The following is a 72,089-nucleotide window of genomic DNA, read 5'->3' on the forward strand; positions in this document are numbered from 1 at the left end:
TTCCAAGAATTCCATGCCTTCGGCCTGACGTCCAGGAGTCCCTGTCTCATCAATAATAATGATATTTTACTGGAAACATGTGTAAAGTCCAACCACACGCAGTCAAACTCGTTTTGGCTAACCTGCTTGAGGACGCTGGAGAATACTTAGTGCACCTGTGAAAACACAATATCAAAATATTGAGAGCAATCTTTGGTGGAGGGGTCTGAACGCAGCATTCAAACAAAAAAGGAGGATATAATGCTAAGTATTTCCTGAACACATCTTGATGGATGACAGTGTGAATATCTCTCATTCATTAATAAACATCTAATACGCAGATGTTTTTCCCTGGTATTTTCTCTCTTGATTTTTTTTTGACCAGTGCATTAATCAAGTTCTTCAAAAGTCTTTTTTTTCATTTCTGCTTTGGAAGAAATAAAGACATATGTCAAGATTCCAAGAGTGTATGAGTTTATGAGTTTCATGTGTAAAACATCTTACCATGGTATCGGATACACGTTTACGTTTGGCTTTGGTTTTATCAAGAAATCAGCAGAGCAATTTTGTTAATTTGCACATATGCAATAACTTATGTGCAAATTAATAAAGTGAGGAAAGCAAAACATCCTGCTGTGAGCCACCATTAAACCTTTTAGCCTGAATCCAGTAAGATTTTATAGCGAAAATGCAAAGCAAATTCAATGTGCCGATGTATGGTGACCTCATTGGATTTGATGAGACTGATCAATACGAGCATTTCCAAATGGTTAGCAACATTGTTCAAAGTGGTGTCACTTACGGGCCCATATTATGGGGGGCCCTCACATCTTTAGTGAAATTTTATACCTGTGGTATAGGTAGCATAGTGTCATTAATAATATAGCCTACTTTAACTATTAGCCTACATTAAAGCATCATCTTGGGGTGGTTGTTGAGATGTAATAACCAATGTGCAAATAAGCAAACAACAGGTAACTTTTATATGGGGGCCTGTATCATCCTCCTACGCAGCTGCTTTGAGATGTGGCTCAAAACTGTCTTCCTGAATAACAATCTAAAAATAACAATATGGCTACATCAAATGTCATGGATGTATCTAAAAAAACATATTTATAATCCATTTTATTATATATATAATTGTAGTCTTTTATGATCTCTTCACTATTTTCTTCATTGGCGAGTAAGAGCAGTCCTGACGTGATGGGCATTGGAGCATGTATTTCTGTGAACTAGTTAATGTTAGCTAGGTAACGTTTCTAGATCACTGTAACACTTCAAAGTCAAAGTGCTTTCATTGTTCTCATGCATCAAATCGTCCAGCAGTACGGTGATACAATATTGTTATTGATATTGTTACAAAGCTTAAAATCTCAGGATTCAATTCCTGCAAAACATATTATGATCTACTATTCACAGCAGTTACGATCATCTCATTTGCAACATGAGCAATAATTAAGATTAATAAATCTGTGGGTCCTTACCTTCAAAGCCTTGCCACTATCCACAGGGACAGCATAATTCAAAATGTGGTTTTGAAAACGCAGCAAGAGTCAGAGATCAGTATAAAGATTTATGAGTCAGATGGAAAAATATCCTCCATTCTAGCCCATGTTACTCTGTGTCAGTAATATCATTCTGACAGTTGGGGAAAAAACTTGAATGTTACCTTTCAAATTAGTTTGAGATCATGACTTTAGCCCAAAGTATGTGGGAAGAGAGTGTACATGCAGTATGCAGTTTCAGGCAAATTTGGGACGACTGCTAACAGGTTACCTCTTTTTTTTTGCAATGGTGTGCGTCATAATGTTGACTAATAATCAGCTCCTCCCGTTTTTTTCAGAAAGAAGATACCACAGCTCACCCTCTTCTTTCTTCTATCTTACACTTCTGAGGTTTGAGAATTCACAGGGTCCATGAAGTAAAATTAAAATGAACTGCTAATAAGAACTATTTCCTTTTTTGCATTCTTTCAAGTGAAGTGACTGTTCCTCTCGCTTGGTGTGATTGCTGCTTTAGAAATGGACATTTAAATGTGACATCAATGTATTTGGCTTTTATTGTTGCATTTCTCAGTTGTTCACCTACCTTTATGGAGTAATATGCAATTGATAAAAAAGGTATGCTGTCATTGTCAGAGCAACACTGATGGGGCATCGCTTTTAGGGAATCAGACATTGGATTTGAGAGATGAGTTTGAGCTATCAGATGTGTTTGTCTCTATTGCTGAAATTAAAAAAAGAGGTATGAATTGAAAGAATTTAGAGTGTGAATGAATATGGCCAGAATTACATAACAAAGGTGTGCAGACCACCAGGAATCATAACCTCCAAGCAATGTTCAAAAAGTTCATGGTAGCACAATGTAATGAAAAGTAGCTTGTCTAACAATCTAATCAATCTGTGGGAAACTGCAATCCAGTCACAGCTGTGAGTGTTAGATTGCATAACTGATTTGAGTTGATTAATTCAAATGAATTGCCTTTTTTAGGACCATCTGATAAGGCTCTCAAAAGTATACACTTCATGGTTATTGACATTATAATTAGAAGTTTGATGTTCATGACAAAACCCTGACAGATTCATCAGTGTGGATTCTAGGGGAAAAAGTTAGTATATAAAAACATGGATCTTTAAAGGCTCCTTTGGGTGATTTTTCTATGCCATCACCCAAGGAACCCATTTCAGCACCTTTATTTATGAGGGAGGTCTGAAGTATTTCTCTGAGAGGTCTTTAGACCACAGGAACAGGTGTCAGGTCATCTGATCAATAAAAACTAATATGCATCAAGAGCACCCAGGACAAGGGCCAAGCTAACAGACTGCTGGTTTGACTGACAGTTTATTCCTTTCTCCTTCCGATTTGAATTTTTGTGAAACTGCGTCTCATAACCCCAGCCTCCCTCTGCAAGTGGATCTGGACGCAGAATAGAGGCCTATTCCCACATGCCTGTCAGCAAGCCACGGCACAACACAGAAAGCAGTCATTACCCATTTCTCACAGCCGTTCTTCAAAGCCCCACATCAGGGACATGCACTTTCCCTCTTTTCAACATCTTTCTCCATTACCACGCCTAATTCGCAGGCCGTGCATGTTTGATACATGGCTGATACGGTCATTGTTTTTCTTGCAGAGGTGGTCTTGGGTCTGGTTGTGTGTGGTGTTATGTCCTTGATTTGGCCAAAAGCACTCAGACCCCACCCATCATTAAGAGTTGCTTGTGCTTGTCTAGAGATGGATCTCAGTGTTGATTAACAAAGTATTCACTTGAGTGATAGGGTATGTGAGGGAGTGCTGCTTGAGACCAAACCAAAACAGTTGTAGTAAGTCTGACCAGAACAGTATTGCCCAGCTAGACCATACACCATAGTAGGGGTGGGAGATATAATGATACACTGTGTCACTATATGTTTTCCTGAATTGTAATCATTGATAAACATAACATTTTTTTTCTGTGGGGTTACCATTGCAGTAAGATGCAGTAAAAAAAAATGTTGATACCAATATAATTTTGATGTCACTGTGCATCTTTAGTGTATTGTAACAAGGATCTGACTGGATATTATAGCACCCATTATAATAATATAAAAATAGTAACCATTTCGCTCAAAAACAGGTACAGCTACACTAGATGTATATGCATTTCCTGTAAGTTATTGCATGCAGGTATTTAAAGCAATCATTGTAGCTCCAGCACCCCCCCGTGACCCTGAAGGAGAAGCAGCTTAGAAAATGTGTGTGTGTGTGTGTGTGTGTGTGTGTGTGTGTGTGTGTGTGTGTGTGTGTGTGTGTGTGTGCGTGTGTGTGTGTGTGTGTGTGTGTGTTTAGTTAGTGTATAGGCCTTGTGTCTCAAATCAAGTTCTTCTGTAGCGTTCTAAGCATTTCTGTCAGTTTTGAGTTCACACTGGTAAATGAAGCAGGATGTAGTGTGACTACACCAGTGCTGTACTAGAAATTGACAGAAAAAAGCTTGGTAACGAAACACACTGTTTACATTCAATGGTTGTGGGTTGCCATACGTAGGGGAAGGGGAGGAACCAGAGGGCACAGCGGTTTGAAATTCTTTCTATTATGCAGTCTTGTGCATTCCTTTTTTTTTTGCTAGACCTCTTATCTTAATGCAACTAAGTATTTCAAAATATTATATAGATATCTGTTCATGTTATGTTGTAGCCATTTTATATACCTTTTAAATTTGCTAGCATAAGCAAGCGTAATGCAAGGTAGTTTGTTTTTCCATTTAGCAAATAACAAAAGCTTACCAACTTTATGTTGATTGTTGTCTAAACGATGCACATGAACTTCAAGCTAGCCCCAGTCAGTCCAGGTTCATTAACCTGAGCCAATAATATGTGGTATAAGTAGAATCTTTATTCACCAAGTACTAGATGTAAAAGGAATTAGATAGTAGTTAAACAATCTGTGAGTCATATAAATGATGTATAATATACAGGATTTGAGTTAAGTATAGTTACAATACAGTTACACATACAGTTAGAATTGAGCAGCTAATATAAATAGAAGTATATTCACAAATATATATGTAAATTAAAGTGCATGTGTGCTGTGAGTACAGTATGTCAGTAGACTACATTATAAATACTTACGTACTGTACGTTAGGTTGAGTTTTTTCATTCAATGAAGCCTAAAGCCTTAATAATAATAATAATAATACATTTTATTTCATGGCGCCTTTCAAAAACCCAAGGTCACCTTACAAAACAGGAAAAAGCAACAATAATAATACATGTGAGTCAACAATCATTTGAATACGTCAAAATAAAACAACACTAAAAGAGTCACGGTAAAACAACAAACCAGTTTAAAGAGAATATGCTTGCTTAAACAGGTATGTTTTCAATAGAGATTTAAAAGAGAGAAGAGATTCTGCATTCCTAATAACTGGGGGGAGGGAATTCCAAAGCTGAGGGGCACAGCGACTAAAGGCTCTGTTGCCCATAGTAACAAGACGGGCAGAAGGAACAAAAAGATGGGTGGAGGATGAGGATCTGAGGGAACGGGACGGAGTAGAGATGTGTAACAGTTCAGACAGGTAAGGAGGAGCAAGGTTATGAATGGATTTGAATGTGAGAGTTAAAATTTTAAAATTAATTCTAGCTTCAATGGGTAACCAGTGGAGCTGTTGCAGAACCGGGGTGATGTGTTTTCTGGGTGGAGTACGAGTAATGACCCGGGCAGCAGAGTTCTGGAGAAGTTTCAGTTTGTGGAGAGTCTTATTCGGGAGACCAAACAGAAGAGAGTTGCAGTAATCTAACTTGGATGTGATAAGGCTATGGACAAGGACAGCAGCAGCATGAGAAGTAAGAAAGGGACGAAGTCGGTTAATGTTACGCAAGTGAAAGTAGGCAGAACGGGTGATAGAATTAATATGAGATGAAAAAGAAAGCGTACTATCAAGTATGACACCCAGACTCTTTACCTGAGGGAAAGGATATACATGAGAATTATCAATAATAATGGGAAAATTCGGAGATTTGGTTAAAGTGGAAGGAGTGCCAACAAGTAAAACTTCTGTTTTCTTACTATTGAGTTTAAGAAAATTAAAGGAAAACCATGACTGAATTTCCATCAGACAGTGCGAAATGGAGGAAGGTGGTAGAGATGAAGTAGGTTTAGAGGAAATGTAGAGCTGGGTGTCATCAGCATAACAATGAAAATTGATATTATATTTGCGAAATATGTAGCCAAGGGGGAGCAAATAAATAATAAATAAAAGGGGCCCTAGTACGGAACCCTGGGGCACACCAGCAGCAACAGGAAACAAACTAGAGGAATGAGATTTAAACTGAAGAAACTGAGTGCGGCCAGAAAGATATGAACTAAACCATGCAAGCGGAGTTTGACTAATACCGATGGATGCTAATCTGTTCAGAAGGAAATCATGAGAAATAGTATCAAATGCTGCGCTGAGATCCAGCAGGATGAGAATAGTGACAAAACCAGAATCAGCTGCCATCAAAAGGTCATTGGTGATCCTTAACAAAGCTGTTTCAGTACTGTGGTGGGGGCGGAAACCAGATTGGAATTGTTCATAGAGATTATGTGTACTGAGGTATGAATGGAGCTGAGAAGCAACGACTTTCTCCAGAATTTTTGCAAGAAAAGGAAGATTAGAAATTGGGCGAAGATTATCAAAGTTGTTAGGATCTAATCCAGGCTTTTTTAGAATTGGAGTGACGGAAGCTGTTTTCAAAGATAACGGAACAGTTCCATTATTAAGGGAAGAGCAAATGATAGTGGTAATGAGAGGAGCCAAGGTAGGTAGACAAGCTTTAACCAACTTTGTGGGAAGAGGGTCAAGCTGGCAGGTGGATGAGTTCGATTTATGAATAATATTTATTACATCAGATAAAGACGGAAGAGTGAAAGTTGAAAAGGAATGACAGACGGACAACGAGGAGAACAGGGAATCAGCTTCAGTATAGAGAGCTCTTACAGAGCTAAGTTGTTGGTGGATATTAGAGATTTTATCAGAAAAGAAAGACAGGAGAGAATTGCAAAAATCAGGAGAGTGCATGTGAGAGGGAAATGGGTCAGGAGGCTTAGTTAGACTGGCAAACAGAGAAAACAGAGACTTGGAGGAACCTTCATTAGAGCTAACTAAACCAGAATAATATGCAGATTTTGCTGAGACAATACAGTCCTTATAATATAAAATATGGTTGTCATACATTTCTCTATGTATTGTAAGTCCAGTTTTTCTAAACAGACGTTCCAGTTGGCGTCCTTTGGCTTTGAGAAGCCGCAGGTTAGAAGTAAACCATGGAGCTGAGCGAGCAAATGAAACAGATCTGTGTTTGAGTGGAGCAAATGCATTTAGAAGGTTTTGAAGATTGACATTATAGTGGGAAATGAGTTCATCAAGAGTTGACAGACTGTGAACAAACGGAAGGTCAGATATAGCAGAAGAGAAAATGACAGGATCAATATCATTAATTTTCCTAAATGTAATGACACGAGGTACACAGATCTTCGAGGCTATTATATTAACATTAAAAGAAATGAGCTTATGATCAGAAAGGGAAAACAGATCAGCTTTACAGTGAGTAGGGGTGACACCAGAACAACAAACCAAATCCAGAATATGACCTTTAGAATGTGTCGGAAAATTGATGTATTGTTGCAAACCAAAACTATCCAAACAGGAGGTGAAGTCTCTGGAGAGAAGGTTATTGCCATTGTCCATGTGGATATTAAAATCACCAACAATAATCATATTGGGAGAGAGAACAGAGAGATGCGTGAGAAGAGCAGCAAAGTCATATAAGAAATCCTTGTTAGGTTTAGGTGGTCGATAAACAGTACATAAAATAGTAGGAGCAGATCCAGGGAGATGTACTGCAGTGTATTCAAATGAGTGGAAGAGTGGAGCAGAGACAGGGAGGACTTTCCAGTGCTTTCCTTGCCTTGATTCCTTTCCTTGATTATGTAATGCACAGTGCTGTTTTCATCAATTGTTTCCATGATTTTAAGTTTGTCATTTAACAATTACTCATAGAATTAGAATAATATCTTTTGTCAATCAAAAGAATTTGCCAAAATTTGCATCCCTACTTCCAACTTATTAGTGAACATTAGAAAAGCTACATATTTTTATATGGATTATGTATTGTGAATAAATCCAAACTGCTGCAACCAAGTATTGGTTGATATTGATAAAGATCTTTTTTTTTCTTTCAAATTTGCTGTTGGTAACACTTCATTTTAAAGTCTGCTTTTTAACACTTAAGGAAACAATTAACAATGACTTAGTAAATGGAACCATACATGTTGCTAGCAAGCTTAAGAATGTGTTATAAATGTGTTTATATGATCTGTTATTAAGGTCTTTTTTAAGTCCTTATCAGTCGAAAAGCAGAATCAGCAGATGGATGGTTGTAGGAAGAGGACACATTTAGTCAAACTTGACTAGCTTTTAAATGTAAATATGCATAAAATATAGGAATTGTCATGATGGTCAGTTTAATTGCCAGTATTTGACTAGACTCTACTACGGGTAATGTTTACTCTGACGTGAACATGCATTAGGATGTGAGACCAAGAGAGGCCTTGTGATGCCAACCATAACTTGTGTCGGATACACTCTACAGCCACTCTAAAGTGATTAAGTGACCCTTATTAGTCCCACAACGTGGAAATTTCACCTCCGCATTTAACCCATCCATGAAGTGAAACACCATACACTCTAGTGAGCACACACACACACACACTAGGGTGCAGTGAGCACACTTGCCCAGAGTGGTGGGCAGCCCAATCCACAGCGCCCAGGGAACAGTTGGGGGTTAGGTGTCTTGCTCAAGGACACCTCAGTCATGTGCTGTCGGCTCTGGGGATCGAACCGGCAACCTTCCGGTTCCCTAACCTCCAGCCCATTACTGCCCCACTATACTATAACTATAGCAACACACAGTACCAATCTAATGATCTCTTGACCTTTTACTAACACATACTGCCACATATTTGGTGATTGTGTATTCAAACACTTATTAGAGTTATTTATATTGCATGATTATCATGTCCCATAAAGACTTTTAAAGTATGCTTGCAAAAGAAAGATCACAATTAGCTAACATTTAACTCATTAGTCAACAAGTAGTTAACAACCACTTTGCAAACGACCTTAATAACAGATCATATAAATATATTTATAACACATTTTTACGCTTGCCTACATGTATGCTTCCATTTACTAAATCATTGTTAACTGCTTGCTAATAGTTAATTAACTGTTAAAAAGCAGACCTTAAGATAAAGGGTTACCGCTGTTTTTAATTCAAGCACTTAAGATGAGCATCTGATCACATCACCAAAAACATATGTTGATGCAAGGTGTAAACAGGCCAAAAACTAAGCTATCATGCTCAAACTACTCAACACTCCAATACGCCACAGAAAAAAATACAACCCCATTTCCAAAAAAGTCCAAAATGTAAAAAAATAAATGAATAGGATGCAATGAAATTTAAAATATATGCCCATTTTGAATTTGATGGCGGCAACAAGTTTCAAAACAGTTGGGACGGGGTCATGTTTACCACTGTGTTTGATCATCTCTTCTTTTAACAATGCTGTAAGCGTTTTGGAACCGAGGAGGCCAACTGCTGTAGTTCTGAAAGTAAAATGTTTTCCCTTTCTTGTTTGATACAGGATTTCAGCTGTTCAAAGGAGGGGTCTCCTTTGTCGTAATTTTTATTTCATAACGCGCCAAATGTTTTAAATAGTCTGGACTGCAGGCAGGCCAGTTTAGCGCCGAGACTTTTTTAATACGGTGCAGTGCTGTTGTAATACATGCAGAATAAGGTTTGTCATAAGCAAGGCCTTCCCTGAAAAAGACATTATATGTTGCCAAAGCATGTACATATTGTTCAGTATTAATGGTGCCTTCACAGATGTGCACCCCTATACCATCAGGAATACTGGCTTTTTAACTATGAACTGATAACAAGCTAATTGAGGACACAGCATCCATGATTGCTCAAAAGAATTTCAAATTTTGATTCATCAGACCACAGGACACTTTTGCACTTCCCCTCAGTTCATTTTAAATAAGCTAGGGCCCAGAGAAGGTGGCAGCATTTCTAGATCCTGTTTGTATGTGGTTTCTTATTTGCATTTTAGAATTTATCATTTGAAAATGTTCCTGAGCCCATGCAGTGATTTCCAATGCAGAATCATGTCTGTTTTTAATGTAGTGAGGGCCTGAAGATCATGGCCAGCCAATACAGTTTTTTGGCCTTGTCCCTTGCATATAGAGTTTTCTCCAGATTTTCTGAATCCTTTTAATGACAATATGTACTGTAGATCATGAAAAACAAAGGTTCTTTGCTATTTTACATTTTCTTGAATTGTTGCACTAAGTGGTTAACTCCTCATCATCTTTACTTCTGAAAGGCTCAGCTGTTCTAGAATGCTTTTTATACCTAATCATGTTAATGACCTGTTGCCAGTTAACCACTAGGTACTTTTTTAGCATTACACAACTTTACCAGTGTTCTGTTGCCCATGTCTAAACTTTTTTTGCAATGTGTCTTTCGCATTAAATTGAAACTGGGCAAATATTTTTCAGAAAACAATAAAATTTCCCAGTTTCAACATTTAATATGTTGCCCTTGTACTACTTTCAATTAAATACAGAGTTTAAATAATTTGCACATAATTTAATTTTGCTTTTATTTACATTTTGCACTGCATCTCAACCTTTTTGGAAATGGGGTTGTATAGTAACAAAGCTAACAACATCACCCAATGTAAGTGGTGTTCCAGGATAAAGATTTTTACAATACATGTTTTAATACAACATTTATTTTTTTGACATCTGATAAGTTAAAACAGACAAGTACCCCATTTCAAAAACTATGAATCTAACGATTCATATTCAGCATTTCATATTCGCGATTGGTTCCTCCCACTCCCCCATGTGCCTTGTTTACTTCCCGGTTGTCCACGTGTTTCTTTGTTTTGGTTTTCATGGTCCTGCCCCCTTGTTTCGTGACTCCTCCCCGATTGTTTTCACCTGTTTCCCACCTGTCCCTCGTCATCTCTGTGTTATATAAGCCCCGTGTTTACCCTGGTCTGGGTTGGTCTTTGTTTGTATGCTTGTTTGATTTGTACGTTTGTTGGATGTATCGTTTGCTATTTGTTCTCTGTGTTTAGCCTGTATTCTTTTATCATGTTTGCACCCCAATCTGTTCGTGTTGGCTCTATGAACCTGGACTGTTCTGACCATGACCCTGGATTTGCCCAAAATAAAACTCACTTGTCTCAGCGCATGCGTCCGCCTCATCACTCCATGTCACACATACACTTATTAAATCCAATTAAACAGGACTTATTATGTCTCCCTTTAATCAAAAAAGCAGTCAGGAAATTTTCTTTAAGTATTGACAATGTCTAGAAAAGCATATTGTGATGAAATTTATCACTACGATGAATATTGTCATATTGCAGGGCTGGATTAGACATTCTTTTTTCCCTCTGATGTCTGATCCTACATTTTCTGCTGATATTGCCTGGATGCTGTTACTTGGTATCGGATGTGTATCATTGTTCATTATTATATTCCAATTATCCACACTGCCTTTTCTTAGACCAAAGTCACTGGGTTGCGGCAAAAAGTTCAACCCAGACCTGTCTGGCCAGTGATACGTAACCGGTTTAGCCAGCATACAAGCGATATGTCCCAGATTAGCCATTTTGTTTTAAAGGCATGACAAGGCTTCCAGGTACTTTTCTCTTTTGACTTATGTACTAGAGGAAATGTTTCAAATTTCAAACCCCATAGTTGAGAGGAAACAATATGCCACAGCACAGCAACGATCGTAGGTGTGCCAGGACAGTAATGTTGCTGTGTCCAGCTGCTGTTTTATTGACCAGCCCCGTTGTAAATCAGCCCACAATGCAGTGAGACACTTTGAAATCCACTGAAGTGATTTAAGAGTGAGACAGACCAAACAGGTCGGAGTTCGTGATCTGAACTCCCAAGAGGAAGTGCGCTGTCCATCAGAATAACAGAAAACCCTCATGGAAACACACACAAGCACCTGCACATACACACAAACATGGCCTACTGTAAAAGCGAGCGGCTGCTCTCGCTATCAAGTGAAATCCAAAGAAATGCCATTTCCAGCACCAGAATGTGTATGCATGTGTGCATATGTGTGTGTGTGTGTGTGTGTGTGTGTGTGTGTAGGATGTGATTTACGCCACAGGGTCAGAAAGAGAACGATGGTCAGCAATCAATAAAACAGCACGTATCTGATTATATCACTCTCTTTGGTCTCAAATTCCAAGCCACAAGCATTCATCACAATGGCATCTCAGCACAACTATAAGGTCTAAATCCTCCATTCTTATCTGATCACATTTTCTATTAAAGCATCTATAGTGCTCTACAAATGTTTTCAGGAAGAACCAAAGATTCCAAATATTCACTTACTAACTGTTTCATTACTCATTAAAAACCAAGTAACTTTGATAATTTATTCACTTATTAAATACTCATTCATGCACAGCATTAACTGTGTTTCATTATTCATTAAATACTGAATAACTGTGATTATTTACTCACTTATTAAATACTCAACACAACCAGAAGGTGTAAATCCTCCACTTTTATGTGATCACACAACTATAGTGCTCTACAGACATCTTCAGTACATAACTGAAGATTCCAAATACTCACTTATGCATTAACTGTTTCATTATTCATTACAAACTTAATACCTGTGATTATTTACTCGCTTATTAAATAATAAATTTTGCACAGCATTAACTGTGTTTCATTATTCATTAAACACTATATAACTTTTGTATGTAATTACTTACAAAAGTGTCACAGCAAAAGCTCTGCATGGTTCCGTGGTGTGATGTGCAAAGGTTTACTGTAGAGAAACGTATCTATTCAGATTTCTTTACAGTGGTAGTGATAGGAACCAGAGGGTTGCAGTGTCTACAAAACAAATATACAAGCCATTTTATTTACTCTACAAAACCACTTGTGTGTTCCAAGTTTTATATGTAAAGTTAATTATAATAAAATAGTGGTAAATCTGGAAAAAAGAGTTTTCTTTAGGGAATATTTGTTTTTTTTATCTTGCATGTACCTCTCCACAATGAATGTATTAAAATGTACACAGCACTGTGATAACCATTTAATGTTAATTCTTAGGCTAGATTTCCCCTTGTATTAATCGAAATTGATTATTGCTGTTTATTTTTTTTTGCACACAAACACGTGAGCAATTTCTGTAGATACATAAGAGCAGAAGTCAAAAAAGAAGTCAATACCTATGATAAGCCTCGGATTGATGATTTGAATAATAGGAAGGGACAGTATTACAGAAAATGTATATATATATATATATATACACACATACACATATACATGCAGACACCCAGGAGCATTTCTACACTTCTGGTTGTACATGGGCAAAATCAACATCTTACCATCTTACATCTTACGTCTTACATCTTACCATGGAAGCACTGTGGTGTGGTGAAGAGGCTCAAGGGAAGTGCACTGCCTGAATGATGGAACATATATGTTGTCAATGTCACTGTTTCTTAGTTTAAAGAAATGTGTATATTTATTGTGTTATTCTGTGACAGGAGGTGTGCTTTGGTTTGGGGATGGATCACACAGAGTGAAAGCTTACAGCTAGAAGTGACCCTCCCCTATGAATTCAATGCTTTGTATATACATTTCTGCATTTCTCACAGCAGAATCATGGCCTTTCCTGCGTATTACCCTAGGCCAAGACCACAATATGGATACTGAGAGTCTTATTTGCTTTTGATGCATATCTTTGTCTCCCAAGTCTTCTTCCTGTTCTACTTATACTTTCTTTTAATAGAGACAAAGCAAACTACATGGCAATTGAGTAATTTTATTTTTGCATCATCGGTTAAAGCTAGTTATTTAACACAAGCTTGCATCATGCTTCATTAACAGATGTACGTGACAGATGTAATTTGCTAACTTAACTAACAGCTTTAACTTACTGCTGTAATATACAGCGATGTGGGAAGTGGGGGTGGTGAGGGTGCTGCAGCACCTCTCGATTTTAGGACTGCAACTGTTACAAGTAATATTAATACATTTGAGTGTGTTCTAGAGCCATATGTGCTTGTTTTAAAGTGGAGCTTGTGTTTTTTATTTTATAAACATCTACATTTGCTGCATGGTTAAAGTGAATGCTATATTTTCAGTACAGTGAGCTAAAAAACTGTACATCACACAAATACGCGCAAGTTGAGCTTCAAAGAGAGAAAGCTTGTGTAGAGATAGAGGACGTTAAGTAATTGCTTAGGTCAGAGCCCACTTATCATGAGCTCTGTGTTGAGAACAGTTGCAGTACAGCTCTTTATGGACTCTTTATGAAATCTCTGAGAATGTTTAAAGAAACTGAGGCATTATAAGTTACTGTAGTGTCTAAAATTGTACAATTGGAACATCTGTATTGTGTAGCAGGGCCAGAGTTTTTAAAAATATGGGACAGGTTACTGGCGGAATACAGGAAAGCTTGTGTTACTTCCCGATTTAAACCAGAAACCCAATTTGGACCACATATGTGCAAAAGTGTACATCAATCAAACAGATTTGGACTACAATCAGGTTTTCGGTTCAAATCAGGTAGCAACAGAGAACTTGTGGGGAGGAGAAATGTGTCACATCTGCCGCCTGCCATTCTCCTCCCCACCACAGGAGATTGCTGGCTCCAGAATACTAGACATCTCTTGATCCTTTGACCTTTTTATGTTGGCTATTTTGTGTATATATATGCTGCATTTGCGCATGTTCTTTGTAAAGTCTTGTTTGGTGTTTCCACAATTCTGAGCGTTTATGTTTCTGATTTGGTTTTCTGGTGATTTGACCTCGCCTTTTGGTTTGTCATAGACTACTCCTTTGGATTTGCCCCCTTTGGATTTATCTGCTTTCCGTGGCCTACTTTTCTGGATTTCTGACCCTCTGCTTGTTATTAGCTACTTTGCATCTGGAATTAAACTTGCACTTGACTCCTGCCCCTTGTGTGAAGCAGTTCATGACAAAATGCCTCTCTGTAATGTCATCTGGCTTCCTTAAATGCTAGAGGGCCCTCCTGAGTAAGTCCAAAATGAGTTAAGATTGAGCATTTGAGCAAAAGTGTAGTTTATAAATGCTTAAACATCCATCCATCCATCCATTATCTTCCGCTTGTCCGGGGTTCGGGTCGCGGGGGCAGCATCCTAAGCAATGAAGCCCAGACCTCCCTTTCCCCAGCCACTTCCACCAGCTCTCCAAGGGGGATTCCGAGGCGCTCCCAGGCCAGCTGGGCGATATAGTCGCGCCAGCGTGTCCTGGGTCTTCCCCGGGGTCTCCTCCCAGGTGGACTCGCCTGTGACACCTCCCGAGGGAGGCGTCCAGGAGGCATCCTAACCAGATGCCCGAACCACCTCAGCTGGCTCCTCTCGACGTGAAGAAGCAGCGGCTCTACTCCGAGTCCCTCCCGGATGACTGAACTTTTCACCCTATCTCTAAGGGAGAGTCCAGACACCCTGCGGAGGAAACTCATTTCGGCCGCTTGTATTCGCGATCTTATTCTTTCGGTCATTACCCAAAGCTCATGACCATAGGTGAGGGTGGGAACGTAGGTCGACCGGTAAATTCGAGAGCCTTGCCTTATGGCTCAGCTCTTTCTTTACCACAACAGACCGGTAAAGAGCCCGCAACACTGCTGACCCAGCACCAATCCGCCTGTCAATCTCCCGCTCCCTTGTACCATCACTCGTGAACAAGACCCCGAGATACTTGAACTCCTCCTCTTGAGGCAAGAGCCTATCCCCGACCCAGAGAGGGCTCTCCACCCTTTTCCGCCTGAGAACCATGGTCTCGGATTTAGAGGTACTGATTCTCATCCCAGCCGCTTCACACTCGGCTGCAAACCGATCCAGCGAAAGCTGAAGTTCGCGGCCTGATGTCCCCAATACGACCACTTCATCTGCAAACAGCAGTGATGTGACCCTGAGGTCACCAAACCGGACACCCTCCATCCCTTGACTGCGCCTAGAAATTCTATCCATAAAAATTATGAATAGAATCGGTGACAAAGGGCAGCCCTGACGGAGTCCAACTCTCACTGGGAACGAGTCTGACTTACTGCCGGCTATGCGAACCAAACTCCAGCTTTGTTTGTACAGGGCCTGAATGGCTTGTAGCAAAGAGCCATGTACCCCGTACACCCGAAGCACCTCCCACAGAATACCCCGGGGAACACAGTCGAATGCCTTCTCCAGATCCACAAAGCACATGTGGACTGGTTGGGCAAACTCCCATGAACCCTCCAGAATCCTGGAGAGGGTGAAGAGTTGGTCCAGTGTTCCACGACCAGGGCGGAACCCGCACTGTTCCTCCTGGATCCGAGGTTCGACTATAAGCCGGACTCTCTTCTCCAGTACCCCTGCATAGACCTTGCCAGGGAGGCTGAGGAGTGTGATTCCCCTGTAGTTGGAACACACCCTCCGGTCCCCTTTTTTAAAAAGAGGCACCACCACCCCAGTCTGCCAATCCAGTGGCACCGCCCCCGATGTCCACGCAATGTTGAAAAGGCGTGTCAGCCAAGACAGCCCCACAACATCCAGAGCCTTGAGGAACTCAGGGCGGATCTCATCCACCCCTGGAGCCTTGCCACCAAGGAGCTTCTTAACTACCTTAGCGACTTCGGCCTCAGTAATGGACAAGCCTATTCCCATGTCCCCAGACTCAGCCTCCTCACTGGAGAACGTGTCGGTGGGATTGAGAAGGTCCTCAAAGTATTCCTTCCACCGCCCAATGACGTCTTCAGTCGAAGTCAGCAGCACACCATCTCCACTATATTCAGTGCTAGTGGCACACTGCTTTCCCTTTCTGAGTCGCCTGCCGGTTTGCCAGAATCTTTTCGGAGCTGACTTAAAGTCAGTTTCCAAGGCCTCACCAAACTCCTCCCATACACAGGTTTTTGCCTTGGCAACAACTGAAGCCGCAGATCGCTTGGCCTGTCGATACCTGCCAGCTGCCTCTGGTGTCCCACAGGCCAACCATGCCCGGTAGGACTCCTTCTTCAGCTTGACGGCATCTCTCACCTGGGGTGTCCACCACCGGGTTCGAGGATTACCGCCCCGACAGGCACCAACTACCTTACGGCCACAGCTACAGTCAGCCGCTTCAGCAATGGAGGAACGGAACATGGCCCATTCTGAGTCAATGTCCCCCACCTCCCCCGATATCTGGTCAAAGTTCTGACGGAGGTGTGAGTTGAAGATCAATCTGACAGGTTCTTCTGCTAGACGTTCCCAGCAAACCCTCACTATGCGTTTGGGCTTGCCTGGTCTGACCGGCATCTTCCCCCACCACCTGATCCAACTCACCACCAGGTGGTGATCAGTTGACAGCTCAGCTCCTCTCTTTACCCGAGTGTCCAAAACACATGGCCGCAAGTCCGATGACACGACTACAAAGTCAATCATTGAACTGCGGCCTAGGGTGTCCTGGTGCCATGTGCACTTATGGACATCCTTGTGTTCAAACATGGTGTTCGTGATGGACAAACTGTGGTTTGCGCAGAAGTCCAAAAACTGAACACCACTCGGGTTCAGATCAGAGAGGCCATTCCTCCCAATCACACCCCTCCAGGTCTCACTGTCATTGCCCACGTGAGCGTTGAAGTCCCCCAGTAGGACAATAGAGTCTCCAGGAGGAGCACTTTCAAGCACCCTTCCCAAGGACTCTAAGAAGGCTGGGTACTCTGAACTGCTGTTCGGTGCATAAGCACAGACAACAGTCAGGACCCATTCCCCAACCCGAAGGCGTAGGGAAGCTACCCTCTCGTCCACCGGAGAAAACCCCAACATACAGGCACCGAGTCGAGGGGCTATGAGAAAGCCCACACCTGCCCGCCGCCTCTCACCATGGGCAACTCCAGAAAAGAATAAAGTCCAGCCCCTCTCAAGGAGATTGGACCCAGAGCCCAAGCTGTGTGTTGAGGTGAGCCCGACTATATCTAGCCGGTATCTCTCAACCTCGCGCACCAACTCAGGCTCCTTCCCCGCCAGTGAGGTAACGTTCCAAGTTCCAAAAGCCAGTTTCAGCAACCGAGGATCAGAACGCCAAGGTCCACGCCTTCGGACACTGCCCGATCCACAACGCACTGAACCCCTACTACTGCCCCTCCCATTGGTGGTGGGTCGATGGGAGGGGGGACTCATGTAACTCCTTCGGGCTGGGCCCGGCCGGGCACCATGAGTAAATGCCCGGCCACCAGACGCTCACTGGCGAGCCCCTCCCCCAGGCCTGGCTCCAGGGTGGGGCCCCGGTAACCCTGTTCCGGGCAGGGTACACAAGTCCTGTTTTTGTGTCTTCATAGGGGTTATTATGGATCACACTTTGTCTGACCTGTCACCTAGGACCAGTTTGCCATGGGAGACCCTACCAGGAGCTTTTGCTCCAGACAACATAGCTCCTAAGATCATTCAAGCACGCAAACCCCTCCACCACGATAAGGTGGTGATCCAAGGAGAGGATGCTTAAACATTTTAATATAAAATAATGTATTAATTTCCTGAACACAGAACAGCATAAAACGTTTTAACACTGCTGTTATAATTTTATGACCTTTTGAACTTGGGTGTAGGAGTTTAAAATGGCACCTCATGTACGTTCATGACATCAGTAAGCATGAACAGCCAATGAGCAGACTCCACTCGCCAACCAGTCAGTGGAAATGCTAGCATTGTACAGCCCAAAAGCTATAGAAATAAGGAAACATACATGAAAGTTTTCTGTGCTTTTTTTAGTGAAATATATCGTTCTACTTTCTAAAATAAAAAGAATGTTCCTGGCAAGTAGTTGGAAATAGTTAAACTTTTCATTTTTAGCTGTTTAACTCAATTTATCCCCCATAAATGAGGACTTGCTTGTGGGCACCCTCTGGCATTATGCACACATGGTTTTGATATAATGTGGGAAATAAGAAGTGGCCAGGATCCCCTTAAACCGGCTCTAGAAGCGACACCTCATAATGCTCAACATGGCATCTGTTCACAAGGAAAGCACCACCCTTTAATAAAATGAGCCAATCAGCTTGCTGTTTAAGCCTCAAGCGGAAAAACTCCCCTCATTGTAGAGATCGGTGCAAGTGCAGTAGCCAGAACAAGTGGAAAAATTGCCTTTTTTGAGACAAACACTACAAACTATGCCATATTTGAATTTTTAATTGGATTTTATTACTGATTTCAGATATGATTTTGAAATATTAATATTTTGTTTGGATTCAGTTTTTCAGGTCCAGAGACAGGAGTCTTGTATGTATTAAATGTAATAAATTACCTGCTATCCCAGTTTGATCCACTTCTATAAAAAGCCCTAAAAGACCATTCATGTATTATCCCTGATTTATATTCTGACCTGTTCAGCAAAGGAAATGCCACTAAGTTACCACCCCACAGACTGTACAATTGTGCTATCACATTAATCGAGAATGCCACTCTGCTTAAATCAAGAATTTATTCATTGACACAAGAGGAAGAACAGGTCATGGCGTTTATATTCGAGAAGCTTTAGAGCAAGGTTTTATTAGACCCTCAAGTTCCCCAGTTGCACTAGATCAATTGCGGGGGGGTCAGTATTTCACAAAGTTGGATCTACATAGCGCTTATAACTTGGTGAGAGTCAGAGAGGGAGATGAATGTACAACTGCATGTCACCAATAGGGGCCACCATGAGTATTTAGTGATGTCTTTTGGATTATCGACAGCCCCGTCAGTGTTGCAGGCATTCATTAACAACACCCTTCGTGACATGATAGGTGGATTCATTCGTCGCGTATATTGATGACATTCTCATCTATTCTCCAGACCTTGAATCACATGTTCAGCATGTTCATTCAGTCCTCAAAAGATTACTCGAGAATAATCTTTATGTCAAAGTTGGAAAATGCAAATTCCATCTCCAATCGGTCTCTTTTTAGATTACATTACATTACATTACATTTAGCAGACGCTTTTATCCAAAGCGACTTACAAATAATGAAGTACATAGAACAAACATAGTCAGGCCTTAAAGGAGGCCAAAGGGTAATAGCAGGGTAGAGAAGGGAAGGAGGGCAAGGAGGAGATGAGGTTGGTAGTGGTTATATTTGCAAGAGGCGATCAGAGCTTTTCTGGGCTATATAATAAGCGTGAATGGTGTCGTCATGAATGACCAGAAAGTACAGTAGAAGCGGTAGTGAACTGGCCTCGGCTGAAGGAGCTTCAGTGTTTTTTGGGATTTGCACATTTCTATTGACGCTTTATATGCAATTTTAGTAGTATTGCAGCACCAATGACAGCCTTCTTAAAGGGATCTCCTAAAAAACTGTGTTCGTCCCCTCAGGCAGAAAATGCATTTGACTCTCTTAAAAGAGCATTCACATCCACTCCGATCCTAAAACACCCTGACCCCTCTAAACCAATCCTGGTAGAAGTAAATGCAGCTGAAGCAGGTGTAGGAGCGGATTTATCTCAGAGGTCAGAAGAAAACTCCAAATTGTTTCCCATCGTGTTCTTCTCACACAAACTCATTGCCAGCAGAATATAATTACGGCATAGGTGGCTGTGAACTTTTGGCAGTAAAGTTGGTTCTAGAAGAATAGAGGCAATGTCTAGAGGGTGCCAATCAACCTTTTGTTTTGACTGATCATAAGAATCTCGAGTATAACAGCTAAATGGTTCAACCTCCATCAGGCACGCTGGTCTTTGTTTTTCTCCAGATTTAACTTTAGTATTTCTTATCGCCCCGGCTCACAAAACACCAAAGCGGACTCCTTATCTTGAATCTACCAAAATAATAGATTAGTAATAGTTTGGAACCTATCCAAACTCAGGATGACTTGGAGAGAGCACAGGAACCCGAGAACATATTGCCTCCTAATGTCATGGTTGCATCCATGCGTTGGGAGACAGATGAGGAGATAGAGAAGGTACTAAGAAATATAGACGTACAGTGATCTGCTGATAAAACCTATGTACGAACTCCATTTAGAAATCATTTAATCTCTTGGGCCCATTCATCTCTGACCTCAGGTCATCCTGGAGAAACGTGAACCCAACAATTGATATCACAGCGTTATTGGTGGGAAACGCGCATTGCACAGTGTGCAGTGACATTGACAATTTTGTGTCGTCTTGTTCTAGATGTTCACAGTGTAAAACGTCTAAAACACTCCCTGCTGGAAACTCAAGCCATTACCTGTTCCTAACAGACCATGGTCACACATAGCACTAGATTTTGTCACCAATTTACATCTCTCTGAAGGGTTGACTACTATTCTATCTATTATAGACAGATTTTCATGAAGTGTAAGATTTGTTCCCCTACCTTCTGTGCCCACTGCATTTCAGACCGCCGAGACACTAGTCAATCAAGTTTTTCGTTTTTTTTAATTCCTGAACGGTCTAGCGGTCAGTGTGAATGTGTGAATCAGGAACCGTGAAAATTCTTTTGAATATTCTGTTAGGATAATCCTGATGAGCGGGCATGTTATTTGGTGTGGGCTGAGATAGCACAGAATTCTTTGATAAGTTCTGCAACAGGCATCACACCGTTCCCGTGTGTTCTTGGTTTTCAACCTCCTGTGGCCCCGTGGACAGGATTTGTGTCTAACGTTCCTGCAGTTGGTGATTGGATGCAAAGTATTGAACTGCTGTGGGAGGAAACAAATCAAAGAATTGAGAATATACTTCAGTGCTACAAACATCAAGCCGATCGCCACCGGGGTGACATGCCCTCATACCAGGCAGGAGAACAGGTTTGGCTGTCACCGCGGGACTTCAGGTTTGTAGAGGGAAGTAAGAAGCTACACCCTAAGTATATTGGCCCTTTTAAGATATTAGAGAAAATCAATGATGTTGCCTACAAGCTTGATTACTCATTATCAGGCTTCTCGCTCATTTCATGTCTCTCTGCTTAAACCTGTTGTCCCAGGTCCACTGGATGAGGCTTCACCTGCTGACGCGTCACCCCCTCCAGAGGGGGTACTGTCACGCATCCCTCCAGCTCTGAAACGCTCATGAACTCCATCTCCCAGAACCCTCTGGGTGATCACATGACCAATGACTCTTCTCTAGGCTCCAATCTCATTCACCTGAATACTAATCTGGTCCACTTGTTCTGTCATGTGTCTAGTTAGATTTAGTATGAAGCCCAGGCTTTTAGACTAGTTACTTTGCAAGGTATTGCTTCTTCCAGTCAGAGCTACTGAGTGTTTTTCTGATTGTCTTCTGGTTACTGTTTGTCTGGATTTTTTGACTTAGTCTGCTTGTCACTTCCCCTTTGGATTTGGTTGCCTGGTTCTTATGATTTTTCCTTTTTGTCTTTGGATTTTCTCAGATTTAACTTCTGCCTGTTTCATGATCACGAGTTTTGCTCAAGCCCTTGATAATAAAGCCTCTCTTTCTGATTTTGGCCACAAGGGTCTCATTGGTGTGGTTGTGTCACAGTGTGGCTGTGTGTGTTATTAATTATAAATTTGATGCAGAGTGTAGTAGCTCCACACATCTGCTCTGTTAACCTGTGCTGTTGTTCAATTAAATGCATAATTTTACCAACATCCCTTTCCCTTTTACCTGCATGAGCATGTAAAGCAAAGAGGAGAGAAAGTACTGTATAATGACACACAAGAGAAAAAAACATTTGTTAACATTAAGTTAACAGTCACTGACAGTGTTGGAACAGGTTTCAGTGCTTAAGAGCATCTTTATTTTTGGCTTTCAGCTTTGTCAGCTTCATAGTGAGACTGAAATAATGCTTTTGACTACACCATGACTAACCCTCTACAGAACACAGACAAGAACGATCTATCCACACTTTAATTTCCTCTCTCTCATCTCCAGCCTTTTCTATTTCTCTTCTGCTGCAATCTGTAACATTTTTGGGCTAAGTAATACATTAATTCCTATTAAACTGTTCATTTAATTCCAGCATTAAACTGCCCCACAAAAATCCTCTCATAGTTTTCTCAAAGGGGGAAAATAAATACAGGGTAATATATCAGAGCAGATTTATTTTTATATATGAACACAGAAAATACAAAAAAAATGTGAAGTTAGGTCTTTTCCATTAGTAACCAGTCTTCATTTACTTTATTAATATCATGTATCTAACGAATCTCAATTTCCACACAAATTGTAGGGTTAAAACTTAGTGCCAACAGCACAAATCCATGGATCCAATCTGCCATGTCGCACACTTTGGACTAGTTTGAACTGGTTAATACCATCCATCCATCCATCCATCCATCCATCCATCCATCCATAGCCTATTTGGGTATTATTGCTGACCATGTGTATCCCTTCATGGCCACAGTTTACCCTTCCTCTAATGGTTACTTCCAGCATGATAACGCACCATGTCACAAAGTGAAAGTCGTTTCAAAGTGCTTTCGTGAACATGACAATGACCATGTGAAAATAACTGTTTGCCTTTTTTTAAAGACCTGTTTGATTTCCTTTATTTTGATTCTGAAAGTTAAAATTTTATGATAAGTTTAATTTTTAATATTAGCACAGAACAGCCCAAACAACACATACATAATTCTTTACACTGTATTTAACAAATTTATTAAATGTCTCCTCTGCCGTGAATGCAGCCCTTCCCAAGAGCCTCCTCACACAGCTGCTCTGCATGGCTGTGCAAGGAGTGTCCTGCTACTGGCGACAGCGCAAACTAGTAGCGGGACGCTTCAATATTGTGATTTTATGTGTTTCAAAACTATGTTTTTTAGCCAGGTACTGGCCAGCGTTTTTGTGTTACACTCACAATTAAGATCATCACTGCCAAAACAGTCACTGTTGAAAGAGTCACTATTATAACACATTTGGTAAAGTTTTGGTAGTGTTATAATTCTTTGGTAATAAAAAAATGTAATATATAATCAAATGTTTAAAAAAAATCTATTGAGCTATAGGGACATTCAAAGCAAAAGGAGTTTAGTCTAAAGTCCAAGTCAGTTAAAACTCTATACTGTGTTTTCAGCTCAGATTTTGAACCTGTTTGGTAGTTCTATAATCACAAATAATATAAAATATAAGATATAAATAGTTATAAAATAACAAAAATAATTAATGTGAATTGTGAATTTCCCCACTTGTGAATTTCCCCGCTGTGGGACTAATAAAGGATTATCTTATCTTATCTTATCTTAATGTGGCCAGTGATTCCAGACTTAGGATTGTGGGCACACATACAAGAAAAGTTACAAAAAGAAAGAGTTGTAGGCCTTATTCACCAATGGTTCTTAAGAAGAAATTTCTTCTCAAAACCCATTTAAGCAGATTTTGCAAAGACTCTGACATTCACCAGTGTTTTCTTATTTGGGATTCGTTTTTGGCAAAGAACAGAATCGACATACACTCGAGCAAATTTTTTTTCGAGGAAAAAAAGATACTGAATGAGGCCCAATGTTAGCATACTTTGGAGAATCTGTCTACATCTGCCACAGGAGTTGACCTGTTAAGAGGACAGCTAAGGAAAGGGAGACATGGTGTTGTGTTACTCTCTCTGCATACCAGTGCTCTATAAGAAGTGTGTCTTCATTCTATATTAAAAGTTCTCTGGGGAAGCAGAAAAAAAGACAAATGACCTTTTGATTAATATGCTCCTTGTACAAGGTGCTGATGCTACCCAAATGCCAGCAGGACTGAGCAAAGGGCCAGCCTGTACTTGGTCTGTAAGAAGGTCATGCAAAAAGCAGAAGAGCTGAGGAGCATGAAATCATCCTGTAGCATGAGTGTGATTTTTATCAGAGTTTTAGCTCTTGTCCAGCTGCAGTGGGCCAGGCCAGGCCTGGGCTAGAGGGAAGCGGAGCGGGCCGAGCTTTATTGCCTTTTACACACCCTGTAAATCATTGACATTTTGTTTTCACTCACAGTCTTGTTACTCCTCTGTAGAAATGAGATTACTCACGGCTGGCATGGCTCCAGCTCAGGGGTATTCGACTATGGGAGATGTTATTTATTACGGAGGACGGCCTACTAACATCTGCGCCCTGGCTTGGGTTACAGCGAGCACCTCGCTGCACTCTCTGCTTTCTTCATCCGGATGCTTCTCCACCTCCAGTGCGTCCGTCTGATGTTTACTACCAAAAGTCTCCTGCAGGATGCAGGTAATGTAAAGGCCAACAAACAGAGCAAACTGTCTCTCGCTCTGTCTTCTCCAAGCACTTCTGTAAAGCATTGCTGATGATAACAAGCCCTAGAGAAGTAAATATGAAACAATCCAGGATTTATGAACCTCTTGACTGAACAGCACAAGAGCAAATATCTCATCTAGTGTCATCGATGAGAGCAGAGAGCACATGGGCCCCTAACCGCTGACATATTCCTCCTCGAGGAAGAATAAAGCATAAGCTTTGATATCTCTAGTTTATAGATTTTCTCTCTCACCAAAACCAGAAAATTTGCAAATTAAGGACTCGCTTGAAGAGAGTGTCTGCATTAATCTAATTTATCTCAGAATATACAGTTGACCCCTTTTGAACTGACCACTTAGATACAGATACTGTATATCATATAGCAAAATTGACACCAAGATCTTTGGAATTCAGACCCTACAAGGAAAATTTCACAGATTTTTCACATTATTCAATATTTATTACTTATCGATTTAGAGAATTTTACTAAGTCAGAATGTTTCACAGTGTGGGTGATAGGAACCAGATGTCTGAGAAGTTTAATACCTCTAAAAGCTCCATCACAGAAAGTTATTACATGAAATGGTTATGCATACTGGGACAACGTCCACGAGGTGCACAGCAAACCAGAGCTGGCATGCAGAGAATGAGGCGTGCCCCAGTTAAAAGAGGTTCTGTTTGTGTTGTTTATGTTGATGTTGGTTATGTGTTTATTGTGATGAGGTGTGCGTTAAATTGTGTAGGGTATCACCGTCAGGGTGGTGACCACCCCCATGAGTTTGTGTGTTGTCGTGTGCATTCTCTTACCTGCTAGATTTAATAAAGGCTGATTTAATGAGGGCTGTTCTCAGATCAGAATCATGACTTCACTTCATTCTTCTTTTGACTGCCATTACAACACATTGCCTGATGTTCAAGACATTGTTTTAGATGAGTTTTTATATAAAGTTTTGGTCTGAAATGTATATTAATCAATTTATTGTAATGCATTCACTAGGGAGGGATACAAGAAGGTTGTCTTAGAGCAAAATAGCCCCCAAAGAAGGCTTATTTTTTCAGACTGACCGTTATTTTACCCACGTTTTCGTACTTACACATATGTTGTGGCTTATTTTAAAGTTTTTCAGAGGTCACTAACATAGCTGCAGTTGCTGGGCTATGAAGTACCAGCTGGGTGAACTAATATCCTACAGCACCACCCTGAGGCAGACCAGTGCTGCAGCTCTAGTTAGTTATGAAAATCTCACTGATTGTGGGTGAAGTGGCTAAACAATGAGCTTTCCCTGAACTTGTATGCGAGTGTCTATTTTTCCCTGATGGTCAGCATAACTTCATAATATTTTAACATTAGGGGACCCAAGAATTTTTATTTTGAAACATTTTGGGGCCAAGAGGTTAATGAAGATGTCCCAGTCCCCCAGAACCCCCTGTATTTTGCGCTTTGATTTTACAATCATCAACCTTTCATTTATGAACTCAAAAGACTTGTAGATTCATTTGTGGTTTTGGATAGTATATAAACTACCTATATTTGCATTTTAGACATCCTTACCTTTATGAAATATGAGTCAGTAATTTTCTCTTCAAACAAACCACTTCACATGAAAATCTCCAATCTGAATGACTTTGCTTGTATGATAATCATTGAATTATGCAGAACTTCTGAAAAAATCACTGGAATTCCCCTTAAACTCCAGATTTTGCATTCAAAGATACAAATACATATTTATCTCCTGGAAAAATATATTTAAGCTATACAGTTTGACAAGACAATTGCAGTACCCTTGAGTATATATTTACAATGTTTGTACATTGATGAACAAAAATGCACCTGTAGAATTAATGAACTTTTTTTTCACTCTGTGTAGACCACTAGCTTACTATTTATGTCTTTCCTTCAAACTATCAAGGCATTGGATCAACAACATGCATTATGTTATAATTCATGTTATATATGAATTAATTCAGTAATCATGAACAGTAAGTAAATAAAAGTTCTGAATGTCCAAAGTACTTTAACAGAGGCCACTAGATAATGTTCTGCTTTGTGCACTTTTTTTTTTCTTTTTTTTTTCTCATGACAATTTTTTAAATAATGTTTCTGAGCCCTGGTTTTGATGTCTCAACTATGACAACATTAACATAAGGTAGCCAATTCAGCCTACAGCTGTCTTTCCTATTTGACTGAAGTGATAATAAGTGTCATTATTAGTGCACAATTTGGCCCAGTTAGGAACTACAGCTGAAGATGAAAACCATCTTCTTTATGCATTATTAAAAACAAGCATACATATTACTGCTTTAATCAACCATCCCAGGTCAGTAACACCAATGAGAGATGAATGCATTAAAACAGAGTGACTACATTCTTGGATGCACTGTTGGATTTAGGTGACCTCCAGGATTTAACAGCAAATTGTATTCCAGTATTATGACAGCATTTCATGGTGAATTCCATAATTCCTATGTTGTGACACTCCACGTGGCCAAGCGATTGACCAGCCGTGAAGCGTGATATGTGAGTTTCGAGCGAAACGCGGAAGTTTTATTTATTGTACTTTTACATTTCCCTTTGGAAATGAAATGAACAGCTTGTCTGCTCTTCATAAAACATCAACTCAGCTATTTTGCCAAGTATCCATTGCTAAATAATAACTGGCATACTCCTTGAAGTGTTACGTTAAGCCTCTGACAGGTGAATCAGCAAAGGCCAAGACAGATGGAAAACGTCTTTTCAAGACAAACACCCCATTATGAAAAAGGTAGCAAGCTACTGCTCGACTCAAAAGGCCAGGAGAGAAAGCATTATTGTTAAACTAATCTATCTAAACTATGGCATCAGATCATTTAGTGTCACGTTCATGAAATATTAGATCTGAAATTGTGATTAACACATTCCACAATTAGGCATTTAATCAGCTTTAGTCAACTGTAAGACATTTACAAAGTATAACTGAGAGAGAGAGAGAGAGACAGAGAGAGAGAGAGAGAGAGAGAGAGAGAGAGAGAGAGAGAGAGAGAGAGATGTGTTGTACGGCTGACTTAGCACTGCAAATATGTCCATTCCTCCAACACTATGCAGAGGAAATAGGAACTCCCAGGTATGTGTTCACTGAGATTTGGCTGAAGATGCACTGAAAAAGTAACTTGATTCAAATGTGAACTTTCCACATGAATCATATAAATTTCATCTGCACATTCATGGCCAAAATTAAAGGAACACTCTAGCCAAAATGAACAGGTCAACCATCACCACGTCTGCTGTAAGCATGCTCGCTCGCATTCTACAGCAACAGTCTCTAGAGTGAGATTTTTGTGGTTTAAAAACTAGGAAAGCCCCCGTCTCATGATGCATCTTGAAGATGGGAGGAAGTTTAAAAAATACTACTGCTTTGGGGTTCATTTCTGGGGGTGGGGGGGTGGGGGGGGTGGGGGGGGGGGGTTACTTGTTAGTGTGATTACAGAAAAAAAGCCAGTGGGATAGCCTCACTGCAGGGAGCAGAATAGTAGGGAGCAGCTATAGAACTGTAACTGTCTTTGAATCATCACTACAGTGGAAAGAATGGATAACAGAAATGACTTGTTAAATGAGGAGGATGCCTAATTAGCAAATTACTTATCCAGCTTTCTCAGTTTAAGCTTAGTTTTGTTGGCTGAAAGGGTGAGAACTTGTCTCTGGCATCAATGTGTGCTGAATAAAGACAGAATCACTGTTTTCTTTGCAATGTTGTGTGATATCTGAGTTAAGAGTTAAACTCATGCTTGCTTGGTTGTATTGCATAGCCTATAGATCAGTGGCTGGGTTTGCAGTCAGGACTGGATGATATTACAGGGACAGTCCAAGTTTTTCTGGTAGATGTACTGGGTGCAGGCTTCTGCAGTTTAAGGCTAGTACAGCTCAAAGTAGAGTTGATGAGGTGAGGTAATTAGGTTGGTACAGTCAGGAGGGAAGAAGGAATAAAGTATTCCTTTGGCTTAGTATTTCACTCTGATCCACTGTTGTTACAGTGATGTTTGTGTTTTAAAGTTGGTGCTGTTCCCAGCCACTTACAGTGGAACCATTTTCATGTTAACCCTCAAAATCTGTCAGAATTTGAGAGAACAATTGCTCAGCAGTGAATAGATTGTCATTCACTGGAGCTGCTGGTAGGAAAACTTGGTGCTATGGACCACGACTATGAGGAACTTTGTTTTTTTATAACTTGATGAACTTAATACATAAGCATGGCACAAATGTCCATATACCTTTTGGGGGTGCTGTACATGCTTTACTGTGTACAAAGCAGAATTGGTGATGAGCTGCAAAGTAAAGGACAATAAAAATAACATTGATGCCCACAAATGAAATCAGTGGCATATGTACTCAACAAAATGATTGCAAAGCATCCACTTGAAAATTTACTTACTTTAATTGAATGTTGAATGATGTGCCTTCCAAGGATGTGAGTGAATTGTCTATTATTGTTATCATACTGTATCTTCATCAGTATAACGTTGATTTTGCATTCAAGCTGGACCTTTATCGAGCCTGTGCAAATCACATTAATATGTAAAGATGTACAGTGTAGTCTGAAAAACATCCTGCAAGATTAATGGCTTTAAATTAATGGATTTAAATGACCATTTCAGGCTTTACAGAGTAACTCATAGCAGCGACTCAGTAATGACACATAGAGCAGCTTTAAGTAAAATCAGCTGCCACTCATCTTTTACTGTGCAAATAGTATTCCTTAAGATAAAGGATAAGTATTTAGTTATTACTCTCAAGACTCAGTAACTACTGTGAAACTCAGATGTAATTTATATAGTTCTGAGAGTGAGTAATTCAAGTAGAGGCCCTTGCCATTTAAGGGGTTAATGTGGAAGAAAGGTCAGACAAGGCCTACAGCCTCTCCTTCATACTTCTTTTTGGTGGTGCTGATCTCTAACCTGCCTCAGAAAGAACACTGTGGGAAAAGCAGCACGCTCCTGTGCACAGCACAGCTCTGGATTCCAAACAGGTGGCAGCCTTTCTGCTTAGCAACATTTGTCTCAGGCCCGTTTTGATGAGGGCTATATGAAAGAACCGCAGGAGGTAACAGTTCCCTATCAGGTAACTAGGGGTAGTAGACGATGGGAATGTGGCCTACAATATTAGAGTAGTGTCCACTGGGCATTGAGTGGACTGAAGCGAAACAGCTTGGAGTGGGAAATATTTCAGAAGCTTCTCAAGAAATGTGGAGATATGCGGTTAGTTGTCTGATATGTGTTTGATGGTACTGCCCTCTAATGGCCAAAAAGGATAAATGCATCTTATAAACGCTGTATATCTTATATCGCAGTGTATCTTAATGCAGTGTACTTTAAGGTACACCTTAAAAACACAAAACTGATTACATTTACATCATTTTAAATGAATATTTTATTATTGTCTTTCCCTAATTCCTCCATCATCTTCCACCCACTGCTCATTAAGTGCTGTGTTTAAGGGCCTACATCCCACATTTTATTACACATTTCCTCCACTGAGCTCTATTTATGTTTGTGTGTCTTCCCTGTTCTGCACCTGATCCAGCTAAACAGCTAATGAATCAGCCGTTCCCTAAAATATTCAAGACATATGTACTCAAGAACAAGGATTAAGAACTTCTGATTTTAGTACAATGCCACTTCTTGGCTTGTTGAATGTTGAATACATTCAAATAACAGTAAAAAATGTAACTTACCAAGATATTTTATGCAAACAAAGACTTTAATCATGTGTCATAGCAGTGAGTTACACATTTCCTTCTCACATATTAATAATTAAGAACTCAATTATATGTACATAATAATCTGCAACATAATGTTTATGTAAGTATAACAAATATATTTTCAAAAAAAAGGTACATTTAAACAATGTAAATCATTCTAAAATAAAACATTTAAGTCAGACTAGGCCATTCGCTAAATGAATTCCAGTAGAAAGGCAGAGGAACATCCATATCTATCTTTTTGCTGGTCACTCTTATGTATGGCTGTGTATGCTGTGAAGCTTTCTTCGCATATTCAAGGACAACTTCAGTGTGGTTACGAAGCTGTTTCTCTAAGACTGAAATAAATTCACTCATCTCTGAGTTGAGCCACTCCATAGATATCTCGTTGTAGATCTCATGGACCTTCAATTTCGCCTTGTCTTTGTAGTCAGCTGCATTTACTTTTGCCAGCCGAATCTGTTTGGTAATTTCTTGCATCATTGGGCAGTTGCTGGCCTCTGTGTAAATTCCATTGAGATGAGCAGACAGCTCCTCTAGCCTCTCATCCTTCAGAGAAGCAATGAACTCCCCAGCCTTCTGGATGCAAAGTTTTACAAAGTCACTCATGTTCTGGAGCAGTTTCTCCAGCTTCAGTCCTTCCCACTTCTTCATTGCTTGAGTAATCTTATCCTGTGCAGACCTCACCGCAGACTTCAGATCCTTCAAAATATCCTTGCCAATGATAACTACATCGGTACCTGGAAGGGTGAAATTCATTCCATTGATGTAGCTTGCAATGGTGTCGGCTATAGTCTCCATGAGGCTAGTAAATCTGCCTGCAGCCCGCCTGACCACCATTGAAATGGAACGTCTCATCTTGTTGTACATCTCCTGACCGGTGAGCTTCTCCTCGAAACCTGGCAGGTGGAACTTGGTCTCACTCAAGAACTTCATGATGGCATCCAACATGACCTTGACATTTGTCTCATAATTTTGAAGCAGTTCTTTGACATTGTTCGAGACCCTGCTGCTCATCTCCTGGATCTTAATTTCTGGCATGCTCTGCACGGTCCTCTTTAACATTTCTTTACTTTGCTGCCTCAGATACTCAATTGAGTTCTGCATTGCATCAAATGCCTTGGGAAGCTCACTGTAAGCTTTGTCAATATTGTTTGATATTGTGTTCTTCAGCTTTAAGGCAGCGCGATTCAGGTCCATGCCAAAATGAGTTTTGTGGTATTTGTTGACAAACTCATAAATAGCTGAAGTGATTGCCGGCAGCCTGATTTTAAAGCCATTTATCATGTCAAATAGCCCATTAAGCTGCCAGCCAGTTTGAAGGTTCAGTTTTTCAGAGTTCTTCAGAGTAACCTTGAAACTCAGCAGATCAGTGTCCTTGTCAGGAGTTGTCTACAAGAACAAAGGAACAGCATATAGAATCTGTTTATTCCGAGTCTGACCCACCACTTTACATAAAGCCATACAGTGCTTTAATTACATCCATATCATTGGACCAAATTATAAAACATTGTACATTAAAATGCACATAATATAATTTCCTCACCAAGTATCTGCTGAAGAGTTTTGCATAATATTGAGACGGTGACCTCCTTGTGAACTGAAATCCAACAAAGCCGGCAGAAGGTGATGATACTGAAGATGTGATACCATTGTTGTTGGAGGCATAACGGAAGCTCACATCAGCAAAAGTCTGGCTGTTGATGTCAATATCCAGAGTGTGACTTGATGGTCTGTGAAATTAACAGGGACACAGTGTCACTGATGCAAAGCACCTCTCCTATGAAGCCCAAAATCTACTTGTGTTCTTCCTTGTGGAGAACCTCAGGCTTGTTAGTTGTGAGTGACTGTGTGAGTTAGTAAATGTGTGACAGAGTGAGTTAGTTAGACAGTTTATTGTTTTTTTAGACAATGGCTAACTTTAAGTTATTGGTTTTATGTTCCCATATAAAGCATTTCCAATGAAAGTTGTTTCCTGATGCAAGCAAAGCATAAAACAGAAGCAAGTGTAAAGTTAAACAAAAGACATTAAATGAGTTAGATATTTTACACAGAAATGGCTGGCAACTTTTACCTCGAGGCCGAAGGCTCCTCCCGTTTAATTCTGTTAAAAAATCAGCAAATTTTCAGCGTCATGTAAAAAAAATTGTAAAACTTTGCTTAAATTCTGCTGCATAACATTAACATAACCTGCAAAACTTTTCAAATAACAAGGATACTATTTATGAAAGCTACTAAAGTTTCTCTTGACAAAGCAGTAATTTGGGACATACATGAACACATATATTACCTCAGATTTTGTCGGAGGTCATGCTTCCAGTTAACTTTTACATCATTGTGGGTGAAGGTACACTTTCCATCCAGACTTACAGCTCCATTTTCAAGCAAAACGTTAGCAATAGCTAAATAAGGAACATGCATAACCATGATTAAGTAGGGCTGCCACTTATGTTCATGTACAAACATTCAGTAAATTATAGTTCAACTTACCATCCAAGTCATATGCTAGGAAAGTCATGGTGGATGTACACAAGGACTTCAGTGAGTAAGCAAATCCTGGCTTCTTGTTCTCCATTTTTGCAGTCCATGTATTGTTGTAAATTGAGGAGGAAACTTTCACAGCAGTAGAGAGCGCACCAAAAGATGGGATAAATATACTGGTTGGCAGGTGGAGTGAAATCTCTGGGATCGCAATTTTCTGTTCAGGAATGGTTATGGTTGGTATCTCAAAATGATAGATTGCTTTTGTGACATCATCCAGGTGGATGGTGTGCTCACCAATGGTGAAGGTTTTGGGCAATGTGAAACTTGAGATGGTGATTTCATATTGAGGTAGCTTGAGAAGCAGAAGAGCAATTTTGTCCCTCATGTATTCCATATCGATTTCAAATTGGGGGATACTGACCACTGGTAGACCTGGCAAAGTTATTTCAAAAGCAGTTGTGCTGATCATATTTGGGACTTTCAGCTTTTGTAGGTCTAATGTGAAGGATGGCACACGGAGAGTTGTGAGAGGTACATCAAACGTTGGAATGGTGATGACTGGTGGGAGAGAAAAATAATCAGGCAGATCAACATTTTCAAGTCGCTCATCTATTTCTCTTATCATCTGTGGGATCTGTTTCACCCATTCAGGCACTGCTAGGGTGATTTCTGGAATGTCAAAAGTAACTCCATTTTCAAAGACGGTGGCAGGCAGTGCAAACAGGGTTCCATCCATACTTTTAGCATATACCAAATGAGTAGAAACATTAAGGAACTGTAACTGATCTGTGCTAGTGGCCTCGTCAAATTTCAACACATCCCACAGAGTTTTCTGATAGACGGGCAATTTGATGGACTTCAGAAATGCAAGATGACCTTCAACGGATTCTGTCACCTCCATGCGTATCTCAGATTCATCATTGGACATCAACAGATCACTAGAATGCTTAAGTGATGTTAATTGCTCCTTGCCACTCCAAAGAAACTTCTGTTTGTCTGACGTGACATCAATGTCTACATTCTGAACTATGCTAACAAGACCAAGGTCAGATGACTGTGAAATATCCATATTAAGATTAGCATACATTGTTGTGAGTGGAACAAACTCAAAGGTTCCCTGTGCAGTGTGCTTTCCATTGGTCAAATAAGATGCAATGTTCACCTTATTTTTGCTTATGTAATTCACTGTGGCATAAACACGTCTAAGAGAAGCCTCCAGAGCAAATATCTCAGCTATATCTACATTCCAGATTTCAGTCTTCATGTACTCAGCTTCAGAATTTATGTCTGTTTTCACTGTGGAACGTAGACCATTGGCATTTAGGTATATAGTTGCTTCATTGTCTAATGATTTTGAAAAACGTCCTGTCTCCGATATTGTTCCGTAGGTCTTGGCCCTCAAAGAATTCTCCAGAGAAAAGTAGGATGACAGTGTTTCAAGTGCAAGATTATGGTGTAGAATTCCATTTCCTTGAGTTTGTAAAGATGGGAGATTGTATGTATATTGAAGTTTCACTTTAGAGGCAAGATTAGGCTTGGTCTTGGTATTTCCATCCAGTACCTGATTTACGTCCAGTGTGAAAAAAGGCAGGTTGATTTTCATAGCATTTGCTACAGAAGACTCCATATTCCTCTTGGTGAGGCTGATAGTGCTCTCATGAGTATATTCTGCATTCTTGAGTTCCAATGACAGGGTTGTGGCCACCTTTAGACCTCTCTTCTTAGTGATGCTGGTTGTTCCATCAAGTTTGCCTTTTAGGAATTCAAACACAGAGGTAGAAGATGCTCCCACTTTGATCACAAAGTCAGACTGGTTGTAGATACCACCATTAGAACTCATGCTAATCACTGGTGACTTGAATGAGAAATCATAGGTCAAATTTCCAAGAGCAGGTATCATGATGTTGTTCTGAATATCTGGCAGTGTGACTGTAGGCAACGTCAGCTCTCTGAGTGTCTCAGGTACATGCAAAACAGGCAACCCTAGAGACGGAAGAACAAGAGTATAGGAGGGAACTGAGAAACCCATCACTGGAACTTTGAAACTTGGTGTGCTGACCTCCTTTGGAATGAAAAAGCCAAATGCAGGCAACTCAGCACTGAAGGCTGAAACTTCAATGTTCAGGATTGGTACAGTGTATCCAGGGACAGTGAAATACCTTGGAGGCTGGTTGGAGGTGTCAATTTTAAATTTTTCAAACTGAGTCCTGGCTTGGTTATAAGAATTTGTTAGGGCATCAAGGACTTTCTCTCTTCCAAGTTCGAAGCATGCTCCTAAGAATTTAGCATTTTCAAAAATGGAGTTGTAGACAGGCTCAAGGTCTAGGTCAAAGGTGTGCTTGTCTGGGTTTTTTTGATACCGAAGATTGAAATCAATGTCAAAGGACTGACGAGGAGTGGCCAGGAGGTCTTTCAAACCCAAATCCTCCCACAAAGAATATTCTTCGATCACTGGTGTTTTTCTATCAAAGTACGGCACAGTTATCTCCGGAACAGTTAGGGGTACTGTCAGAAAGTCGAGATTAGCCTCTCCATCGACAGATACATAGATTCCTGCATCTTTTTCATTGTTGTCCAAAGTGAAGTTGTGGTTATATTTATACTGGTTGAATCGAGCCAGACCAACCCAAGAGACATGCTGATTTTCAGAGCTCAGAGCCATCTTATAATCATGCTGGAGATCAATCTTTCCAGTTAGTTTTAGAGGGAAGAGGATTTTGGAGCCTACCTTATTTTTGCAATCAAGGCTGATCTCAAATGGTTGGGCGAAAAAATCACAAGAATTGGATAAAGTTCCACTAACTTTCCCAATCAGTTCTGCATTGTGTGAAGCTGTTAGTTCAATTTTGAGACCTTCCATTTGAGCCTGTCCTGTCAGTTTTATCACACTTGTCTTCATGAAAGGAGTCTCTGTCTCCGCACTTGCATCAATGGTAATGTGGCTCAGGATGACAGATTCAGCATTGACTGATTGTTTCATTTTGAAGCTGTTGCTGTTTGTTTCACCATCAAAAGTGAGCTGTGCCTTGCCAGTGTTGACACTAAATTCCAGACTGCTCTTGTGCACACCTTCATCAGCGTAATCTTTTAGGGACCATTTCCCTTTTGCCTCATTTTCAACAGTCACAGAAATGGTTCCTGACTCAAACTGCACCTTAGCTGTTTTTTTAATCATAGCCTCACTTGAGATGTCCATAGAGTGGATGTTCAGGTCATGGCCATATGTTGTGTCCATATTCACAGATATTCCATTCTTTAGAGCAACTACAATATTGTTTACTAAATCAGCTTTGTATATTTGGGTTGTGGCCTTAGCAGTTGTCTTTGCCAATGCTTCAATTGATGGATTCCTCAAAATTAGCGAACCCTCATGATCAACTGTAAAAGCCATGTGATTGACTTTTACTGTCTCACTAATTATCATTTTCTTCTTTGTAGGGGCTTCAATTTGAAGCATTGCTTCCAAAGAGTAGCCAAGAACATCAAGAGTTGACGTTGCTTGTGAAGTCAGGGTAGCTTTGAACTGAGGCTCTAAGATTTTACTTGTTGTGTTCTGAATTGCTGCCTCTGTCACTACCGTAAAATGGGGAGAACTGAACTTGAATTCTCCATACAGCTTCCCGAAAGCTGGGATACATGGCTCAAATGGAATTTGAGGCAGCTTGACTTCAGGAATTGCCAACATGGTAATCTCAAAATTCTCCAGATTTAGCTTCGGTATATTGATTTCTGGGAACTTAAACTCTACAAGTCTCACCTCTGGGAAAGTAAAGTCAGGCAGGTCAAACAGATAAAGAGCTCTTAAATCGCCAAAGGTAGCCTCAGGATCCAGCTCTGGCATTTTAAACTCCCGAATTTGATCAATGACTTCAATGATCTTCTTCTTAATGATCTCAAAGTCAATAGTGATTGATGGAACATGGATAAAGTCCAAAATTGTGAACTCTGGTACTGTTATCTTGGATGGAATAGAAAGATCTTGAAGCCTTGCCATATTTATCTGAAAAGCAGCAACCTCAAGTGTTGTGAATGGAAGAGTAAAAGCTTGGATTTCAATTTGTACTGTCTTCAGATAATTAAGAACTCCTTCCACAGCTTGATGGATTTGATCAAGTATTTTTTCACCCTTGGATAGTCTGTGAATTTCCTCAATGAAGCTCTGGAGCTGTGATGAGATGTAGTCAATCATATTATTGTACGATTCACTTGCTCTTTGTAAGTAAACAAGGATTTCCTCTCTGATGTCCATGTCACTGATTCTCTGTCTCATATCTTCGAGCATGTCCTGGAGCTTTAGTTTAATATCCTTATAAGCTGTGGTGTCAATTACACCCTTAATCATTCTGTAAAGCTCAGCTACTTTAGTGTTTTTCAGTTGCTCCAAATAGTTAATAATAGAGGTCTGCATCTCTCGCAAAAACTTCCTAGATGCCTCAATTTTCTCTGGGATTTCGTAGACCTTTATTTGTTCATTGACATAATTTGTTATTTTCCCGATTTGCTTATTAGCTTCATCAACAAATTCATTGTAATTAAAGGCCTTGAGATTCTTGATTATCATTAGAATATAATTATTTAGATCCTCAATGTTTTGCTTGATGTCAATTAATTTTAACTGATTAACAATTGTGTCCAGTAGTTGCAAGACCTTGTCTGAAAAGTATTCAAATGGAATAGACTTTAAGGCATCCACCATTGCCTCAACTGTCTCTCGGATTTTGTATTGCTTGATCAGAGTCTTAGCCTGCTCCAGGAAAACTTCCATCTTTTTTTCAATTTCATATCTTTCAAACAGTTCACCAATTTTGGAGTACACATAATTAATTTTTTCCACAATTTCATATTCTTCAATCCAGTTGACAAAGATGTCCTTCATGGAATCAAGCACCTCTTCAATATCTTCTAATGGAATGTAATCAGATAGCTGATCCATATACTGAGCCAAATCAAATGAGCTTATATAGTCAGTCACATCTTGAAGTAACATCTTGATGTCAAAGTTCTCTATTACGTCTTTCAATTCACTCACTTTATCCTGGATTTTTGCTTTAATTTCATACTTGGCATCAAGTTCTTTCAACCAAGCCACACTGCTGTCTTGCAATTTTTGCAGATCAATCTGTCTAATTACATCTTCAATGGCACTGATGACTCTTAAGATTGTTTGGGTAATGTCAAATCTTTCATCAAAGGCCTTGAGTTCATCTCCAATATTTGTCAGAATGTCAGCCCAGGACCCACTTTCAATAAGAGATTTGACTTGAGCCTTGAGGTCCTTTATTTTGGCTGCCAAATCAATTAAGGCTTTTTCTGAGGTTTTCTTAAGGTTCTCCAGAGATGCTTCTAGATCATCTAATGAGACAGCGTAGTCTTGTACCAAGGAGATCACCTTATCTTTGGCCAGGTTAAATTTGTTCTCTAGGTCAATTTCCTCTACGAAGTTGCTAATCATTTGTGGGACTTCATCCAAGTTCTCTCTGAATTGCCTGGCCAAATCATTGATGTCCAAATCATTGAGATACTGCTGGAGGGACTCAAGAACATTTACAAATGTAGTCTTCATTTTCTCAAAGGCAACTGGAAGGCTCTCGATGAATGGCAAATGAATGATGTGGCAGTCACTGTTTTTGTCATACTTTAGGAACCCAGCAACACTGAACTCTTGGTTGTCGAATGGAGATTCTGCAGCTTTACTGAACAGGTTTGTCTGGAGCACCCCAGAAAGCTGCACTCCCATATCTGCTTCTTTGTTGTAAATGTTGACCTCTTGGTTGTATGCATGGTTGTTCAGCTTGGACTTGAATCTCCACAACACAGACTGCTCGTTGGGTATCAACAAGCCATCAAATTTGTTTTCAAAGTGGGTTTCAGCTGAATCTCCATTCAGAAACATGTGGGTGGCAGAGGCTCTCCAGTCATGGGACTCAGCAATTGCAAAAGGCTCTGCTTTCAGGAGGAATTTACTGTAGAGTTGACCGGTATGCTTACCATAGAACTTCACTAAGCCATCACCATTTAGAAGTGCGTCAACAGTGAGGCTAAATGGCATTGCCATTACACGTACGACATTCTCAAGACGCAAAGCCTTAGAATTTAAACGGGCCTCACTGTTAATAACAGAAGACAGTCCAGCAAAATCCAGTTCAAAGTTGTGGCTGACTTGAGAATCCAAGACTTCTGCAGTTGAATCACATTTTACCGAACCAGTCATTTCAGAAAAAGTGATTCCACAAGTGCTCTTGATGGTATGTTCCTCGCCATATTTCCCAGTAATGCTTCCTGATGCATCTAACTTGAATGGCTCTACCTTAATATAGCCATCTTTACTGAAACTGACATCAAACATCTCAAGTTTATTGTTTGAGGACACTGAAACAGCAAAAGGCCTCATGTTAACCTTGATATCATGGTTATATGATGCACCATCACAGATGAAATTATCTGTATTGGAGCGGAATGCCAATGTCCACAGAGTTACAGTCAAGGTATGGATGCTCTCGGTCCTCATCTTTTGTAACGTACCCATCATGGTGTTGGAGAGGGTGAGACCCTGCTTATTCAGACCCAAATTCATTGTGTTTCTTGCATCACCATCAAAAGCACTGCCTTTAAAAACACTGTTTAGATAAACTCCGTTGTCTGAGATCTTGCCCTCCACACTGAGCTCTGCTGTGTTGTCTTGAGCTAATCCTTTAGATGTAAGAGACATGGAGGCTCCTGTTCCATCTAGTCCAGCATTGAAGATGTTTTCAAATGTCATAGAGCTACACTGAAGAGTTGTTGTACAACTTGTGGCCAGGCCATTCATTCCCAAGGTAAATGTACCTTTGTGTGTTCCACGGCTATCTTCAAAGTTCAGGGAACCTTCAATGTTCACTTCAAGTCCATTGCCATTCAAAGCTCCAGTAAGCAGGGAATATGCTCTGTTCGTTGTATGGTCTGCCTGGGTCTCGACTCTGAAGCTAGCTTCTTCCTCTGTTAAATCAAGTTCAGCTTGACAACGGAGGGTTTTCCCTAGTGCTACAGCACCAGCATCGGACTTCAAAAACAAATGGCCATCCTTGTACCTCAGTTCACCTACATGATTCAAAGCATCATTTTCAGTAGTTGTTTTGGATACAATTACCAAATCATCAACGTGATATTCTCCATAGATCACATTTTTTCCTTGGATGATTGAGGAGTCAAACCTCAAAATGGATTCTCCTTTTCCTTTAAGTGGATTCACAGTGTAGGATAGGCTATATGCAGAGTTTGCAAACCAAGGACCTATTTTTAAGACTCCATCCACATTCGCATCTCCAACAAGATCTAAGCCTGTGAGCATTGCCTGAGTAGAATAATAGAGGGAGGTCTGTAGACCAAATGGGCTGGTTGCTTCATACTTGTAAACTCCTGTCCCTTTGCTGCTCTCTATGTCATCTGTCATGGTTTTGGTAACAGTCATGCTTTCAGAGGCACTAAAGCTAGCATCAAGGAAACTGTGATGCAAGGACCCATTCACAAGATACTTATAGTGGTCATCCATGGTGCCATAGACCAGGGCAGTACCTATATGAAGGAAAAAGGAGCATTCTTAACATAAAGTACACAATATTTATCTAACAGTCATGCACAAAAGGAGGTTAAATTAAATGCTTTTCTAAGAGAAACTAAGTACACATCTTCTACAGAGAACACTTTTGAAAAATTTTTATGCACAAATATTGTTTATTTGCTGAATTTAAAATATTGAAAAAAGTTACAGCACATTTTACATTTATTTTATATTTACTTTATATTTAGAACTAATTATTTGCTCAGTGTAAGCTCTTAGTTGTATGCGTGGTTATTCAGCTTACACTTTAATTTCCATGACACAGACTGTTCACAGGGTACAAGCCGTTAAATTTGTTTTCTATTGTTGTTGTTATATCTGTTATCAATGTGTTTTGCAGGACCATGGCAGAGGACATACTATAGAAACTCTGCAAATAAATAGAAATTCTCCCCTAACATTTGCAGACAAAATGACATAACTAGGTTTATTTCCTGTACAAGATGTGTCCACTTATCTTCACTTGGAAAAACAACAAAACATGCAATCTGACAGGGTATATTATTTTGCAGATTACTGTATATAACACACTACTTTTTTATTCATTTTTTTTTCAGAATAACCTAAAAAACATTATTAATACCATAATAATATTGAATATACATTTTAATTGCAAAAAATAATACTAGAAATCTGTAAAATGTATCTTGTTGGTATATATTAGATTTAAAAATGAGTAAATGGAAAATACCTTCAACTTTATATGCAAGGACTTCCACAGGACAGCTGCCCATAACTTTGTATTTAGCAATGTAGCTGGGAACATCAACAGTATAGTTGCCCCCAGAGATTGAGCCTTCCCAGTCATAGAGGTTGCTGTTCATCTTAGCAGACACCTCTGCTACACCAAGCTGAGGCAAGGAGAAGTCCAGTGTGTGGGGGATTGTGAACGAGGGGATCTTGTACCTAGTTTCTGATTTCATTGGTCCAAAGGGAGGCACGTGAATATATGAGGGGATGTTTAGCTCTTCAGATGATTTCCCACCAAAAGGAAGAGGCAAGGAGAAAGATATTTTGTCCTTGTTGAACTGGTACCGGAACAGTGCATCACTGATGGAAATGAAACAGTGAAACAAAAGTGTGTAAAATGTAAACAACTAAAAAGTTCATAGTAGGGCCCAACCGATACAAAAAATTGTGGCTGATACCGATACCAACTTTAAGGGCTTCAAAATTGGCTAATATAATTTGATTTTATTTTCTAATTTAATTTTGTACTCCAGTAGTTTTACAATATGACTAATGTGATTGAATTTTCAATTATCACACATCTTAAACTAAAAGTAAACAGTGGAAACACTTTTAATATACTACATGTAGTCCTGGCAGCAGAGCTACCAAGAATGTTTTGCACATTTGATTTCTGTTTATCACCTCTTATTTTTCTAATTTCTCTTTATTTATCTTCATAAAAATATTTTTGTGTTATGTTTTTCTTTTTCCCATGCTCAAGGTGAAATTTGGATGCAATTTATGTTTTTTAATAGTTACCATAATGGTAATTTGTGTTTAGATTGTCCTTAAACATACAGCATTTAAAGCTGGGCCTTTCAGTAACACAACTGTATGACGTTTAGTCCCATTAATGGGAATTTACAAGCTTACAAGCAACCAAAAAAGCGATGATCAATGGCTGATTTCATTAACGCTTATGATTTCTAACATTGACCAAAATTAGTAGCTAACTAATATATTGGTTGGGCCCTAGTTCATAGTAGTTATATTTGATTACTATATCACTGTTGATGTATAACTATAACTGGTAATTGATCTTTATATTATATATCTGTTTCAAAATACAGGCAGCTTTTCATTTTGTTGCTTTGTCATTGGTGATGCTTTGTAAAAACAGCTAATAAACCAACTATTTACTATTGAAACATTGTACCTAACCTGAATAAATAAAACTGATGAATGACTTACGTTTTAAGATACAGATTTTCTGGTATACTTGGCATGGTGAGTTCTGGAATATATCTCTTGTTCCTGAGATTCTTCACATATGGAATGTCTTTTCCAAATTTATCAAGCCAAATGTTACCTGCCTGAGGGTGCGGAAAGTTGATTAATTAAAACATAGCAACAAAGTGGTCCTACTATACATGCACACAAAGTCTTAAATAATAACAGCAACATACTTCTTATCAATACGTGTTACATGGAGAGAAGTAATGAATATAATAAATAAATAAATAAATATATAATGAAAATAACAAATATATACTGTTTCTTAGGTGTACAGTCAGTTTAGGTTTTTTGAGTAGTATCTGAACTGGCTCCAACATTGAGAAATTCTTAATTTGGGCAAATCATTACCTATTAAACAAACTGTATAATGTTAGTTTTAAAACACTTACCTCTATACCTTTCAAAACAATATGACGGAGTTTCATGTCAGTGTTGGTCACCTTCTGGTCAAGGATGTGATCAATAAATCCCTGGAGCTGACTGTAGTAGTCGTCCATGTTTGGGAAGTGTTTTGTAACTTCAGAGTTCATATCTGACTTAATCTCCAATTCAACCTTGTTGTCATCTGCAAAACGACACATGAAAGATCAAGACTTTTGCAATTCATATGTTATAAAGAAATGACAATGAGATATTACTACCATATCTAAGGATGGCTTTCTGCAGAGAGGACATTTCTGAGCAGTTAAAGCCTGTTTCAAGATGTAGAACAAGGCTATCTGCTTTCTTTAGACGGGCAGTCACAGAAGCATCCATCTGTAGAGGAGGAATAGCCACTTGCAGTTGCAAATCACCGTCTTCCATAGACTCCAGTCTGCTCAGACATAGATAAAAGATATCACTCAAAGAATGCCATATTAAGCATTACAATCTTACTATATAATGACAATATACATAATACATAATGCAATGATAAATATTACATTGTTGCTAGAACGTTTTTTTTAGTTTTTCACATAATTCAAAAAATGCATGTGGCCTTCTATATTGTATGTATATTTTATGATGAATAAGCCAAAAGAAATGGCCCAAAATTAAATGGAAAAAGTCTGGTACATACAAAAGTTTTTTTTTCCTTCTGTAAAGTTGTTTTGAAGATACAAGATTTTGTTCTGACAGCAGCGAAATGCATAGAGTTAAAGGAGGTGGAGAGGATGGGTCCTTCAGTATTTGGAGGGGTACGAACTGAAACCCTCTCTCTCAACAATTATTGAAAAAACTGCAGCCAGGTTTTTTAGTGAGAGCAAGCTAGTTTAGCAAATCTTACATATTTGTTTATTTTGTAGAAAAAAGCATCTTCCTAGAAATAAGCCTCTACATCTAAAGGTGTACTTCTTTGTCTGCATGACACCTACTCATGACTAACTAGGATTGCCAGGTTTTCGGTTATGCACTGGAGAGTCCAATTTTCAGCTCCATTCTCCAGTTCCTGGTTAGTACTACTAAATGAACGTCAAAATGTCTGATTGAGTTTGACTCTAAAGGCATGAGTGGTAAGACCACTGTGACCCCCAAAGTTGAAATAAATCCTATGCCACTTGAACATAATTACTAAGCCATGGTTTTTCATGTTTTTTATATCATAGAATAGATGGATTAGCACAACATCTGTTGATGAAAACAGCTTATACTCTACCTGACATGTCCAACTAATGACAGCTGGACAGCCTTTTTATTGGATACATCAATTGCAATGCCATACATATTCTTCCCCTTTCCAGTGCCATCAGTGACTTCCACCTTAAAACCAGCCTCCACATCATAGTCTGGTACTTGAAGCTCACTGGTGAAAAGTTTCTTGTTACGGTTATATTTAAAAGCGGCAGTTGCTGTTGTAGGTGTGGAACCTGAGTGAAGAGAAATTGTCATAATGACGTCTTCAGTATGCAGCAATGTAAATCGATCTATATGCCTTAAATTTGAAAAATAAATTCTTGAATAGCTTACCCTCTGCCTTAAGCGAAAGCACTAGGGAGTCGACCTTATGGCGACCTTCTTTGCCCTCTTTAAGGAGCTCATAGGCCATGGTCGCTGTGTATTCTGATACCTCTCCAGTAGGCTGAAGCTCCAAAGCAAACCTGGGACAAGTTGGTTCGTTTACAGAACTTACATAACAATATTACATGGCAAGAGTACAGGACATGAATACAAACACACAGAACTAGGAACATTTCACTCCCAATAACAGACCTGATTGTATCTCTTTTTATAAATGCTTCTTAAAGGGGTTCTGAATGTACCCCAATTAAAACTGCTTAATCTAATTATCACCAAAAATAAAGACAAATCAAAGATAAACTGTGATACTGGCACTACAAGCCCATCTGCTCTTACTTTACATACCTGGTTTCCCCAGTTAGGGGGTAGTAGGGGGCACTGTTGGTTGAGCTGGCATTGGAGTAGCGAACTGTGGTGCAGTACTTCAGTCCGAGGAAGAGGGGATTGCATTCTGTGGAGTCAGTCCTGTCCTCCACAATAGGGGACACTTTTCTGGTCATAGTGGAAGTCAGTGAAAGCAGCTCATTGCTGTTTTTTTCAAAGAAGAATGAACATCATTAGTGTCAAGTGTCCCCTTGTACTGTATTTTTTATTTTTTTGGTTATTCTATATGGTGACTGATTTTGAATCTGTTGCTCTAAATTATAAAGTTAGTCTATATATTATTTACATTTACACAGTTATTAATTTCTCTTTTCCTCAGCCATTACTATACAAACCTCATTAACATATCTGGAATTCTAAAGTCCAGAATCTATGCTAGATCCGGAAGAAAAAAAAACTTTTCTTTCTCCCTGGTAATCTTTTCCTTTCTCTTTTGCTTTTCACTTATGTTTTTTTCTTTAAAGAACCATCCATTGAGAAGTTCATTAGGGAATCTAGGGAACCAAAATTGGATTTCTTATGGCATCACTCCAAAGAACTTTCGGCAAGTTTATTTTTAAGAGTGTATTGTGCAAAACCTGACCTGATAATATTTCCCTAAATTTCTGCTGTGCTATTGTCATGAAATAGTTGATAGTAACACTTGTTCTATCAAAGAATGCTTGCGAGTTTTCTGGTACACAAACCCTGAAATTGTTAGTGCCTGCCAACCACTCTCCAGCTTTTGTGTTGTTGATAAAGACAACAGTCCCTCTTTCAAATTTTACATCTATCTGTAAAGTCTTGGACTGAGACAAGCCTACCTGATGCTGATCAGCTGGGTGTTCTCCTTTGGTGCAGGAATGGAAAGCTTGACTTGTTTGCCACTTATTGTGACTTTGGCATTCAGACCACTTTCATGGTACATGTTGGTGTGCATCCTAATTCCAGCATCAACAAACTCAGGGATGTAGACACCCATCTGGGTAACAAACTCCACTCCCATTGATGGCCTGAATGAAAGCTGTTGCTGTGAATGATAGAAAATATTACTATTAAAACTGAGATTTTCTTTATGAAGTTATATGGCAGTGCAAAGGGGGCAACTTTCATCATTATAGTATTATCTAGTTGGATTTGTAGTTGGGCTGTCAGAATCAGTTATACTAGTATTTGATAATCATATACACACAATTTATAATAGCAAACATTTAGTTTTACGTCATATACATGCAGTTTGTAACCACATTCATGAATCCTACTTGTGTGGGTTTCCGCTCTTTTAGTTTGCATACAATATGAGAGTTAACAGCTCCCCCTCAAGGACAATGTTCAGACTTTTAGTTATGCACACACAAGCAATTTGAATGCTGGCAGCTCCCCCTGGTGGACAATGTTCAGATTGATAAGGCTTAATGACCTGTGGTTTCCATGTTCATCATTACTTGCAAAGTTATCACTAAGCTGATTCATTGAGAATGTAAAATTTTAATCAGTTCCTTTTTTCAACAGAGTAATCCCCAAACTCTGGAATGATCTTCCAGAAACTGTTCGGGACTCAGACACAGTCTCAATCTTTAAGACTAGGCTGAAAACTCAATTGTTCAGTTTCAGATATGTGAATATGCGCAGTGATTGGTGTCTTTGGTGAGAAAGTTACCATGCTGCGGTCAAATGTCAGTCCACCTGTAGCACCAGGGGCAAAAACTCCAGCCAAAGAGAACTTCAGAGGGAGGCCAGCACCAGTGGGTAGTGTGAAGGCTTTGTCCAAGAACATGTAGTGGGCAAAAACCTCATTATCTATTCCAGATGACAGATGATTCTTCAAAAGCTGCAGACACAGAAGAATATGGTGAGACCTGTTTTAATGTTTTAGACAACATTTAGAAATAATTGCATAGTGCATTATAATATTATCAGTGATCTACTAACACTTACCTCTACAGGCAGGATGTGGAAGAAAATATCTGAATACATGATGATATTTCCAATAATGCTGTTAAGTTCACTGGTCTTCATGTAACCCAGTTCTGTTCCCATAAAACGGAGGTAGGCCATGGCTTTAGGGGCATCTTTGCTGTCTTCAAGATATTTGAGACCTTTACTGAGCTCGTGAAAGTTATCCTTAATCTGGTTGAAGATGTTCTGGGAGACCTGCAGGCACAATGGTCTGTGAAGTCTATTCAAATTTTAAAATGTTTTTTTTTTCTGTCAACAATACTGTATTGTCATGTCATTTAAAAACCTCTTCACTGATTCTTTTTCATTCTGGATTTTTGGTAGCACTTTAATTGAAGGGTACCTATATAAAGACTTCATAATACTTTTTTTAATTAAGTATTGAAACAGCATATTTATAAATCATTTACTTGTACATTTTTGTATAGTTTTTTCACTATACGCAAGATGTATTGACATAAGAGGCTGTAATCTAAAGTGACAGACATTTGTTCCATTTATACCACTGTCATGAAGCATTGTTCCCAAGTAAAGGAAGGCTAAGCAATAGCGTGTCTACACTGTTATAAGTTGTCTGTGACTGTAGTTTAAGGCCCCTTCATGTCACTACAATGTCATTTACATCATCAAAATATCTATCATCTTGCAAATAGAGACATAAACTGTTCATAAACACCAACATATTATTTAATACATAACTCATAGTGCTTCTGTATGTATTAAGCTCTCTGTAAGTAGCCTTCTAATAAAGTGTTACTTATTTTTACACTGTTTAAAAACAACATTTTATGATGAATGTACTAATACAAATGGTCCAAATTTTCATGGAAGATTTCAGTACACTGAATACATTGATCTGCATTAAAATTAAGACATTTTTCCATCTCCTACATAGTTACAATTTCCTAGCATACCTCTCTCTTCATCCTGCTTCTTTGTAAGGGTGCAATCCAATTTTCCAGAACCCGTCCTACTTTGGGTGGCACCTGGTCATTGGCCCAGTACAGTGCCTTTGAGATGATATCAGGGAAGAAACCATTTTCTCCAAACAGGGCCTCAATGGCTGGCTCAAAACCTTCTCCCTCCACGCCGATCTACAGAAGCATTTACAAAGGCATTTAAATTAGAACCTTAAGGAGCACATAGTAAGCATGTGCAGCTATTTTGTTTACTTTAAAATATAGCAATTTTTAAAAATTGGATGACACAATACCTCCAAAATCTCTGTGTTGAAGGCATCAAGAGTAGTTGCTAGCATAACTTCTTTGGGCAGGTAGTTGACTGAGTCAAAAATTACATTGCTCTCTATGGAGCCAGTCCATGGCACCTCAGTCTTGTAATTGTGAGAAAATTTTGTGAAGTCCACAGCAGAGAGGCTGTCGTCAGTCTCCAAGGCATTTGTGATGTGGCCCTTTGCTCTGTATTGGAGATGTAAATAGTGTTGAGTTGGAGATATAAGTAGTGTTAAAAGTTTTCCTAGAAGATTTTTCAAAGATATTATTCTAGAATTTCCTTCATCATTTTAACAAATAGTGTACTGAAACAATGATTCAAAGACAAGAATAATATAAAAAAGCTGAAAATAAATAAAAATAAAATAAAAAAGCACATTACACTTAGACAGTGTTCACAAAATAGTCATGCTTAACTCTTTATACAATTTTATTTTCAGCATAACTGAGTATGACTGTTGAACATACGTCTGAAGATTTGGGTCTGCAGAGTCCAGGAGGTTAGTGAGGTGAGATATAACAAAGCTCTTGACCTGCAGGTCCTGCTCATCCTTCAGTGTCTTCAGCACCTCCTCTACTACCTCAGGGTTCTTCATTAACATCAAATAAGCAGCGATACGTTTCTGAGCAGGTGCTGCTGCATCCTTGTATTGCTCCATCAGAGCAGTTGACACCTGAAATCAATGACAAAAATATAAAAGATGAGACCCGTGGAACTAGCATTACCCTTCTGACAAAAGAGCACAAAAATGATTGCATTTAAAAGAATATGTGTAGCCATATGCAGAATATGAATAACCATTGCTACATCTGTTGTAAACATGCCTAGTGGTGCCATAATAGTACAGAGTGAAATGTTCCAGTTTAAAGACTTGGAAACCCCACTTCTGATCTTGAAAGTGTGAGAAATAAAAAAAAAAACAACTACAAGTGCTTTAGGGCAAATACTTGAATGTGGGCTGTCTGAAATATTTTTGTGCCAAAGGAAGTCAGATAATCAACATTAGTGCCAGGAAACCGATTGTCATGCCCAGATTTTTTGCCTTTACATCAGTGGATTTTTTTTACCATCATGTGAGGTTTCCTAATTTATGCATGGTGTATTTGTGAAATGCATGCTGAGTACTGTAGTGAGAAAACATGGACGGACAAAAACACAAAGAGGATAAAAAATTGTGAATTCTATCAAATCTATGAGTCTGAGAGGTGCAATACTGTGCTAAGGAATATTAAATAGCAAGACATACATGGCTTTAAGGCTGAATGCTTTTATAGGTTTCAATAACATTGCTAATGATTTAATACTGTTTAAGAGGTAACTAATATTGTCAGAGGGGTTAAAGATGTAATAGGATTTGGCTTACATCTGGATCAATTTTCATCAGTCTGAAAGCCTGGATGGCTGATTTTTGGACGGACAAAGAAGCATCACTCTGACGCATGCAGTTCAGCAGGGAGGATTTTAGAGATGGAAAGCCCTCCATGTATTTTCCCATGACACCAATAACCTGCAAAACAAATTCTTTCCCATTAAATCCACAAAAATGTATTATTAAAATTTTAATGAAAAAGCACAGATTGAAAATGCTTTATTGCTATATTTTTTGACATCAATAAAATATCAGAGATGCTTATATGGTAAGATATGATCTGATGTGAATTTAGGTACAATACCCTCAAAGTGAGAAAGGTTTCATCCTCGTCGCCTGAGCAGTCACCAAGCATGAATTCCATGAATTCTGCAACCTCCCTCACCTCAGGCATTGTCAAAGCATCTATCCTAGGGAATCTGTAGCAAAATTGCACATTAACTTCACTCACCCACTCTTTAAATAAACCTGCATGAGGAAAAGGTGGACAACAGTCTCACAAAAAGTTGACAAGATATAACATTCACTCACTTTTTCACTGTGTTAGCAAGGGCATACATGATGGCCTTGCTTGGCTTGTGCTGGGCCATACTGAGCATGTCTCTGAGGTGTTCTGGGCTGGCCTGTGGCAGAAGACCCAAAGCATACACTATGGCATCCACCTCTTTATCTAGTTTGTTAAAGCCTCTGAGGATCTGTAGAATGGCACTGGTGCATTCACTGGTTCCACATTGGAACAGAGCCTGCCAGGTCAGCCAGTTGGAAACCTCCATCATGTTCTCAGCAGCCATTGACAATGTCTCATTCTTCATGCCACGGATCTGAGAAACAAGTTTCTGGAACAGACGGGCCCTCTCCTGGTTCCTTCCTGAGTGGGTCAGATCATTGAGGGTCTTCATTGTGGTAAGAACATCCTCTTTGTCCTGGGTGAAAGATTTGTCTTCTACTTCTTCTGGGAAAAGCTTTCTCTCAACTGTGCCTGTTCAAAGAAAAATCAGTGGTATCCATACAGTGAGATTAATCATATATGATTTACTGTGTGATAAATTCTTTTTGTTTTGCATTTTGACCTTACGCACCATCAGTGCCGAAGTTTCTGTCATTGAACTTCATTATTTCTTTTACAGTCAAACTCTGTTTCACCTCAGAAACGATGCCATACTGGTCCCTAGAAATGAGATTGCAAGAGTCAGTCTGGAGGATTCTTTCTAACCAGGACAGTTCACTCATCACAAAATTTTCACTTGAATATTAGGATGGAAATAAATACAGCAAAAGGAACATCATCTATATTGTACCAAAAATGGCATACAATGGCATTCGAAAGTCTGCATACAATAATAACTTACCCATTAAAGTAGGAAGGCACCAATACAGGAATTATGGGCGATTAGGTAATATCTTAAGGTTTCATGTATATGTCAGCCAATGTTGATATGGATATAATTTCATACACATTCACATCTACCTTGGTTAGCATTACACAGAACTATAGCATTGATTTCTACAGGGTTACAAATGCAGTCAAATTTTATAAGGCATTTGGATGTTAATTTTATTATTTATTATGCAGCTTTCCCTATCATTTTCGAATGACTGTATCTGAAGCTTATTTTTAACATGTATTATTATTTTTGTTTTACAACATATATTTTAAAAAGTTTTAAAAAGTACAGGATTATCAGCTCAATCACTTTTATCTGCACTCAGATTTGTTTTACATCATTAGAAATACTGATTCTGAACTTTTGAGTGGTGATTACAAAATTTAATAAAAATATTAACAAAAAAGTTCTGCACTGCACATATGCAAGGCCCATAAACAGGCTCCACCTATGGTACATGTGCAATAACTAAGATACATTGGTGGACATTTTGTAGACCACTTGCACTTCTTCTAATGAAGATGCACTTCACTAGATGAAACTATTAGAGCACAGTACTCACTCATGAGAGAATGGAATGAAGAGGTGTTTCTCTGTGCACTGGGCCTCAGTCATGTGCTTTTTCCTGTTATCAAACTTATAGTTGCAGGTCTGGCTGCTGCTGATGAGTTTGGAAACAAGTCCATTCTGTGAAGAAAAACCTGACTTGTTATGTTTTGCATCTACCTTTAATGACCTATACAACCCTATACTCAGCTCAAAATTGAATGAGATGGTGGATGAGATGCTTTCTATCCACTCATCCATCTATAAAAATGTGTCATTCTACATGAAAGTTACGTCTCACCAGGCCTGGCAGGAGGGACAGAGGGCTGGTGGGAAGTTTGTGAGGAGAAAAGTGGCTGCACTCTGACAGATCTCTGACCACGGTGACGTCGACATCAATGTCCTTCCTTGCGTTGACAGTGAGGTCAGTTTTGCACAGGCCATGTATGGTAGTCTTTAGCACAAAAGAAGAAAAGACACACCCATGAAGTAATGATAATGACCAAACTGGCATACAGCGATATACATTAGACATCGCATAAAGAGGCAACATAATTGCAGTTTCTACTTGAATATCAGATGGACAAAGAAGAGGAATATACAGATCCTACAGTTGTGAATACGGTATTTTGTATTTTACCATTTTATTATTGTGCTCCTCTTCTAGGACAGGCGCTAAAAGAGCAGAAATGATTCCTCTCTTGATGTTCACTATGTTCTCAGGCTCGTCCTTTTCAGGGTAGATGGAAACATCGGTCACCTGCTGCACCACGAAGTTCAAGGGGTTCCTGCATCACAATAAGAATTGGTTTCACTGGCCAAAACCACTTTCATCACTTACAAAGATTCAGTCTTGGAAGCGTTGCATATTAGGACAAATATATTAATTATAACTAAAGTGCTAAATGGATTTATCCACTCTGTTTTTGGGGCATTAAAAGACATACCTCTATGGGCCAGTTTCCCAGACCAAGAACTTTTCTGTGTTGATTCACCACTGGCTGAGCAATTTAGGTTAAGACTAGGCTTAGTCCTGGGACCATGTCCAGGAAACTAGCACTATTTCATTTTTGTTTTGATAAATGCAATATAGCAACTCTGGAATAAGGAATCTACAGTCATATGCGATACATGTTTTGTTGATTTTCTAAGAGAAAAGATTTTAGAAGTAGACATCCTCTACAGCTGTGGTTACAAACCCTGCCCCTGGAGACCTACATTCCTGCAGACTTTAGCTCCAACAGTACTTGGTGCCTCCTCATCCATCCAATTACTATCTTCAGAAGTCCTTAATTAGCTGAATCAGGTGTGTTAAATTTAGGTTGGAGATGAAACTTGCAAGATCACGAGGAGCAGTGTTGGTAACCACTTCTGTACAGAGAAACCTCTGCACAGTTTATGCACCATTACTGTTTATTTGTTGAATAACAAATTTGGGGAAAAAATATATTTAAATAAATAAATAAATAAATAAATAAATAAATAAGTAAGTAAGTAAGTAAGTAAGTAAGTAAGTAAATTGTACCATGGCCAAAAATATATTTTATGATTTTCTTTTTAATATGTTAGCCTTAGCAAATCTTCTTCTTTCGGCTGCTCCCTTTAGGGGTCGCCACAGCGGATCATCTGCCTCCATCTGGCCCTATCCATTTCCTCCTCTACTTTCACACCAACCATCTACATGTCCACCTTCACTACATCCATAAACCTTCTCTGAGGTCTACCTCTTCTCCTTCTACCCGGCAGCTCCATCTCCAACATTCTTTGCCCAATATATCCACTATTCCTCCTCAACACCTGTCCAAACCATCTCAACCTGGCCTCTCTGGCTTTATCTCCAAACTGCTCCACCTTCACTGTCCCTCTGATCTGCTCATTTCTAATCTTGTCCATCCTTGTCACACCCAACGAAAAACTCAGCATCTTCATCTCCGCCACCTCCAGCTCAGCCTCCTGTCTTTTAGACAGAGCCACAGTCTCCAAACCATACATCATAGCAGGACACACTACTGTCTTGTAAACCTTCCCTTTCACTCTTGCTGCTATCCTTCTGTCACACATCAGCCCTGACACCCGTCTCCACCCACTCCATCCTGCCTGCACCCTCTTCTTCACCTCTTTTCTGCACTGTCCATTGCTCTGGATGGTTGACCCAAGATATCTGAAGTCATCCACCTTTACGACCTCTACTCCTTGCATCTTCACCTTTCCACCTGCCTCCCTCTCATTCACACACATGTATTCCGTCTTGTCTCTACTGACCTTCATTCCTCTCCTCTCCAGTGCAAACCTCCACCTCTCCAGATTCTCTTCCACCTGCTCTCTATTCTCACCACAGATTACAATGTCATCTGCAAACATCATAGTCCATGGAGCCTCCTGCCTGACCTCATCTGTCAACCTTTCCATCACCATTGCAAACAAGAAGGGGCTCAAAGCTGATCCCTGATGTAACCCTACCTTCACCTTGAAACCATTTGTCACTCCAACTGCACACATCACCACTGTCTCACTATCCTCATACATGTCCTGCACCACCCTAACATACTTTTCAGCTACACCTGACTTCCTCATACATGTTAGCCTTAGCAAATAAATAGAACTATTTGCCTAGAGGTGTTCAAACTTTTGCATTTGCCTGCATGTCTATAAAAATCCATTATCCTTTGTGCAGAGTTTTCTTTTTATATAACCATCACTTGTGATTTGCTCTAAAGATCCAATCTTCTCTATGTTCTAACTGCACTCACTTCTCCATTGCTGCCTTGAAGAGCTCTGTTCCAGGAGCTGAACCGTAGGCTGGTTGACCCTGAGCATCGATAACAGTCACTTCGCTCAGAGAACAGTCAGTGGTGCGCAGGACAAAGCTGCACATCTGAGGAACCTCAAGTTCCACCTGCATAAGGAAAAAGGTAGAAAATGGCGAAATGAGAACTCAAAGCAAAATAGAAACATATAATCTAGCTAGAACACCTACGGATACTCTTGTTCTGGAAAGTTTGGAGCAGTTTATAGTAACATACATTACATAGGCAAAATAAGACATGTGGTGGTAATTTGGTGACCAAAAATTACCTCTAAAGCGACATTTTTTTACATTATACAGTGCTGTGTTGTCACATGTTCATTGTTATGCAACAAAAAGCTAAAAAATGAATGAAATGACCAAAGTACTCTGTTGGGTGACCAAACGTTCATTCAGCAGTCCATGGTTGCATGGCAACGATACCATACTCTAAAGAAACTACATTCCTTGGCGGAATACTTGTTATAGTTAATTGTTACTAATAATTAATATTTCTGAAAAAAAAAATTTATTTTATCATATTTTATGTCAGCCACTGTTTTCTAAAAACAATAAGCCACTTGAGGCTGTGCATCCTGCGGCTTTATTACGAAGAAGGGAGAATACCCTTCACTGTAATGCCCAGCCTCTTTTGCCATATTGCTTAAATAACTTCATGTTAAATTGCAAAGCTAAACTGCTGTAGTCTGAACAGATGGATATACATTTAAGTGATTTTAAACAGGCTTTTTGTGATATTTCTTGTACCTTGCAGGATATTTTTGGCCCATTCTTCATGTTAGCTGTTCCAGCCACTCCATTTGTGCTCTCAGCTGTGTATTGATAAATATATTTTCTGAAGTTCTTGTATCGTGCTTCCACTAGATATCAAGAAAGACAAACAGAACAGTGGTCAATAATTCATATACCACACTGGACATAAAAAATAAACAGCTGCTTGAAAAGAAACAAGAGCACAATTATAATTTTTCTATCACATTTTGTAAATAAATCACCAATTTCTACTGCACTGCATCATGTTAATGAGTTGTTTTGACCCTATTTCACAGACTGTTCCAAATCATCACTTGAACCAGAGACCTTTGGACCATTGGCTGACAGAGTGGCACCTCTATGAGTCAACAGATTCATCAATACACTTGCATCATAAACACAGTATCAGGGTTCAGTGTCATTATCTTTAAATGCTGATACCAAGAAACCAGCCCAGGCTTGATTAGCCACAGATAGGAGAGCATTAACACAAACAACTGAAATTCTTTTCTGGAACCTTTAGATGAATAAGAAGAACAGGATCTGAGCTGGTAACTTACATGGGCATCTTGGCTGTGTTTCTGCTTCTTGACCTGTTACTTCAGTACTTGTGTCTACAAAAACAGGGAAACAATCACTTTCTCAAATACACAAAATACAACTGACGTTCGTTTTTGTCATTTTTCATGGTTTGAGATAATATGAAAACATCTGCACTATACAAAGTGTGAGAGCTTTTGAAAATGCAAGGAAAAAAGCAGTTAAAAATGTATTCCATTTATATTTGGGCCATTTATATTGGAAGTTTCAAACAATGTAAAGGTAGCTATTCTTTCAAATTTAAAATTATATACATAACATTTCCACTTTCATGAAAAAACTTCGTTACTCTAAAATGGAAACTTTTGCATTTTTAAACAAATCATTTAGAGAAGGAAGAGCAAGTTTCTCAAAGCCATTTGAAATACCTACATTATATTTATGCCTTTAATGTTTTGTTCAGTTTAATCAACAATTCAAAGATATATTGTCTAAAATTATATTAAAATCAAGAATCAAAGGTTAGCTGTAAATCTTACCAGCCAAAACATAAGCGCTGAGAAGAAGAAACAGGTAGAGCTTAGTGTCCCCCATGATGGACACCAACAAAGCTCAAATTGTTCCTCTTCTCTATTTGTCAACCAATCCGCACTTAAATGTCTGATTCTCACACAACACTAGCTGAGTTTTTATAAACCTCCCCCACCCATCTCACTGTCCTCCAATCAGATCACAGCTAGCAGAATCATATCTCCAGCTTGCCAAAGTCCTTCAGCATCCAAAGTTCAGAGAACCAAGGTTTAATGGCTGTTATGCCACATTAAATTTTGAATATTATACTAAATGTCTTACAGCAGCACAGATTCATGAAGTTGATTCTATAAAATTGCTGTAGGGTGTAATTTAATGGATTTGTAGGGGCGGAGCGGGGTTACTCTGGTTTGTTTGGGGCCAGTGGGGAAGCATATATGGATATTGAAAGTGAACCTTAACTCCCGCTTATCTGCAAGGAACAAACAATTTCTTCATCCATATTTAATTTTTCCTTCTGCCACCACTTCCTGGTGTAAGGGAGTGTTGATTCACTTCTGTCTAAGACCACATTTTGGTGTAAAAATAACCAAGAAAATCCCAAAATTTAAGCAATGATCAGCGCCATTGTTAAGCTATAGCCACATAAAATGATGGCAGTGCTGAAATCTTCAGTTGAGTGAAGATGGGCTTCAAAGACATTTGGTCTCAGTATTTTGTTGTTAAATTGAAACTTATCACTGTCCTGAGGAATTATGAAGAATGGATTTTAAATGTAAATGTACATTGTAACTTGTAAGGTGTAGGCCTTATATTTCTGAAGAATCTACGGTATATCTGTTCTTACTCTCTGTACACACCCAGCAGGTATTTGATACACAAATTATGTGAGAAATTAAAAGGTTTGGAAAATTAAATATGGCAAGTGACGTACAGTATAGGAAGAATAATGTATGTCGCTGTCTATCTGTACTGATAACTGAACAGTCTGAGTCAGGCCTGTAAGATAAAATACATAACCTATATACCCAGCCTGCCCCTGTGGCCAAAGTCTGCTGGAGAAATGCCTACCCTTGTAAGTTAATTTGAAAAAAGTGGTTTACCAAAAAAGAATTATACAATTGTCCCTTTATCCCAAGCATAGTCGACTGATCAAGAGCTGTTTGGTCTCTGGTGTTTGTTTTGTTAGTTTTGCACCGGGGCTATGAGGCTAATGTAATAGAAGTCTATGTCACCCAAAAAGCTTTGATTAGTTTTACATGAGCAGGTGGGGTACTGTCATTTTATCACAGAACATCTGTAATGTTTATGACTCATTAGCATGAGATAAACAAATCTTCATTTAAACACAGTGCATACTTAATTTACACATTCTATCTATCAGCTGAGCCATTCTTACAAAATCTCTTCAAAACGTCCAAAAATAATGGTATCGTAAGCATCAGCAGTTGAACATATTTACATAACAGATTGAGTTGGAGCTCTATATGGTGCAGAAAAAAGGTTTGTGGAGTTCATTTTTAACTATTCTACATTTTTTACATTTTTACTATTTACAATTTTTATGACTGTAATATGTCCACACAACTGTATCTCATTACTGATATTTATAATTAGAAAAAAGCATTTATATTGAATATATATTATATTGAATCTCTTTACACCTTTCCTTTTCTATTTTGCAATACATACACACACACAAACACACACACACAAATATATATATATGTATATATATATATATATATATATATATATATATATATATATATATATATATATATATATATATACACTGCTCAAAAAAATAAAGGGAACACTTAAACAACACAATAAAACTCCAAGTAAATCAAACTTCTGTGAAATCAAACTGTCCACTTAGGAAGCAACACTGATTGACAATCAATTTCACAGCTGTTGTGCAAATGGAACAGAAAACAGGTGGAAATTATTGGCAATTAGCAAGACACACTCAATAAAGGAGTGATTCTGCAGGTGGGGACCACAGACCACTTCTCAGTACCTTTCTGCTTTCTGGCTGATGTTTTGGTCACTTTTGAATGTTGGTGGTGCTTTTACACTCGTGGTAGCATGAGATGGACTCTACAACCCACACAAGTGGCTCAGGTAGTGCAGCTCATCCAGGATGGCACATCAATGCGAGCTGTGGCAAGAAGGTTTGCTGTGTCTGTCTGTCAGCGTAATGTCCAGAGGCTGGAGGCGCTACCAGGAGACAGGCCAGTACACCAGGAGACGTGGAGGAGGCCATAGGAGGGCAACAACCCAGCAGCAGGACTGCTACCTCTGCCTTTGTGCAAGGAGGAACAGGAGGAGCACTGCCAGAGCCCTGCAAAATAACCTCCAGCAGGCCACAAATGTGCATGTGTCTGCACAAACGGTTAGAAACTGACTCCATGAGGATGGTATGAGGGCCTGACGTCCACAGATGGGGGTTGTACTCACAGCTCAACACCGTGCAGGACGCTTGACATTTGCCAGAGAACACCAGGATTGGCAAATTCGCCACTGGCGCCCTGTGCTCTTCACAGATGAAAGCAGGTTCAGAGTCTAACAGAGTCTGGAGACGCCGTGGAGAGCGATCTGCTGCCTGCAACATCCTTCAGCATGATCCGTTTGGCAGTGGGTCAGTAATGGTGTGGGGTGGCATTTCTTTGGATGGCCGCACAGCCCTCCATGTGCTCGCCAGAGGTAGCCTGACTGCCATTAGGTACCGAGATGAGATCCTCAGACCCCTTGTGAGACCATATGCTGGTGCGGTTGGCCCTGGGTTCCTCCTAATGCAGGACAATGCTAGACCTCATGTGGCTGGCGTGTGTCAGCAGTTCCTGCAAGATGAAGGCATTGAAGCCCAGGACTGGCCCAACCGTTCCCCAGACCTGAATCTGATTGAGCACATCTGGGACATCATGTCTCGCTCCATCTACCAACGCCACGTTGCAGCACAGACTGTCCAGGAGTTGGCGGATGCTTTAGTCCAGGTCTGGGAGGAGATTCCTCAGGAGACCATGCACCACCTCATCAGGAGCATGCCCAGACGTTGTATGGAGGTCATACAGGCACGTGGAGGCCACACACAATACTGACCCTCATTTTGACTTGTTTTAAGGACATTACATCAAAGTTGGATCAGCCTGTCGTGTGTTTTTCCACTTTAATTTTGTGTGTGACTCCAAATCCAGGCCTCCATCATTTAATAAATTTGATTTCCATTGATGATTTTTGTGTGATTTTGTTATCGCCACATTCAACTTTGTACAGAACAAAGTATTCAATGAGAATATTTCATTCATTCAGATCTAGGATGTGTTATTTGAGTGTTCCCTTTATTTTTTTGAGCAGTATATATATATATATATATATATATATATATATATATATATATATATATATATATATATATATATATATATATATATATATATATATATATATATATATATATATATATATATTTATTTATTTATTTATTTATTTATTTATTTATTTATTTATTTATATATATATATATATATATATATATTTTGCTGGGGCGGCACGGTGGCGTGGTGGGTAGCGCTGTCGCCTCACAGCAAGGAGGGCCTGGGTTCGATTCCCCGGCCGGGTGACCGGGGTCCTCTCTGTGTGGAGTTTGCATGTTCTCCCCGTGTCTGCGTGGGTTTCCTCCGGGTTCTCCGGTTTCCTCCCACAGTCCAAAGACATGCAGTCAGGCCAATTGGGTGTGCTAAATTGTCCCTAGGTGTGAGTGTGTGAGTGACTGTCTGTGTCTGTGTGTCTGCCCTGCGATGGACTGGCGACCTGTCCAGGGTGTATCCTGCCTTCCGCCCGAAGACTGCTGGGATAGGCTCCAGCTCCCCCCCGCGACCCTGACGGAGAAGCGGCTTGGAAAATGGATGGATGGATGGATATATATTGCTGCTGTCGAAGCAAGACCTCGTATCCTTTTTTGCCGTTTTTCAGTTTTTGACATAATCTTAAAATGCCTGTTGCCCTTTATACTGTATGTAAATTTCATGATGAATGGACCAAAAGAAACATCATAGAATGACTTGTAAAAATGTCTGGTTCCATTGACTTACATTAAAAGTTCAGTATGTTTTTTGTTTTTCGATAACAATATATTATTTATATATATATATATATATATATATATATATATATATATATACACATCCATCCATCCATTTTCTAAGCCGCTTCTCCGTCAGGGTCGCGGGGGGGTGCTGGACTTAATGCATTAATATTTAGCTTAAATATTACATATTAAAATAAATGTTAGTAATAATCAATTTAAAATCAAAATCAATGAAATCTAATCAGGGTTATTTTAATTATTCAACCAGGCACCACCGTTTGTGTATCCCAAAAAGGAAAACATTTTATTTATTTAATCTTTTTAAAGCATTTGTCATGTTCATGAGAATAACCCATCTGTTCTATAGAAAATGTCCAGACTAATTTAATCATAATTTTGTTTTCCCTAGCCATCAATCAGCCTCTCTTATGTGAAAAATGCTTAATTTGGGCCATAAAGTGTAAACATAATTGCTTGTTCCTCATTAAATGATGGAATACGTACTGATATAGCAGTTTGTACAGTCATGCATGGGGAGTACAGTCAGTAAAAATGAATGACATGCAGGATTCAAATAGGACTAAAATCAATGAGAGACACAAGTAATAATTATATTAGCCCACTTTCCCTAGTAACACTAACCCCATCCAAAACAAGTGTAGACTTCCATTACTTAGTAGCTACAGCTCCACTACAAAACTACATCAGCAAACTTTGCACACCAAACACAATTTTTGGTGATCAGCTGCTTTAGTACAACATGGTGCCACAATATATGCACATTATTTAGAACAAAAAATGTTATTTAGAGATAAAATGCTTTGACACATTACACACTTACACTCTGAAACGAGTGACAAGACAATGACAAGAACAATATAAATACATTCTTTATTATATCTATGTTACTCTGTCAGTAATATCTCCACTGGTGCTATAAAGAGTTAAACTAAAACCATTTCAAAACAAAGCAGAATGTTTTGGTTTGTGGGTCACATGTGTAATGCTTACTGGCACTGCCATTCCATAAAGTGGATGTTAGCTCAGTAAACAGGCCCTCACAGCATGATGCTCTAATCAAAGATGTTTAAGGGACTTCCAAACCAGTGTTTAGATGACAAAAACTACCACTGGCTTAAAAGTAACTCAATGACTCAGTGTTTTGAGTGACACAAGCCTGCAAGGCACTTTGGCCTAAACACTTTCAGTGCTCTCTATTGTTTTTAATTTAAATAAGACAAACAGGACTCCATTATTGCACAAGTATGCAGAAGAGGGTTTCAAAATAATTGAGTATATAATATCTTTCTTTGTAGATCTAAATGGTAAAACCACAATTTTCTCTAGTTTCTTGTTAGGCTAGGCTATTGTCCCAAACCCCATCCAGGACTCACTCACATACACACTGTGAACATGCCTGCCCTGCAAAACATGCTGAACTTTGCCCGAGTTCTTTCTGACTGGATCCAAACTTTGGTCAGTCATAAAAGGTGATTAAGCATGCTAACATTACCATTACGTGCAGTTCTGTAATTTTATCTGCTGTAATCTCAGTGGACTTCATATTACCTAATGTAAAAGCCTACAGTAAGCTGTCTTAACCAGAGAAATGAATGTATAATTCTGGCCATCTATGCAAATTAGTAGCAGTTAGTAAACCACAATCTCAGTCATATTTTTATGTTATGATATCTGTATAATTATTAGTCAGAATGATGTAAAATAATCATAACCCTTTTTCAGGCTATATACAATAGTTTCAATCATGCCCAAGGCAGTATCTACCAAATTGGGGGGGGTTAGGGTTAGGGTTAGGGTTAAGGGGGGGGTTCTTTGTTTACATGGGGTTTAGTGGGTAAGGGGATGTATTGAAGTGAACCTCAATACTCACTATTTGCAAGAAACAATGATGCCTGTATTCATATTTATTAGTACCACCACTTCATAATGAACCTCAGTCTAAGACTAAACTTTGCCATAAATATGGAACTTGTTTCCAACAGGAAGAAGCATTTCTGACATCAGTGTCTGACTTAGTAGCACAGAATAATTACTTATTTTCTCCAAAGTTTGTCTTAATATCTCAAAAACAATGGCATACAATCTCTCAACAGTTACTAAATTTAATACACTTTGATTTAGTATCAAGAAATCTTAACTCATCCCAAAATGAAGAACACATGAAGAACCATCTTTTTATGCTAAAACAATAACATTTCTCTCAAAATGTTGACTTTGCTTCTCATAGAAATGGCTTGAAATACAGTAATAATTATTTGTGATTTCAAAAGAATTACTTTCTAAAAATGTAAATCATAATTAATAAAATAATTACTACAGAGTAACTCATTACTTTGAGTTGTCAAAAACTTGAGAAACACATTACTTGTCACGGTTCATTATTTCAAGATTTTGACAAAGTAAGCTGTTGTTTTTATACAGTAATTCAATGTTTGACATTCAGCTGCCAGTTTTCTCCACTTTCATACATAAGACTACAAATCATCAGCCCCCAACCTCCACTGAATAAACACACACATATATATATATATATATATATATATATATATATATATATATATATGTGTGTGTGTGTGTGTGTGTGTGTGTGTGTGTGTGTGTGTGTGTGTGTGTGTGTGTGTGTGTATCAATCAAGTCTTCACTACACATTGCCTAATTTTTTAAAGCAACCAGATTAGTCATTTCATTAAATTCAGCTTCTCTGGTCTTACAGTGTACCACAAAAAGGCCCACACGACTAGGGCAGTGGGACGTGTTTACATCAATATTTGACGTCTGTTTTGTGGTGATCGCACGTTTAGACTCTATTCAATGGACAGCAGTTGTCAGAAAAGGCTGTCGGAGCTTTTCTGGGTAGAGACTTTGTGCAAATATTGTGGTGGTGGTTGTACTGGCGGAGTCACAGAACTTTGAGGTGGGGGGGGGGGGGGGGGGGGGGCATGTTGTTAATGAGCAGCTTCAGGCTAACTCCACAGGAACCTGAGATGTGGAGGTTAACAAATAAATGCCTTTCAGTGATTATTTAATGTTTCACAGCTAAGGAAATACAAACAATGCCGTCTAGTCTGCATGACAGTGATGATCTCTACTCGAAAGCAAACTTTTCCGTCAAATGAAGCCGTAAATGTCAAAGCAAATACACCAAACTTAACCCTCAATCGGCGTCCAACCGTTTCCGCTCCTCGCGCGCAGCGTTTCCCGCCGTTTTCTGTCGGTTTTCTGTTGACGAACCTGCTTTTGTGGCAAAGAATGCCCTGCACTGCGCATGCGCACGAAGTTGAGGAACCTCCACCTGACTCACAGACACGGTGACAGGAGCGCCGATTAAAACCACAAGAATGCCGCGACAGAAGCTTCGCAAATCCAGAAAGAAATCTAAAAATCACAAAAAGGAGGACAAATCAAAGATTATTGACTGCGTGGATGAACAACGCTGGGAAGAGTGTGAGGGGCCGAGCTGTGGAGAGGTAGAGAAGAGAGAGAAGAGAGAGAAGAGCTCAAAGAGTGTGAGGGGAAAAAAATCAGCCAAACAAGTGCACATAGCCGTGCTGCCTGACAAATATGAGCCTCTGGAGGAAGACCAGAGTGTCGATATATCACAAGAAGAGAGCGCTGAGAAGAAACAGAAGAAATACAAAACGTTCAGGAAAGTATGTGGATCTACTTTTTTACCTTTAGACGGTTATGTAACATTGTGAGTTTAGGTAGCTTACAGCGTTTTTTTCCCCTCTTAAATCTTTTAAAATCAGTTTTGCTGTGTTGCAGGACATCTGACTCTTTTACAGTGTTTTTACTGGCATCGTATGAGTTACAGGACCTAAGGAGTTTAAATATTAACGTAGGCCTGTGGAAAAATGGAGAGCCACAGACGAAAGAAGACCTGAGAATTTTTATTTTTATATTAATAGATTTGAATAAATGCTCATATGGGTTGCTCCAGATTACCGAACCCCACCCCGACACCCCCACGCTTCAGGTGGCCCACACAGTATTATACAACATTCTCAACACAGTGGGACAAGCAGTTGACTGCTTTATGTACAAAACTAATTCAATCAAGACACACACACACACACACACACACACACACACACACAGCTAAACCCCTTATCCTTCTGGGTCGCAGGTGGAGCTGGTGCCTATCTCAGTAGTCATTGGGTAGAAGGCAGGATACACCCTGTCACCAGACAGACAGACATACATATACAGATACAGATGTTTTCTTAAATAATATTATATTATTACAGGCAAATAATAAAGTAAAATACAAATCTTCTATATTTTCTGTGTTTTTACAATAAAATTGCAGTTAATAACCTAAAATAGAAATAACTAAAAATAGTAGTTGTCTATTTCCTGAAAGGTTAATATTATTACTAGCTAATATTTTACAGTTTCTATATTTCAGCTGACCACAGAGTAAATGGCCTTTACTCAATATGTTACAAAACATTCTTCACGTAGTGGAACAAGCAAAAGGTCTCTTTCTATACAGTGTAGATATTTTTCTTGCTCATCGCAGAGTATTAAAGGTGGTTTGTGTGGTAGGTCTAAAATGTGAGCACAGAGCATGTAACAGAAAGTGATGTTTCTCTATGTGGATCATTCTCTCTTGCTCTCTTTTATAGAACGTAGGGAAAGCTCTTCGCTACAGCTGGAAATGTCTGGTAGCTGGGCTCCAGACGTTCAGCACAGGGTACTCTGGGCCTCTGAGCGCGGCTGCTACACTGGTGCCTCAGGTCCAGAGGACGAGTCACAGACCATGACGGGACGGAACGCCTGATGCTTTCGGGTCCTGACTACACTGACGACAGTGGACCAGCCTCTCTTTGTGTTTTATAATATCCCGCTCCAAAAAGGTACAGTGCCAGCTAGTAATGTGAGGAATGTATGTATATTGTTCTGTACTACTGGTGCTGGCACAGAAGCAATCTGACGTATACTTTGTGTTAGACCTTTGTGTTATAGGTCTGCTGTGCATGAACTAAATGAACTATAAGCACTACATGAATTAGTTTCCTTGCTCACATCATGGACCAATGGATGTCATGGTTTAGCAGTCCTTTTCCCAGAAGGCATTCTGATCTTAAATGGCTTTGTTCAAGATCTTTGGCAGGAAACACCAAGGACTTCCATAGGAGGAGGCGGAGTACTAGCTTTTCTGTAGCATTTCCTAATGATACGTCACTCAAGTCTGTTATTTGTGAATAATATTCAAAAGTAAGATTGGCTTGAAAAACTGGCCCTATTACTTTTTCTATACGCAAACCAAAGAAGTTGTTTATGGTCTCTGAAGCTAATCTCCATTACCTGTTTGAAGACATTCATTATGACCGCAGTGCCGCCTATTGTCCCAACCTCTGGGCTCTGTAATCAGTTAAAATCTTCATGACTAAGTATACGACCTTCTGTCTAGTGCTAATGACCTAATCTGTACATGTACTTTAATCTACTGATAAAGACCAGTCAATACTAGAAGATAACAGATGCCATAATTCCAAATGCCAGAAGTTAACCACAGCTTTGTTTTGTTTTTCCACACAATATGGTGTGTTGGTATGCTTATTTGGGACAGATGTGGAAAGGATAAAGGGGCCGTTGATGTTTCCAGAACATAAATGTAATTTTGGAGCCTCCCATTAGCTGCCACTGCTTTAATAGCTAACTGGTTTCTTTATATTATGTGTGATTTTTAAGAAAGATAACTCCTTAAAGTCAACCTGAAACCAGAACAGGCTTGTTTACCTTCGTAGGTCATGTTTCTGGTAATATGCTCAGCTAGCTCGAAGCCTTTTCAGCACACAGTTATACTCTAAAGTGTGTTATGGTACACACTGTAAAAAGATGGTTCTTCAAGAGTTCTTTAGTTAAGAAAATGGTTCTATGTACAGTACTGTGCGAAAGTCTTAGGCACCCAAGACACATTTGTGTAGTGTGTGTTTATTTGCTGAGAGTGTTAATATTTGAATCAACAACATTTATAGAATATTAATTAATAATTATATATATATATATATATATATATATATATATATATATATATATGGATGTTAGTGTGTTTGTGTGTTTGTTTAACCATTTTCAAATCTCTCCTTGAGGAAGCTCAGTATTATATGTAGTTAAGAAGCAGCTCCTGCTTTGACCAGTCAGTGCTTCAGTAAGTTGTGCTCATGATGTAATTGAAGATATTAAAAAGTCTCTGTGGCGGCTGTGAAGGTGTCAAGGAACAATATGGACCCAAGAAATTCTTGTTACTTTTTATTGCTTTTCTGTTTATTTGAATTTTGAATACGACTTTATTCTAATGTGTATTGTGATAAACTCACTGCTGAGGTCAATTGTTTACAAATTTGCTTAGATGCCTACAACTTTCACACAGTACTGTAGAGCCATGAACACTCAAAGAACCCTTTGCATGATTAAAGGGTTCTTTGCATCATGAAAGGGCACTTTAGATTGATGAGGAATGAGCTGTAGATGGTTCTATATAGAACCTTTTTGAAAAGCACCAGAAGTGTTCTTCTATGGGTACAAGAACAACACTATAACCTTGTTTGGTGCTATGTAGAGCCAGTTTTCCAAAGGGTTCTATAAAGAGCCATATGCCACACGTTCTCCATCACTCTGAAGAACCATTTCATGAGGCTAGGAACCACTGAATGATGCAAAGGGGTCTTTGCGTGTTCATGGTTCTATTTAGAACCATTTTTTTACTAAGGAACCCTTGAAGAATCATCTTTTTAAGAGTGTATAAAAGAAAAATGAGTTCTGATTTCTGATTCATGTTGACTTGAATGTAGAAAAGGACAGTGGATTAAGCATGTTTTGTTGATGGTCTGATGATGTTGTATAGTCAAAGAATGTAAATAAACATGGTGGTTGATGATAGGAGGTGAGAGAAAGTGGACAAAGTAGGTGTTTGAAAGGTTAACCCTGAGTTTTGCTTATGAAGTTGACATGTTTCTAACATCTTATGTACTTTTAACCCTGATATTATCATGAAGTCTATTTCTTGTTTGATGTATAAAGTAGTAATAGAAAAAAACAGAAACAGAACTATGGTCAGTATTTTTGTTTACAAAAACCTTTGTGATCAATGTTATTGATCTGTATGTCCTGCAATTTTATTTTCTGATTTAAACTTCTCTCCTTGCATTCAATGTTATGATTTAAAGCTTAACTGTTCACAAAAACCCAAAGCTGGCTTTATGTAGTTTAAATGATGTGTACATATGTGTAGAGGTGTGTAGAAAAACTGTCCTTAAACATGTATTAGTGCCAATATTTATTCACCATTAGGTGGCGGTATTGTGTCAGAAGACAAACCTCTACTAGGATACAAAATATGAATGGCCCTGTTTTAACGTTCCTGTTTGATGCTAGTGAACTTATCATATCACGTGTAGATAGCTTCCATTGTACTGAACATGATAAATATATCAGTGTTTTATTGTAGCAAGCAAAAACTAGTTGAATGTCATGTCTTATCATGTCTTACTCTGTTTTTTCAGAGTAACTGTAAAAGTGGTAACTGTACCTTCTCCAAGAAGGCTTTTAAACAAAGCCACAAATAAAAAAAATTAAAAAAAGATGGGCCCTTGCTTTTTGTTTCAGTTATCTTTTCCCATTAGTCTGACTGAGATCTCTGTTACGTCAGCCACGGCTGTCACTCCCAGCTATTTTATCAGTAACGGAAGAATCTGCTGATTATTTTGATGATTAGTAAACAGTGACATGTAAAAAGGCCAAAGAATGAAAATGGAATGCATACTTTATTGGAAAATATATACAGAAAGAAGCATTTAAAAAAACGAACTTAAGGACACTACATGGAACACTAACTGGAAAAGAAACCAGTGAGAGAATTTAAAATGTGTACAGTTTGCTACGTAATTATTGGCAATTCGTTGGGAAAGTACGTTTTACCTGGAGATGATATCTCTTTCTTTTATCGTAATCTTTTATATTTTTTCTTAAAAAATGTACTAAGCTTTATATACTTTAATCTACTGATAACACCTGCCAGAATTAACCACAATTTTTGTTGTTGTGTCCCTACCTAAAATGCTAGAAAGTGTGGTTTTATGTTTCTGTGGGACAGATGTGGAAAGGATAAAGGGGCCGCTGATGTTTTCAGAACATAAATGTGTTTTTGGAGTCAGATGCTCTCATAAGCTGCCACTGCTTGTGGTCCACACTTAAGAGAGTGAACTGGTTTTCTTAGATTAGATGTGATTTTTAAGAAAGATAACTTACAGTCAACCTGAAATGAAAATGGACCTTTTTACCTTGTTAGGCCACATTTCAGGTAATGTTAAGCAATCGTTTCAGAGACATAAGTCTTGGTTTTCTTCAAAATCTTTCTAATAATGATGCCAATATTGCACTCTTGAGTGTCGGACAATCTTTTTGCTTTAAAAACTACTAAAATGAGCTATTTTTAACTGAAGCAGTTCACTTAAGCTAAGCTTCTAAAAGATGGCTATCATTCTCAAAGTACTGAAACACTCCAAAGCCCCACAGGATGAAATACACAGCTAACAACATCACACCACACAATGTGCTATTTGGATCAGATCAGATTTATTGTTTTACCTTTCAACATCCACATTAGAGCCTCCCTTTCTGGCTGATACTGATACCTGGTATGAGAACACTGGTATCTCTAATTTAACCAGTGATGTTTTTTGCCTAGTGTTATCGAGTAACTGCGGTGGCCCTAATCTCATCTTATGTAAGCGCTGTAGTGATTGTGTAAGAGATGTGTGTTCATGATGACTGTGGCAGTCTTGGGAATAAACAAGCTATCCAGTTAAGGATTCCCACAGTTTATCAAAACAGAAACCATTCAAAGTGTAGTAAATTTAAGTAACTTGTATTATAGCCTCACTTGCCTACACTGACCTCCATGAAACACAGATGTTGCTCACATCCGCAAAAGGGACGACCCTGCAGTCATTATACACACATGTGACACCTGAGTACTATCATTTGCGGAGGTGAGAGCTAGTGAGATCTTTCAGTGAGGCTTTGTGACGAGGTAGTGTTTAATTTACTGAACGAGTGATTCATGTTGGCGTAGGCTTTTTTTGCTACATTGTCAATGAGTCTTGACATGATTGTGCAGTCAATGGAGCCAGTTTAGTGCAGGGAATCTGTTTCATATGGTTTCTTTTCACTTTTTCACTCTGATTTTGTTTCTTTACTCCATCAATACTTTTATTTCTCATATTTTCTATTTGTTTATTTTCGTGGTAATGCACTTGGTTTCATTATTTTAGCAATGAAAGAGTAGATCCACATTTAATTTGCATAAAATACAAACAGATGTGACTTTTCTGAGTAGTGACTGCTGATGCTTTAAGAATGTGGGGGTTTTTACAATGACAATATGTGTGTGTGTGTGTGCGTGTGCGTGTGCGCTTGTGCGTGTGTGTGAGAGAGAGAGAGATATATTCCACCTCCGCAGTCCTGCATTTGCATCATACATCCCTCCTCCAGTGTTTTTGATGTTTTCTAGGCCGTAATGTGTTTATTAATTTATTCATTTGACTACATCAGCCAGGGATTTCCTCCACCAGTATTTCCAGCCATTACATCAAGCCACTCTGGTGCTTCACACCTGATGATTGCGATCATCTCTTCATCCTTCTAGGAACATAATATTATATTACCGACTTAGGAACCCATTGAAAGCTTTTCTGAGTCTTGTTTAGGCATAATTTTTATGATAGGATACATTGTAATTTGCAGTTTTGCTAATGTTTCACTGAATTCATTTGAATTTAGTGGGGTAATGAACACAGTTAAGACTTTTTCATTGGGTTTGCAAGAATTATATAAGCTACTAAAGTTTGTTCATTTATCTTCGGGATCATTTTTGGCTCATCATGGTGTCTAGGAGTGGGCAACATGGCAAAAATGCAATATTACATCATTTTCACAATATTTGATCTCAATCAAGATATTTAGTTTAACATAGAGAATATATAGATTCCATATATTTACAATAGACATTTCAGAAATTTGTAAAATAAGAACAAAAACTATGCAATGCATAATGAACTTTATTCAATGTGTCACATACTGTGCTGCACTAAAAATCCAGTTAAATGGGACTAATTATGCTCTGTAACACAACATAAAGCTGATCAGGGCTCTTTCAGTACAGACAATATCCACAGTGTGCTCAGAAAATTGCAGGAATTGTGGGCTATTAGCGTTATATATCCAATATTTTTCATGTGCGTACCTTTACAACAACATATTTATAAACTTCAGAAATTGACACTAGATACACTTAAATTAGACATGACAGAGAAAAATAACAATTATGTAACAGTTATTTCTAATATTTGATGAAAACCAAATGCCATAAAATGAATGCAATGCACACATTTTTGCACAGAAGCCCAGCGTCAGCCAAATGTTCTGTCCTTCTGAGCCACAACAAACATCATGAAATAAATTTGCATCTCGAGTAAAATCCATAACATGGCACACTTTCACACCAGTATTCGTTTCTATGTATGTATACCATCCCCTCCTTTTTTGTATGTGCATGTGCAAAAGAAAACAATCACATCCAGAGATCTGTCCAGACAGCTATGGAGGGAAATATCAAATGCAAATCGAGACAACCAGGAAATCAAGCCTTCATTTTCATTTATTAGAGGGCGTTGGTCCAGGATACATAGTTACAGTGTGATCTATTGCTTGAAAGAGATAGAATTTTATGAGTGTATTCAGGACATTCACTCCCCTTAAGGGCGTCACAAGCAGGGCAACACTTAATAAGAGGCTTTGACCCCTCAATTGCTAGATAAGGAAATGCTCTCGTTATGAGTTGCCAGGTGCATCTGTGTTCCATTAGATAAGGCAAAGAAACTATTGTGCACTCCTACAGTTCCTTCCTACAGCTCCACGCTGAGCTCTTTTAATAACAGGCTAGGAGGAAAATGACCTCTTCACATTAAACTCTTTCTTCAACATGTGTACTCAATGCAGCGATACGCTGACCATTTCCTATATATTGGGTTTCACTGCAGTTGTTATTATATAACATCCAGCAGATAAACCAAGTGCAAATGGTATGTTACCTCAGCTAATATTACTAGCCTAGTCAAATGGATAGTGAATTGATGCCAAATGTAATAACTTATGTTGAATATTTTATTTCATTAAATTTATATGGGTAGAGTGTAAATGAATACAAACTGACATTCATTGGCACTTTCACTGCAACACATTCTATTCGGGAGCAGTGCAATGTGTCTGGTGGTGTGCAGTGGCCAGGTTTTAGTCTGTTCAGCTAGCTATCTTTTTATCTGTTGGTTGTGAAAGTAAGTTGTCGTCCTCTCAGCTTAAACAAAAAAGGATTCTTACTACATCAGTACACTTGGTCCATACAAGGAGGGTAACAGTCCATTCACAGCATGTTTAGTGATTTGGAATATTAATACAGAATTGAATCATTGTGACACCGTCATAAGTGCGCATGTATTGAGTCAGCCATTCAGATTTTAGGATGGGAATAATACTGTTTTTAAAAAATGGGTTTCATATTATTGAAAAAAGTGATTTCAAACTTTTGAACAGTAGTGTATGTGGAATGTAGATTTCAGCAGATATGACGTCTCAGTAACACTTTACCTTAAGGGTCACACATTAATTGATATTTATATGTTAATGAGTGTTTAAAGATTCATTATTAATGTACAAGTTAACTGCTCACTAAGCATTAGTTACTGACTAAATACTTATTTCATAGCTTAATTGTCATTTATGACACTGTTAATGAACTGATAAGTGTGTTTACTCCTATAAAGTAATGCTTATAAGTCCTGTTAATGAATATAAAGTGTTACTGAAGACTGACTTGCTATTCATAAATGCCATGTATATAAAAAACTTTTTAATGTAGGACAAAATTACCTAAATGCTCACCAAAAGATATCATACTTGCATGCTTGACTCACTGAGTAATCTGCTTTACTAATACAGTAAAGCATTAAGATTCTCTGCTTGTTATCA

At 39.0% G+C, this 72,089-nt stretch overlaps 2 protein-coding genes across 2 annotated transcripts; one reads left to right on the forward strand and one right to left on the reverse strand.

Annotated features, from left to right (window-relative positions):
- Positions 1–30,390: 30,390 nt before the first annotated feature.
- On the reverse strand, positions 30,391–56,075 carry apoba (apolipoprotein Ba). Its single transcript, XM_017694414.2, has 29 exons — positions 55,951–56,075; positions 55,432–55,485; positions 54,866–54,978; positions 54,063–54,208; positions 51,953–52,100; positions 51,614–51,766; positions 51,329–51,453; positions 50,461–50,549; positions 49,913–50,360; positions 49,686–49,800; positions 49,376–49,519; positions 48,480–48,685; positions 47,993–48,197; positions 47,694–47,873; positions 46,759–46,974; positions 46,481–46,651; positions 45,645–45,850; positions 44,803–44,985; positions 44,407–44,537; positions 44,096–44,306; positions 43,101–43,273; positions 42,849–43,024; positions 42,415–42,536; positions 41,183–41,541; positions 32,901–40,445; positions 32,701–32,812; positions 32,485–32,514; positions 31,957–32,143; positions 30,391–31,802 (listed from the first exon to the last, which is right to left on the reverse strand). The coding sequence occupies exons 1-29, from the start codon at positions 56,003–56,005 to the stop codon at positions 30,582–30,584; spliced, it is 13,224 nt and encodes a 4,407-aa protein (XP_017549903.1). The 5' UTR covers positions 56,006–56,075; the 3' UTR covers positions 30,391–30,581.
- A 7,031-nt stretch (positions 56,076–63,106) lies between these two features.
- On the forward strand, positions 63,107–66,011 carry c10h1orf115 (chromosome 10 C1orf115 homolog). Its single transcript, XM_017694349.2, has 2 exons — positions 63,107–63,706; positions 64,685–66,011. The coding sequence occupies exons 1-2, from the start codon at positions 63,395–63,397 to the stop codon at positions 64,820–64,822; spliced, it is 450 nt and encodes a 149-aa protein (XP_017549838.1). The 5' UTR covers positions 63,107–63,394; the 3' UTR covers positions 64,823–66,011.
- Positions 66,012–72,089: the final 6,078 nt, after the last annotated feature.

Source organism: Pygocentrus nattereri, chromosome 10 (assembly GCF_015220715.1).
Source record: "Pygocentrus nattereri isolate fPygNat1 chromosome 10, fPygNat1.pri, whole genome shotgun sequence".
Taxonomy (NCBI): Eukaryota; Metazoa; Chordata; class Actinopteri; order Characiformes; family Serrasalmidae; genus Pygocentrus; species Pygocentrus nattereri.

Bases quoted from the DNA above. Each gene is read 5' to 3' on its own strand.
- apoba (XM_017694414.2), bottom strand. From the start codon at position 56,005: ATGGGGGACACTAAGCTCTACCTGTTTCTTCTTCTCAGCGCTTATGTT. The intron at 47,874-47,992 runs GTATTGTGTCAT...ATGCTTCTGTAG, and splicing joins TCAACACAGAGATTTTGGAG to ATCGGCGTGGAGGGAGAAGG. The intron at 43,274-44,095 runs GTAGAGTATAAG...ATGTCTGAGCAG, and splicing joins TCATTAGTTGGACATGTCAG to ACTGGAGTCTATGGAAGACG.
- c10h1orf115 (XM_017694349.2), top strand. From the start codon at position 63,395: ATGCCGCGACAGAAGCTTCGCAAATCCAGAAAGAAATCTAAAAATCAC. The intron at 63,707-64,684 runs GTATGTGGATCT...TCTCTTTTATAG, and splicing joins AATACAAAACGTTCAGGAAA to AACGTAGGGAAAGCTCTTCG.